Genomic DNA, 72,089 nt, shown 5'->3' on the forward strand with positions numbered 1-72,089 from the left:
AAAATCAGACTCAGTAATCCACAGTCATACTTCATTTTAGATATAGTATTACCCATCTTGATTTCCTACCTCATTCATAAGACTTAGCACTAAATAACACCTACTAGTTACAAAAACTAAATCTGTACTATATATATATACACACACATACACATAGATACATATTATATACACAAATTTTTAAATACGCTGCAGTTTGAAGACAAGCTCTGAGAGAGGAGTTAGAATTTTTGTTTTGTTTTGTTTTTGAGACAGAGTCTCACTTTGTCGCCCAGGCTGGAGTGCAGTGGCATGATCTTGGCTCACTGCAGCCTCCACCTCCTGGGTTCAAGTGATTCTCATGGCTCAGCCTCCCAAGTAGCTGGGATTACAGGCACATACCACCACACCCAGCTAATTTTAATATTTCTAGTAGAGANAGCTGGGATTACTTATATGTACCAGCATGCCCATCTAATTTTTGTATTTTTGGTAGAGACAGGGTTTCATCATGTTTGCCAGGCTGATCTCTAACTCCTGGCCTTGTATGATCTGCCCATCTTGGCCTCCCAAAGTGCTGCGATTATAGGCATAAGCCATCATGCCCAGCCTTAGAAAATTTCTGCATAGTAAAAATATCCCTGGAAAAATATTTGAATTCTCAAAGAAGAGCACATAATCGAATATGTGAATTTAGGAATTCATGTTTTTTAAAAAATCAGTCACATTACTGCAGAGTCACATCTCATGTATTTCGCACAGTGGCCAGCTCCATAAATATTTATGAAGCAGAACTGAACCAAATTTTTAAGCATTTTTCATGTCCATGGTATCACTGGAAAAGTAATAGTGTTACTCCATATACAATTTAGGACCCATTCAGGCCCTTCAATTCTTTCTCCAAAGGTTTTCTCTTGGATGTATTTGAGATCTTACTGCAAATCAGCCCATCTGCAGGTGTCTTTTGAGTTCCTTTAAGCTCAGTGAACATCCAATGCAGACACACAGACTTTCAATACTGTAGTCATTATGATTGACACTTACGTCTCTCAGTGCTACTCTCTTTCAGAAGGCAAAGACTCCGAACTTTATTGCCCATATTCTTCATCAGCTACCATCAGGAAGTAACATAACTCTGGTCTCCTATTCTATCACTTCTGTCCATTTGACATTGGACAGATGGAAACTCACCAGTAACCTCACTGAGGCATGGATAAATCAGCACACATGCAGGGTAGAAAATTCCAGTAGGCTTAAGGTGTTAAGAAAAAAGGGTTAGAAAGAACTCTCTCCAGCACATACATCTGATTTAGCAGCCAATTTGTGCTTTTTTCTATCAAGTAGATATAGCTGTGTTCTGCTGTAAGCATAATCCATACATACTGATGGAAAAAAAGAACCACACAGGGTCCGCTTTAAAGGAAACATCTCTAGTGCTTTTTAAATCTTATTTTTTGAATAATGAAACCCTCTCTCTATATCAGTCTATATCTCTATATCTATATTAGGTAAACTATAAATGCCCATTTAAAATTATGTTTATGAAGTTTTCAATGATGGACAAATGAAATGAGCAAAATAGTAAATGAGAAAAGAGTACAAAATTGCATATATATTATCATAGCTATATAAAAAACTGTGTCTAGAAAAAAAAACCTAGAAATGAATGTACCAAGAAATTCAATGTTATTCTCTAAGACATAGTATGGAAAAAGATTTATTAGGCTTTTCCTTTTATTTCTCAACTTTCTACAATAAGCATGTACTATTTCTATAATTTAAAGATTAAATAAATGCCATTTGATTGACTCAAATTGGTTTACATACATACCAGCTTATCAGCAACAAAAGTGTTGTGTAATATAAGGTTGAAATAACTTTGCAAATAGAAACAGAGGAGCTTACAAACTCCCCTGTCCCTAAACTTTTGCCACTAACTAGTAGCTGATGATTGTCTAAAGATAACCAAGATTTGGCCAGGTTCAGTGGCTCAGGCCTGTAATCCCAGCATTTTGGGAGGCTTAGGTGGGTGGACCACTTGACATCAAGAGTTGACCAGCCTGGCCAATGATGTAACCCCATCTTTACTAAAAACACAAAAATTGCTGTAGGACTGCTGGAGGTCATGCCGCCTGACTTCAAACTATACTACAAGGCCACAGTAATCAAAATAGCATAGTACTGGTACCAAAACAGAGACATAGAGCAGTGGAATAGAACAGAGGCCTCAGAAGCAATGCCACACGTCTACAACCATCTGACCTTTGACAAACCTGACAAAAACAAGCAACGGGGAAAGGATTCCCTGTTTAATAAATGGTGTTGGGAAAACTGGCTAGCCATGAGCAGAAAGCTGAAACTGGATCCCTTCCTAACGCCTTACATTGAAATTAACTCCAGATGGATTAAAGATTTAAACATAAGACTTAACACCATAAAAACCCGAGGAGAAAACCTAGGCAATACCATTCAGGACATAGGCATAGGTAAGGACTTCATGATTAAAACACTAAAAGCAATGGCAGCAAAAACCAAAGTAGACAAATGGGATCTAATTAAACTTAAGAGTTTCTGCACAGCAAAAGAAACAATCATTAGAGTGAACTGGCAACCAACAAAATGAGAAAAAATTTTTGCAATCTACCTATCTGACAAAGGGCTAATATCCAGAATCTAAAAAGAACTAAAACAGATTTACAAGAAAAAAACAAACCCATTCAAAAGTGGGTGAAGGATATGAATAGACATTTTTCAAAAGAAGACATTTATGAGGCTAACAAACATATGAAAAAATGCTCATCATCACTGGTCATTAGAGAAATGCAAATCAAAACCACATTGAGATACCATCTCATGCCAGTTAGAATGGTGATCATCAAAAAATCTGGAGACAACAGATGCTGGAGAGGATGTGGAGAAATAGGAACACTTTTACACTGTTGGTGGGAGTGTAAGTTAGTTCAACTATTGTAGAAGATAGTGTGGCGATTCCTCAAGGATCTAGAAATAGAAATTCCATTTGACCCAGCAATCCCATTACAGGGTATGTACCCAAAAGATTGTAAATCATTCTATTATAAAGACACATGCACACGTATGTTCACTGTGGCACTATTTACAATAGCAAAGAACTGGAACTGACCCAAATGCCCATCAACAATAGACTGAACAAAGAAAATGTAGCACATATACACCATGGAATACTATGCAGCCATAAAGAGATTAGTTCATGTCCTTTGTAGGGACATGGATGAATCTGGAAACCATCATTCTCAGCAAACTGACACAAGAACAGAAAACCAAACACTGCATGTTCTCAGTCATAGGTGGGTGTTGAACAATGAGAACACATGGGCACAGGGAGGGGAACATCACACACTGGGGTCTGTTAGTGGAGTGGGAGGTTAGGGGAGAGAGAGTGCGGGCCGGGGAGGTTGTGAGGGATAACACTGGAAGAAATGCCTGATGTAGGTGATGGGGGGATGGAGACAGCAAACCACCATGGCATGTGTGTACCTATGCAACAATCCTGCAAGATCTGCACATATACCCCAGAACTTAAAGTACAATAAACACACACACACACACACACACACACACACACACACACACACATTAGCCGGGCCTGGTGGTATGTGCCTGTAGTCCCAGCTCCTTGGGAGGCTGAGACATGAGAATCGCTTGAATCCAGGAACCTGAGGCTGCAGTGAACTGAGATCACACCACTGCACTCCAGCCTGAGTGACAAACCGAGACGCCATCTCAAACAAAAGAAAAAAAAAAGATAACCAAGATCTTTTAATCAGCAACATTTCTTTCTGACTTAAAGAGCAGAATGCCACACACCCAGGCTACCATTAGCCAAGAATGCATTCAGTATACTAAACTGCAGATTCTCCAAAAATGTATAGTTCATATAGGGAGTAAGTACATGAGATGAGTTTTGTTTGCTTAAAGCCTATGTAATAATCTATGGCACAATAAGCAAGACACAAAATATTACAAATTGTATGAACCCATCTATACGACATTCCAGAGAAAGCAGAACTAATCTATAATGACAGAAAGCAGTTGGCAGAGGGTATGAACATGGGATTGACTGCAAGGAGGCATGTGAAAACTATATCTTGTCTGGGGTACTGGTTACACAGTTGCATACGTTTGTTCAAACTCACCAAACTGTATGTTGTTTTAAATCGTGTATTTTATATTATGTAAATTATACTTTAATAAAAATAACCTTTGGGATTTATGATATACTCTTACATGGCATGTAATGATAATACAGAGTATGAGTCTCACTCCGGGGACAATGTTGGTAATAGGCAGCCATAATCATGCTAGTTTTGAGAGTTCAAAACAAAAATATCCCTACCCACCATAAGAAGCTTCCAATGATGCCACAATTCTACCAATGCAGAGTCATTCTTATGGGATCTCTGAGTATTATGTTGATGGGAAAACATCACTTGAAGAAGAGAAGAGTAAGACCTCAAGCCTGGCCAGGCACAGCAGCTAACACTTGTAATCCCAGCACCTTGGGAGGCCAAAGTGGGCAGATCACTTGAGTCCAGGAGTTCACGATCAGCCTAAGCAACATGGGGAAACCCCATCTCTACAAAAATTAACCAGGCATAGTGGCACATGCCTGTAGTTCCAGCTACTTTGGGGGCTGAGGCTGGAGGATCTCTTGAGGCCAGGAAGTCAAGGCTGCAGTGAACTGATCATGCCACTGCACTCCAGTTTGGAAGACAGGGCAAGATCTTGTCTAAANAAAAAAAAAAAAAAAAAAAAAAAAAAAAAAAAAAAAAAAAAAAAAAAAAAAAAAAAAAAAAAAAAAAAGACCTCAAACCACTATTAATTATCTATTAGACAAAATTACTTTCCAAACCAGGCACGGTGGCGCACGCCTGTAATCCCAGCACTTTGGAAGTCTAAAGTGAGTGGATCACTGGAGGCCAGGAGTTTGAGACCAGCCTGGCCAACACCTCTACTAAAAATACAAAAATTAGCCAGACACAATGGTGGACACCTGCTAATTTTAAACCCAGCTACTTGAGAGGCTGAGGCACAAAAATCACTTTAACCTGAAAGGCAGAGGTTTCAGTGAGTCAAGATCACCTCACTGCACTCCAGCCTGGGTGACACAGTAAGACTCCATCTCAAAAAAAAAGAAAAGAAAAGAAAAAAATAACTTTCCAGCAGTATCAGCTATGTAAGAAAGGTCTGGAAGTGGGGCAGAAAGACAAGAGTGGAGAAAGTTTGAGAGACACCCCAGAAAGGTATCCAGGTTTGCCTATTCCATATAGTGTCCTCTCATATGTTACTCATAGAAAGTAACATTAAATTTCTTGGTACATTTATTTCTAGTTTTTTTTTTCTAGACAGTTTTTTATACAATTATGATAATACTATATATACAATTTTGTACTCTTTTCTCATTTACTATTTTACTCATTTCATTTCTGTGTCATTGAAAACTTCATAAACTTTTTTTTGAGATGAAGTCCTGCTCTGTCACCCAGGCTGGAGGGCAGTGGCACAGTCTCAAGTCACTGCAACTTCCATCTCCCGGATTCAAGTGATTCTCCTGCCTCAGCTTCCTGAGTAGCTGGGATTACAGGCGACTGCCACCATGCCTGGCTAGTTTTTGTATTTTCAGCAGAGATGGGGCTTAACTATGGTGGTCAGGCTGGTCTTGAACTCCTGACCTTGTGATCCACTCGCCTTGGCCTCCCAAAGTGCTGGGATTACAGGCATGTGCCACTGTGCCTGGCCCATAAACATGATTTTAAATAGGCATTTATAGTTTGCCTCATTTTTACAGGAGAAATATAATCATTTTACAGGAGAAATACAAGCCTTAGAAAAACATATCCCCTGACTATTCATGTGAGGCCCAGTTGAACCCACTTTCCCCCTTCCTAGACCTTTTGCCCAACATGGTGGTGATGAGCAACATCCACGGCTCCTGAGTACTTCTTTCCATCTACAAACTATTTTCACATCAGTCATTTCATTAGATCAATTCAACTACCTTTGAGTTAATTACTAACAGGTAGATAGCAGTAGCATTCCTGTTCTACAGTTAAGAAAACTGAGGGAAATCAGAGCGATTAGTGGGCTTAACCAATGCCCCACAGATAAGAGCTACCAGAAATGCTCCCTGATGTGCTCCAGTAGGCTATATTTGGATCATCCTCACAAAACCTTGAACTTGGTAACATATACTACGAACCTTTGCCAACCTAATATGAAGATTGGGAAATGCATGGTAAATTATTGCCCTGAATATGCTGATGAACAAAAGCAGGTTTTATCTTTACATAAATTATTTCAATTGCCATGGCTTAGAATCAGCAGACTGGGATTCAAGTTCCTACTGGCTGTAAAATTCATCATCCTAGGCCTTAATTTCATCAGCAAAATTAATGTCTGTTTTTATTCATAGGACTTTTGTGGAATCAAATAAATAATGAACACTAAAATATTCTATGAATTGCATGGCACTGAATGACTATTAGATGCTTTATTTATAACCATCCAAACCCAAACAGAGATTGTAAATGCATGTTGTTAATTACCAAAAGGTGATGTCTAGATTAATTATAATTTTAAAATTAATTATGTTATAAAAATCTAGGTAATAAAATTATTTTCAGATTACTTACTCTTCATGTATATAATCAATTTTAGGATTCCTTTTATCTGATAAATTAGGATTGTGAAATATTTTGCTCTCAGGAAAAGCCCAGAAATAACCAGAGAGTGCCACTGAAAGTAACAATTCAGCAGAAATCAAACATGATACAGTAATGAAAAGCAAGATAAGTTTTCACAAATATGTGATAACATCCAGGAAGCAGGAAGCTAAGAAGAGGCAAAAATGGGCTAAGATTTGCATCGACGGAGAAAATTCTGCTAAGCTTAATTCCTTTATAACTTTTGTTGTTCTTCTTGTACTGCTGAAAAGGGCTTAAAATAGGATCACAGTAGCCAGTGACAAGTCTAATTTCCAGATTCCCAAGCAAAACTGTGCAAAGGAACCCAATATTTTTGCAACCAAGGATCCCCCAAAACTCCCCCTTCCTGCAGAGGCATCTGGTTTAGACTTTATTTAGTGTCTGTCTCAGCAGAGCTCCTATCCTGTGTCTTCAGCCTGCTGAACCTCCTTCTGGCTATCTTTCCCATTTGCCTTTGAAAAATATTTGCAGATTTGAAAATTAGTCCTTTATCAAGTCTGTCAAAGAGCAACTTGTGAGAAGTCAATATCCCAAAGCCCCATAGCTGAACCTGGAAAAAAGTCAAAACTACAGACCCTAGATTTTACCACTACACTAGTCATGCACTGGTCACTTTGATAAAGGTCTCCATGCTTTTCTGGAAGACCCTCAAAGTTGCCTCATTCTCCAGCAGCATGAGGAAATTTTCTTTTCTCTTTTTTTTCTGTCACAACATAACTTGATTTTAGGAGGGTAAATGTTGGCAGATACATGCTGAGAGAATAGAAAGAGAAAATTCAAATAAATAGTAATAGGCAGGCTTGAAGCCATCTTCCTCTTACACATTTTTTTAATTGGTGAAAGTTGCCAGGAAACAGGTTATTGCTGAAGAACTATGTTCTGAAAAACAAAAATTGAACTGAGAAGACTGAGCTCCAACTCCAGTGGATATGATATCTCTGATTCCATTAGGCCATGCACTGGTTACTCCCTGCTACAGAATGAGAATTTGTCACACACACACACACACATACACACACACACACACACACACACACACACACACGCATACAAGCACTGAGAGAGTCCCCTGCAAGCCATTAACATTGGCAAAATGACAACTCCACTAAGGCGGCCATGACTGCAGCCAGAAAACAATTATGTTTTCTGTGAGTATGCACAAGTTTCAGAAGAGCCATTTATCATCTTTCCTAGTAGAAATTCATTTTCTTTCTTTTTTTGTTTTCTTTTTAAAACCAATCTTCACTGATAGCTGGTTAGAGAAGGGTCTGACTGGAGTGTTGGTGACGACCGTCAATCCACTGCCACAATTTCTCTCACAACCCAAATGGGCTAACACTGCAGTAAGATGGAACAGTTCTCCAATGCCAAGTCTCCTGCAGTTGAAATGGGCCTGTCAAATATTTTTCTTTCCTACTCCAAAAGTACCCCAGTACCTCCATCCAGAGTGAGAAAATCAGAGAGTTCTGTTTCAGGGCAGTTGGCTAGAGAGTTGAATGTAACTGCCTTCATTGCTCTTTGATCTTCTCTTCTCTGGTGATTTTATTCTTTATCTCTACCAGTCCTCCAAGGGTCAATCCCTAGTCCTTGTTATTACCAAAATCTACAACCACCCATTGTAGCAAATTTGAATACTCCACTCAGACCTCCATGCACTCTCTTTCCAGTTCACTCCCTATTGTGCCCATCTGCAGCAAGCCTTCAGCCCCTCTAGGGAATACAATCCATTAATTGTACCATCTGTTCAGTGTCCCTCCCCACTTCATGTCCTCACTTCCTTGATCCTGTTTAAATGCCATACTGTATCATTATGAAAATTCTCTTGCTTCTCTCCCTACACTCTCCACCCTCTTGCTTCTCTTTGTTTATTATACTTGCTTAGAAAACTTTAGGCCTGGGAAAATACAATTCTTCTCCTACTGTGTGCCTGCTGCACCCATGCAGCTGAATAAGGTCATAGAAAAATGCACTACCACGTTAATGTGATTTGGCTCTGTGTCCCCACCCAAATCTCACCTTGAATCGTAATCCCCACAATCCCCAGGTGTCGAGGCCAGTCCAGGTGGAAGTAATCGGATTATGGCAGCGGGTTCCCCCATGCTGTTCTCATGTTAGTGAGTGAATCTCACAAGATCTGACGCTTTTGTAAGTGCCTGACATCTCCCCTGCTTGCACTCATTCTCTCTCCTGCCGCCCCGTGAAGAGGTGCCTTCCACCATGATTGTAAGTTTCCAGAGGCCTGTCCAGCAATGTGGAACTGTGAGTTAATTAAGCCTCTTTACTTTATAAATTACTCAGTCTCCAGTATTTCTTCACAGCAGCATGAGAACAGACTAATATTGTAAATTGGTACCGGGAGCAGTGGGGTGCTGCTGTAAAGATTACCAAAAATGTGGAAGTGACTTTGGAAATGGGTAACAGGCAGAGATTCAATCAGTATGGAGGGCTCAGAAGAGCAGAAAGATATAGGAACGTTCAGAACTTCCTAGAGACTTGTGTAATGGCTTTGACCAAAATGCTGATAGTGATACGGACAATGAAGTCCAGGCTAAGGTGGTCTCAGATGGAAATGAGGAACTTATTGGGAATGGAGTAAAGGTGACTCTTGCTATGCTTTAGCAAAGAGACTGATGCCCCCCGGCCCTAGAGATCTGTAGAACTTTGAACTTGAGAGAGATAATTTAGGGTATTAGACAGAAGACATTTCTAAGTGACAAAGTGTTCAATAGGAAGCAGAACATAAAAGTTTGAAAAATTTGCAGCCTGATGATGGGATAGAATAGAAAAGCCTATTTTCTATGGGAGAAATTCAAGTCTGCTACAGAAATTTACATAAGTAATGGGAAGCCAAAATATTCATCACCAAGACAATGGGGAAAATGTCTTCAGCACATGTCAGAGGCCTTCATGGCCTCCCCTCCCAACACAGACCAGAAGGCCTAGGAGGAAAAAATGGTTTAGTGGGCTAGGCCCAAGGGCCCCCTGCTCTGTCCAGCCTCAGGACACGGTGCCCAGTGTCCCAACTGCTTCAGCTCCAGCCATGGCCAAATGGGGCCAATGTACAGCTCAGGTCACTGCTTCAGAGGATGCAAGCCCCAAGACTTGGTGGCTTCTACATGGTGTCAAGCCTATGGATGCAGAGAAGGCAAGAATTGAGATTTGGGAACCTCCACCTAGATTTCAGAGGAAATATAGAAATGCCTGGATGTACAGGGAGAAGTTTGCTACAGGGGAATAGCTCTCATGGAGTACCTCTATTATGGAGTCCTCACTGGGGCACTACCTACTGAAGCTGTGAGAAGAGAACCACCATTTTCCAGACACCAGAATGGTAGATCCACCAACAACTTGCACTGTATGCCTGGAAAGGCCACAGACACTCAACACCAGCCTGTGAAAACAGCCTCTAGGGAGGCTGTATCCTGCAAAGCCACAGGGGCAGAGCTTCTTAAGGCTGTGGGAACCCACCTCTTGCAAACTAGATGTGCGACATCAGAGTCAAAGGAGATCATTTTAGAACTCTAAGGTTTAATGACTGATTTACTGGATTTTTGACTTGCATAGGGCCTATAGCCCCTTTGTTTTGGCCAATTTCTTCCATTTGGAATGGGTGCATTTACCCAATGCCTGTACCCTCATTGTATCTAGGAAGTAACTAACTTGCTTTTGATTTTATGAGCTCATAGATGGAAGGGACTTGCCTTGTCTCAGATGAGACTTTGGACTTGGACTTTTAGGTTAATGCTGGAATGAGTTAAGACTTTGGGGGACTGTTGGAAGGGCATGATTGTATTTTGAAATGTGAGAACATGAGATTTGGGAGGGGCCAGGGGCAGAATGATATGATTTGGCTCTGTTCCCCACCCAAATCTCACCTTGCATTGTAATCCCCATAATCCCCATGTGTTAAGGGTGGGACCACATGGAAGTAATTGGATCATGGGGGCAGTTTCCCTCATGCCGTTCTCATGATAACGAGTAAGTCTCATGAGATCTGATGGTTTTATAAGCATCTGGGATTTTTCCGTGCTTGCACTCATTCTCTCTCCTCCCACCCTGCAAAGATGTGCCTTCCACCAAGTTTCCTGAGGCCTCCCCAGCCATGTGGAACTGTGCATCAATTAAACCTCTTTTCTTTATAAATTACCCAGTCTCAGATATTTCTTCATAGCCATGTGAGAATGGACTAATATGCATGCTGGTAGGGATCATTTTTCATTAATGACTTTGAATCTCAAATGGACCCAGTAATACTACTGCCTTTCCATGGTTCATTCACTCTTTTACTCTTCTAGTTGACAGTTTCATACTTTTCTCCTCTCTCTTGAGACCTCCCATGCTTCTTCCCACATCCAGGCATTGTTACTATATGTATTTTCTTCTCTCATTTAATAAAGTAGCACAAACATCTTTTTTGTTAACTGAATCATTTAATAATGATTCTCGAGGGCCTTTAGAATACTGTGCCAAGCATTGGAAATAAAAAGAATAATAAACAAAGATATAAACTCAAAAAATTTAAAAATTTCATTCTCTTTCTTTAAAAGTTTACTTCTAAACCTGAACAGACAATAACATCCCCAACAGGTCAGTAGTTTGGCACCTCAAGACCTAGTTTCCAATGCAAAACTCTATTCTTCTGAACAACCTTTTTTATTGCTCCCATCCAGTTCTAATTATTTCTATATGTATTGTTTCATTTTGCATATGTGGTTGCATTACTTTGTGTAGATGGATGGATGGATGATTACATAAATATCTTTACCTCATATCTTCCCATGCATTTCGTACATTAATTTAGGAATACACACATACGCACATGACACACCTATTCATATCTTTCTTTGTAACTATATTATAGGCTTTTGAGGGATCATTGGCTATGTCTTATAACTGTCATCACATTTTTTTATAGCTCACCCATTTATGTTTCCCATGCTCACTCCCGGCATCAGGTATGAGCTACATGCAAAGTAAAGTCTGAACCAACCAGGAAGAAAGGAATTTAGTTGACTAACATAGTATTTCTCTTCTCTGTGAAAAGTAGCAGCTGTATAGCAACTTCATACTCAACATTTGCAGAGTCCTATAGGGCCTTTCAAATCCTTTTATCTAACCCCACTCTCACAACACTGCCAAGAAGGTAGAGTGATTTTCCCGTTTCACCGATGAATAAAATTGAGACCCACATGAGTTAAGAGGCTTGTCTAGCTAGTGACTTGTGCTAGATATTTTCTGCTTCCACCCAGAGCCACTCTCCAGCTACTCCACCCCACTCTCTTCCCCAGGAGAGGGCCTGTGTGGCCAGCATCAACAACTCCCTTCTCTCTGGCTTTCAGTAAGATGTGGCCAATGGAAGGGTCCCTGATGGGAGAGTGGGAGGAGAGTAAAGTGGGAATGTATAACGCTGACTCCATCCCTGTTGTTTCACTCTAAGTTGGCTGTGGCCTTGAAATAATGGCCACTGCTCCTCTCAGGTGACTTTCTCCAACTTCTACTCGCTCTTAGCTCCAGTAGCCATTCTCCCTACTCTTGCTTCTTCAGCCAAGTAATGGCTCCCCACTCTTGCTTTCTCTGAGAGCCTACACCATCCCTTTTGGTTTCCCTGAACGCTGCTCACACCCTTATGATAGTCTTTCTACCCAGCACTCTTCAGTTGCCCACTGTGAATATGCCATATCTCTTACTGGGTACCTGGGTGATATATGTTAGTCCTATTCCAACCTTCTAACTCTTGTTCAATCCTCTGGGCTCCAATTCTAAACAACTGCTTCTCTTGAGACCAAATCAAAGGAAAGAGCATCATCACATCCCATCAAGCAGCCCCCACTGCCTGTTACCCATGAGGACCTTCCAGGAGTACAAAAGCTCCTCACATCCAGCCTGCTCAGCTCAGCTGGTAAGTTCTGGAGTACAAACATCTGTACCTGCAGACAACTGTAGCTTTCCCTCAGTAAACAAATTGGCCCCAGCCACGGAGACATTAGTGGAAGCAGGGCAGTGACTCATCAGAGAAGCTGCAGTCACTTGACCCCCTGTGACTCAGACACATTGTGTTGTCAACAGGGCACTGAGCTGAATAAAAGCTGAATAAACCAATGCTTTGCCTCATCCAGGGTCCTGGCAATGAATGAATTAAAAAGCACTGAGAATATTAGTCTATTCGGTCCTCCTCTTAAATATCTCTCCTGTGTATCTTCCAATATTTCTCTGTCATCCCTCCTCTGTCTTCCCCACCCGCAAAAGAAAAGGATTTGTTGAAAATGAATCAGATAGAGGTACACAAGGGCTGCACTTCCAAGGTAACAAGCACACAGCCACCAGCCAGCACTGCACTTTGCTTTAATCATTTAGTGGTGCTTGGTATCCACAACTCCAAAGCCCTGCTTCTCCTCTTTCTTCCAATTTTAGCATGAACAAAAAAACACAATTTGAAAAGCAAGTACCCTTAGCTAACTGGCTTCTGATCCAATCTCTCTTCCCTAATTAATTCCTCTCTTGGTTGAAGTTCCTTCAGCTTTTATAATTTTAAGACCTCTGCCTTTGGCATGGCCTTGCAAAACTTTGTTTATAATAGCTAGATAACATGTTGAGCATGGCATGTTCAATGAAATAACAATAAGCAAGTACCAAGTGCTCAGCATGTGCTAACACCTTTACTTAGGTTATGCCATTTAATCATTTAATAACCATGGGAGACGTGTGTGTGTGTGTGTGTGTGTGTGTGTGTGTGTGTGTGTGTGTTATAAATGAGGACAGGCTCCGATGAGTTAAGTGATTTAGTTATGGTCATGCAGTTAATGATGAAAAAGGAATGTGAATTTGAATCCAGATCTATCTATCCCTCAATTCCATACTCTTTACCATTTTCCTACTTCTGTATATATATTTAATTTAATTTTCAAAATACAGAGTTATTCAACTTCTGACAAAAATTCTCAAGAAAGCAAAATATGCCATGTTAATTTTTGTAATTAAGTTTAGCACTCATTTATTGAGCACATACTATGTACCAGGCCATGTGCAATGTACCAGGGGCACAAAGGTGGAAAAAATGTCACCTCTGCTTTGAAAGAACTCACAGTCTAAGTAGAAACACAGCTTCTAAATTTTTTTTTTTTTTTTTTGAGACAGAGTCTTGCTCTGTTGCGAGGTACCAGGCTGGAGGGCAGTGGCGAGATCTCGGCTCACCGCAATCTCCACCTCACGGGTTCAAGCAATTCTCCTGCCTTAGCCTCCCGAGTACCTGGAACTACAGGCATGCACCACAACGTCCAGCTAATTTTTGTATTTTAGTAGAGATGGGGTTTCACTATGTTGGCCAGGATGGTCTCAATCTCTTAACCTTGTGATCTTCCGGCCTTGGCCTCCCAAAGTGCTGGGATTACAGGCATGAGCCACCGTGCCTGGCCAAGCTTCTAAATTTTTTAAGTCCCCTGGTTTCCCTTCAGCTCTGGGATTATATAAAAATAAATTTTTGCTTTTGTTTGTGTCAACATCATTGCTGAAAGATTTCTACTTCTTACTCAGCAACTACAATTAAGACCAGAATAGATGATCACCTCTGTGTATTTTAGAAAAAGGTAGAAATGAAAAAGAAAGGGAAAAAAAGAGAGAAAAGGAGGGAAGAAGAGAAGGGAAGGGAAGGAAAGGAAAGGGAAAGGGAGGAAAGGGGAGGGGAGGGGACGGGAGGCGAGCAATTCTCCTGCCTCAGCCTCCCAAGTAGCTGGGATTACAGGCACCCCCCACCATTACTAATTTTTATATTTTTAGTAGAGACAGGGTTTCACCATGTTGGCCAGGCTGGTCTCAAACTCCTGACCTCAAGCAATCCTCCTGCCTTCACCTCCCAAATTGTTGGGATTATGGCCGTAAGCCACCACGCCTGGCCTGCACCAGCCACTTATAATTTTAGATTCACAGTGCCTAGGATGGTGCCTGCCACATGAAAAGGCTTCAATGTGTACTTTTAAGTGTTTATTATATGAATAATTCCCAAACCCAGGCTCTTTTCATTCATCATCCAGGCTGTCTCCCTAAGTAGTTCATTATTACTACAGGGGTAGTTTTACCCAGTACACAGATTGAAGGAAATCTCTTGGATTATGGGCACGTGATGTGGTCTCAATAGAGAGCAGTAGCAGGAGTGAAAAGTCTTGCAGAACCCTGAGTTATTTTGAAGGCATGGTAAGCCTGCAGGAGGTGATCCTAAAACTAGGGGGAAAAAAGTCAAAAAGATAAATCTTACCTACTTTCTAATTTTACTTTTGGCAAGTCTAGAGTCAGGCACATGTGTTTGAAGTTCAGGCTTAATAACTTTGAATGTTAATCATGAGTTTACCAGTGTTATACTAGTACATGCAGCTAGGAAAGAAACTAAGTATTAAGGGCTCAGGATTCTATAAAAATTAGCACCGTGACTCTTGGGAATAGAAAAAGAAATTCCTCTAATAACTGGTTCTAAAACTTGGGTTAAGAATTGTCTCAGCAGGTTTTTAAGTTTTCAAGGTCCCATGATAGAGCCACTGATTCAGGGGGGCCTGGAAGTATTTTTTCCAACAAGTAACCCAAGTGATAATAATGTAGACAATGCTTAAAGTGGTCTCCAAAGCTTTTTTAAAAATTATACACCCATATATTTAATTCTTTAATCATAAATTGTACTCTGTTTCTGCACCTATACATAGAACATACTCAGAATTAAAATATTTAAAAGATAAAATGAAAGTAAATCTAAATAGAATTTCCAATATTAATCTTTCTACCCATCAATAGATCATCCAAGTATGTATCAATGTGCATCCCAAGAGTAAGGCTGCCCCTCAATAAAATCAGCATCTATTTTAATGGTCTCAAGGGACTCATTTAAGGATATATCCAACTACACAATTTTTTTAATCTATTGAGGTTCTTCTGTGTACCAGGCACTGTGCTAGACCATTTCACCCCATATCATCTCATTTAATCCACCTAGTAACCCTGCAAGATAAGTACTATTAATAACAATTACAAAATTCAATGAGGCCCATGTAGGTTGCCTAATGTCTCATAGATAACAAATAATGAAAACAAGGAATTTGAATCCAGGTTTCTAATGTTTTTCACTATATTATGTATATATGTCAGTTAAAAGTGTATTTGGCTGCAAGGAAAGAGAAACTCAATTATAATGATTTAACTAGATAGTGGGTTTTTTTTTTTTTCTGTAATAAAAGTTCCCATGTATGGAACCCAGGCTGGTAAAGAGGTTCTATGATGTCACAAGGGACACAGGTTTCTTCTCTCTTTCTGTTCTGCCATCTTTAGTAAGTAGTTTTTGTCACAAAATGGCTATTCCCATATCCAGGCATCACAGCTATATTCATACAAGAAAATAGAAATGGGAGAAAGGACAAAAGACAAAAGATAAATAAGGCCTTTACTCAGCCCCACTTAATAAGCTTTCCCAGGAGCCCCACCTGGTAACTTGATCTTGAATCTCATTGGCCAGAACTGTGCCACAAAGCCACCTGTAGCTGCAAGCTATATACTTTAAGCTGGGCATAGTTGGGAAAAAATTGGATTTCTCCTCATTAAGAAGCAGAGATTGGATTTAATGGATGCAACCAGGAATATCTGCCACATTACTTCTGTCTTAAACCAAGAACTACCACAACATTGTAGCTACTACATAAAGAGAATCTTTTTAAGTCATGTAGTCCATATCCCCATCTAATGCTAGAATCCAGTCTACTCTATCATGACCAAGAGATGATCCAGCATCTGCTTGAAACTCCTAGGATGGGGAAGGAAAGCTCACAACTTTATTTTGAAATCTATTCTACTCGTGAGAGGCTTTAATTGTTAGAATTTCTATTCTAGTAAAAATCACAATGTATCACATTTACATTTTTACACTGGCATCTTAGGACTGGGGGCTGTTACTTATTCATCTCTGTACCTGGTACAGTTGTCATAAAGAGGTGACTCAAGAAAAGATTCAAGGATAAATGGAGAAATCTCTTTTTATATTGAGATTAAATGATTCTTTTAACCACTAAAAAAAAAAAAAAACAAACAAAAAAAAACACTCTTTTTTTTCTGCCAGGCCCATTCCATTTAACTGCACTGTCATGTTCAGTTAGTAAGCAATATGAAGAGTGATATATTAGGGTCACATCCCAGGAGCTGGCTAGGATGTATAAGAGGCCCTGCGGAGTTCTGGAAATAAGCTCTGGTCAGGAAGAAGTGAATGTGCTTTAGAGAACAACTTGTGATCTGGACCCACACACCACTGAGAAGAAATGGGGCTCCTGCAGGGCAGACCCCAACCCAAAATTCACCACTCTTTTCCTGGTCTCTACCAATCTGGGTTTCCAACACTGCTTGGTAAATTTTTGCCACTACAACACAGAGAATCAAGGGAAAAGATGCGTGCATGCGTGCGTGCGTGTGTGTGTGTGTGTGTGTGTGTGTGTTCAAACAATTTTTCCTCTGGGATTGTGGCCCTTCCTATACTTTCTCTTGCAAGATCACAATCACTGCATCCTCTGGTGTGTTCAGATGCATAAGTGATTTTTACCCCAAAGTAAATGGAAGAAATAAACTTTCTAAGTGGAGATGTAAGTTTACAAGGTTCAAGTGCTTGGAAGCTAAGATCTCTAGCTAGGCAGGACAAGATCTGATCTTATGATGACTTACCTTCTCTAAGCGTCTCATCCGTCATCAGTGAAGTGGGAATAGCAACATCACCACCTCAAATGTTGTTGTGCAGATAAATGAGATACAGCCTGTGAAACACTTACCACCATGCCTGGTACATATAGTGCTTGGTAAGTATCAGCCAATCATTGTCAACATCATTCTACTTGGCCCATGAGTTTGGCACAGGTTCTTCTCCTTTTGCAGGCTCTTTCCCTAACCCTGGCCTTCAAGATAATTCCTAGGCCAGGTGCGGTGGCATGGCACTTTGAGAGGCCAAGTCCAGAGAATCACTTGAGGCCAGGAGTTTCAGACCAGCCTGAATAACATAACAAGACTCTGTCTCTACTAAAAAAAATTGTAATTAGCTGGATGTGGTGGTACATGTCTGTAGTCTCAGCTACCAGTAGGCTGGGTAGGGAGGATCCCTTGAACCCAGAAGGTTGAGGCTGCATTGAGCTATGATTACACCTCTGCACTCCAGCCTGAATAACAGAGTAAGACCATGTCTCAAAAAAAAAAAAAAAATCACGCCTGTTTCTTGCTCTTCACCCTACATGTCCAAGCCATACATAGCTCCCTCAGTACTACAGGCCTATGGAAAAAGAAACACTTTTTCTGACCGGGCTCCTTCTTTGCACCTGACCCATAGACTTGCTAGTAATTCCCAGGTTCCCTTCCCAGAAATTGTCTCATCTCCCTTTCTTCTTTGATGATGGGCCAGCACAATTTGGATGTCTCTGAGTTTGCTCTCTTTTCATTTCCTTCCCTTTACTCTGTCTTTTTCAAATAGTTATAACAAGCACCCAGGTCCTAAATCCTTCTATCCTTCTTTTTTTTTTTAAGAGATGGGGTCTTGTTTTGTTGCCCAGGATGGAGGGCAGTAACTATTCACAGAGATAATCATGGCATACACCATAGCTTCATATTCCTGAACTCAAGAGATCATCTCACCTCAGCCTCTCAAGCAGCTGGGACTATAGGCAGGCACCACCCCCACCCAGTTCCCCAAATGTTTTTTAATTAAAAAAAATTTAAAAAATATTTTATAACACATTATTTATTAAACACTCTCACTTAATACATCTCATCTTAACTTTGCAATAGACTTGTGAAGGACTATTGTTCCCATTTTGAAGATGAGGAAACAGAGTCAAAGAGCTGACAACACCTTCCCAAGGACCCAAAGGGAGTTAAAATGAATCTGAGACTCCATTTCTGATGCTCTGAAATTTGTGGTTTGGTCTCTGCCACCTTGACTTAGCATATGGGTCACTATATGTTTACTAGGGGAGGAGATACATTACCAAAATTTCCTGTCACTCTAGATACAGGTGTGCTGGGACATAGGGAAGGCTGCCTTCTATCCTCTCATTGTCTCTACGATAGGGGCTAGACGTACTGGTACAAAACGACTTGCTGGCACTGGAATAACCTGGCTTCTGCTGTCTACTATGACTACTAGAATTACCTCCAAAAGAATCTAAGCCATCTCACTCCATCAAATATTTATTGTATACCTAGAGTGTATTCAACACCACAGAATATACTGTGTTCTAAAACCTAGTCTAACGACCACCAAAACCTTCCAACCTAGTCAGGGACTAAGCCTAAGAATATAAAATAATAGATAATTAATTTTAAATTGGACAGCAGAGATTGTAGATGCTGAATTAGTTCAGAGAAAAAGTAGATTCATGAGGTCTGGAATAATAAAGAGAGATTTTATGGAGAAAAAGTTTCAACTAAAATGAGAGGATGCATCATGAAAGAAATGAGGGCCATATGGCTACTCATAGATCCCCCAGTGTATTTAGTGTACCAGGCACATTTACTCAAAATCACTCAGAATCCCCAAAGCAACAACCCAGGAGTCCTCACTTTATAAGTAAAGAAATTGAAGGTCAGAGAGGTTAAGTAGTTTACCCAAAGTCACAAGTCTTTTAAGTGATAAATCCAGGATTCGAAGTAAGCTTTATCTAATGCCAAAATTGGTGCTTTTTCTGTGACATTGCTGCTTACAACTGACAGGCAAATCCAAGAGCTAAAACAAATGTTATTGGCTCATAAAGAGCCTGTTGAGAGAAAGGGGTATACTAAGAAGAACATTGAAACTAGAATCAGTGGGCCAAATTTGTAATGAAGTTCTCATTTCTAATGTATTTGATAAGTCCTCCCTTGACTTTCAGTTGCCTTATCTGAGGTAAATGGAGAAAATGTTAACATCTCTTTCAAGTAACTATAATAAAGATTAAATGATAAACATATAGCTATAACTAAAACATTAAACACCCACTTTTACATGTGAATCTTAATAAGCAATAAAAATACAAATTAAAGTACTTATATATTTCACTGGATTACCTGATCACACTTCTATTAAATAACCACCATAGCATCTTCAAGATCTAGGTAGGTGTTAGTTAGAAAGGTTAAATTATGGCTGGGTGTGGTGGCTCATGCCTGTAATGCCAGCACTTTGGGAGGCCAAGGTGAGTGGATCACAAGAAATCACAAGGTCAAGAGATGGAGACTATCCTTGCCAACATGGTGAAACCTCATCTCTTCTAAAAATACAAAAATTAGCCAGGCATGGTAGTACACACCTGTAGTCCCAGCTACGTGGGAGGCTGAGACAGGAGAATCACTTGAACCCAGGAGGTGGAGGTTGCAGTGAGCTGAGATTGTGCCACTGCACTCCAACCTGGCGACAGAGTGAGACTCTCTCAAAAAAAAAGAAAAAAAAAGGTTGGATTATATTTTGGGCACTTCTAAAACAACAGGGGCTGTTACGCTATTAGGGTTATCAATCTCCCTCAAAAGCTGACCCTTCTAGGCTCCCACGTATTAGCTCTGAGTATTCTGGCCTCAGACTGAGGAGTTAAGGAGTGAGAACTTTACCCAACAGGAAGCCAAAGACCACTTCTATAAGGGCATCAAGCTGAGTGCATGGCATATGCTTCATAAACAGAGGGTAAATTGAACTGGGTTCCCAAGGGCCCTGGATTTCCTAAACGGCAGACTCTAAGACTTACTGTTCTGTGGAATCAAGCAATGGATGGAAATGTGGCCATGCCTATAAGACAGAGACACGCGTGTGGAATTGAGACAGAACTTTTCAATCTGGTCCCTCTCCTTTGTTCCATAGCCCACTGAGCTACAAAAGACCTCCTAGGAAGAAACTGCTCAGCTTTCTTTGCAATGGCTGGCCATGCCAGAAAGAGAGGCCTTGAATCATCTCATCACCTGGTCAGCAGGAACTATTTATGCCAAAAGTAGCTTAGAAAGAAAAGTGTCCGTTTCTTAATTTCATCTTTCTTGCTAACATTTACAGTCCAAAACAAGTACAATCTGAATTTCAGACTTAGGTTTCTGACTTGAGGAAAAAAACAAAGAAATTATCAACTTCAATTCATGTAGGTATAATTAGTGCCTTTCCCCCCTGCAATGGTTCAATGTACTGGGTAGTTCTTCTTTTGTGAGTTCTTACAATCTCAGAAATATTGTTAGGGCATAGGCGAGGGAGTCTCAAGAAAGCTAGAGATCCTGGTTGAGCTAGTGGGGCCAGACAATGGGCCACTGATGTTAATGGGATTTCACTGGCATCCAGGGATTGCAGAGGCCTAATATCTCCTTCTGTGGTTGTTGGAAGAGGGCAAGGAAAGGGACTGTACCCTACTTACTCTATAGTCAGTTATGTATGCACTCATTTATTCATTCACCTGTCATTTATTGAGAACCTTTTTGTGTGCCTGGCACTGCACTAAGAAAAAAGTTTTAAAGAACAACTTTATAGAATAGAGTTATCTTTTTAAAGAGAACAGGAAACTAGGCTGAAATTATGGGGCCTGTAGAAAGAGGAAGAAAAGACAGCCAAGGCCTAAAGAGTAGCATTGGGACAGAAAAATTGAAAGCTCTCTTGGGTTCTGTGGCATAGAAAAGTTACAGGACTTAACTAAGATCATACAGATCTTTGAAGTCAGAGCCTGGCCTAAAATCCAGCCTGAGTGCCTTTCAGATGACTTCAAGAAAACTGAAAAGTGAAAAGAATTCAGACCTCGGAAAGAAAAACATCTTGATTTCTACCCTGTTTCACCTTCAGTTACTTTAGAACTAAACCTCTCTGAGCTATAGTATTTCATGTAAAAAACTGTGATTAAAAAATACTCATTGTAAAATGAGGTTACTATAGGATTGAAATACATGCTGTGATTTCTACTACAAGAAAGATGGAGTAGTAAAGTCCAGATTTTCTTTCCCAGTTGATACAAGACAAAATACATGAAACAATGGTTTCCTTTTTTTGTTTTTGTTTTTTTTTTTGTTTTTTCTGAGACAGAGTCTCACTCTGTCACCGAGGCTGGAATGCAGTGGCACCATCTCTGCTCACTGTAACCTCTGCCTACCAGAGTCAAGTTATTTTTTTTCTCAGCCTCCCAAGTAGCTGGGATTACAGACATGTGCCACCATGCCCACCTAATTTTTGTATTTAAGTAGAGACAGGTTTTCACCATGTTGGCTAGGCTAGTCTTGAACTCCTGACCTCAAGTGATCCACCTGCCTCAGTTTCCCAAAGTGCCAGTACAGGCGTGAGCCAGTGCGTCCAGCCTGAAACAATGGTTTTCGAGACACTGGACATCAGGCAAAAAAAAAAAAAAACCAAAAAACTAAAAACAAAACAAAAAACCAATAATCCCTGAGAGAAGGGAAAGAAATGAATGAGATGAGCCCTATGATTGAGACAAGTTACTGCCTTGAGAGAGTTTCCAGATCATGGCCCAGCAAGTGGAAACTGACATGCAACGAGTTGTAAAGACACAGCCGAAAGTCCCGAGAGACCAACCAATCTCTGCTTTTACTAGAAAGAGATGAAAGAAGGAAGGGAGGAAGGAAGGAAAGAAAGAGAGAAGGAGGGAGGAAGGAAGGAAGGAAGGAAAAGAAAGAAAGAGAAAGAAAGAAAGAAAGAGAGAAAGTAGTCAAGCAAAAAATTACATATATGATTTCATCAATGTATAATTCTGGAAAATGTAAACTAATTTGTAATGACAGGAAGCAGACCACTGGTTATCTAAGGACAAGACTTGGGATGGGAAAAGTGGGATGAAGGGATTACAAGGAGCATAATGTAACTTTGCATAATGTAACTTTGTGGAGTGATGGATATGTTTATTTAATATTATATATATTATATATATATATATATATATATATATATATATATATATATAATATATATATTTTAGAGGCAGAGTCTCTATCACCCAGGCTGGAGTGCAGTGGCACAATCATGGCTCACTACAGCCTCAAACTCCTGTGGCTCAAACGATCCTCCCGCTTCAGCTTCCCAAGCAGCTGGGACTACAGGCACATGCCACCATGCCCAGCTAATCATTATCATGACTGTAGTGATGGTTTCATGGGCATATACAAATGTGAAAGCTTATGAAGTGGTATGATTTAAACATGTGCAGTTTGTTATATGTCAATCACACTTCAATAAAGCTGCTTTTAAATTTTCCTATGGTACCTCATAGTAAGTCCTCAGTAAATGTTAGTTCTTTCTTTTAACAACTATGTTTTACAACTGGGAACTAATAGGATCATAATTCCTGACTAGAACTCTTTTTCTCACCAGAAAAATGTAAGAACTATTTTTGAAAGACTGAACTGCTTGGTCATCTTTGCTTTCAGTTTTCCTAAGGCTGGCAGCTCTCTGTACCAGCAACACTCCCAAAGAGCCAGGCAAAGAAGTGAGTGAGGCCAGCCTAGCTTTCCTCCTCTCCACCCTCATCACTCAGGGCCATCACCTTGGCAACCTAACCCAATTTGATGGCTTATCAAGGTTCTTGATGTTTGTATCCCCATTGCTCCAGCATAGTGTTTGGCATGTGGCTAGAGCTTAACAAAGGTTCAAAGAGAGGAGTGAAGGAAAAGAGTAAATATTCCCTCTCTGTGCCTGTGCAGCTGCATGGCGACCTCCAGGTCTCCCTGCAGTGCAGGTCTCAGCTAAGTCTCAATAAAGGAAATTCTCTGCTCTGACTGCAGCACCAGACCACTGCAGCTCTGGGTCTTGATAACACCCACAGCTTTCACACCAATGCCCTTCCACAACTACTTCACTTACTTGGCCTACAGAGCACTCTGTTAGGGCATCACAACCATTCTTGGCCCATCTATCTTGATTGGACAGCAAAGCAGATTACATTTTAACCACTTCATGTTGCTAGGGTTCTCAACTCTTGCATTCAGAGAAACAAGATGGTTATCATAGTGGCAAGCACTGAACTGGAAACCTAGAGACTAAGGTTCTAGTCCTGGCTCTGCCCTCTCATCAGTGAATGACCTGAAATTAGCCCAGCCTAGCCTTGTAACTCATTGCCCCAGTCGTCCTTACCATAACTTGCTATTCCAGGGGAGGCAATTTCTTTCTTTTTTTTTTTTTTTTTTTGTGGATATGGAGTCTCACTCTTTCACCAGGCTGGAGTGCAGTGGTCCATCTCAGCTCACTGCAACCTCCGTATCCTGGGTTCAAGTGATTCTCCTGGGGAGACAAAATTTTTAAGTGTCACATCACTAGCCTTCGGTCAGTGGTAAGACCTAGATCTGCCACGTAATAACTAGAAAATGGGTTGAGTGGCCTAGCCCATCCACAGGGCTCTTTGTAGAAAATTTTTCTGTGGTCCATTTTTCAAATGGCCTGGGGCTTATTCATTATCCTATGGGAAAGTAGATACTGTGGTGGCCATGAGAAAATAGCTCTTCTGGTAAGGAGAGAGCTAGGTATGCAAACATTCGGTTGGCAGTACCCCTGAAATTTAACTTGAAAATTGCACCTAATGGCTTCTGCAAATTAATAGCATTCAGTGGGGGCTCAGCCTTTTTTCTCTGCAGGACATGCTAATAATGTAGGTGCCTTAAAAATTAATAAAATATAGTCCACATAACAGTCATACTTCCTGTGAAAAGCACCTGCCACATATTAAAGAAGCTATCCTTTCATTTTTCTTCATTAAATATAAGGTTCATGAACAAGGATGTTTATTACTTTTATTCATTACAGTATTCCTAGTGCAATAGAAAAATGCCTGATACATAACAGGCACTCCAATAAATATTTATTGAATAAAAGAATCATTTAATAAAGTCCTTATGAGTTGAATCTGTATGCAAGTCTTTGTAGTAAGTATTAAATGTATTGTAACCTTCCTTGACCAAAATAACAGCAATTTCATTTTCCCTAACAACTTTCTTTAAATACCCTCACAATTTCCTTCTTCCTTCCTGGGTAGTCTATTAGCATCCTCAGAAGACTGGTAGAGAGATCCAAGCCTTATTTTCAAGAATAAAAGCTGGAAATCATTATTTCCAGCTTTTTCCAGAGCCATAGATTAAATCTCAACAGAACCCAGATGGGCTATAGGACTTGCTGACCTGCTGAAGGGGCTCTGCAGAGTACTGTACCATCTTGTAGGCATAGTACTGGGTTTGGCTGAGATTTACTCTACAACCCTGAAATAACCATTTTCAGCTTTTATGAGAACAAACAGAGAAGATGGTCTATAGGACCTGCTGATGTGCTGAAGGGGCCCTGCAGAGTATTGTTCCATCTTGCCTAAATAAATAAAATGTATCACTATATTGATTAGGTGTTTGTTTCGTGCTTTCATTAAAGAACCAATCTTGTTTTGCCACTCTTGGTTTGTAGACAGAAACCAAGTTTCTTGGTTTCATAAATAGAATGAATCTGACTAATTCAAACCCTCAGCTCCACAAAATATTGCAATCATTCAAATTTTCATGAGAAAAGACATTTATTTATTTATGAAATGTGCATGCTTTTATTGACTAAGCAGACTCCTTGAGGGTGATGAAGTGGGAAGAATGGGGGACTCTGATCAAGCACTGCTTGTGAGGCAGTGCTTCACAAGCTTGTAGGTGATCGAGATAGTGGCCACTCCTCTCCGGCTTGCCCTCCACTTGGTTGAAGGCCTTACTGTTGAAGGCGCCCACCATGTACCCACCATCTCGTCCCCCATCTTGGGCAGGATAATCATGTCCTGCAGGTGCATGTTCACCACCTCTGGCTTCTGCATAGGCGGTGCCCCTTTCTTGGCCTTGCGCAGGTGCTTCAGCAGCAAGTACTGCTTCCACCACAGGCCACGGTGCAGCTTCATTCGCTGCTTGCATGACACGTCCAGCAGCGGATTGGGGTGCACACCACAAGAGATGAACTTGCAGAAGGTCCGCTTATTCTGCTTCACTGCTTTTTCTGCTCCACTTCTGTCATCTTGCTGGTTTCTTGGAACAGCAGAAAAGACAGATTTTTTTTGTTTCAGTTTTTTCTTTTTTTTAGACGAAGTCTCACTCTGTCACCCAGGCTGGAGTGCAATGGCACGATCTCGGCTCACTGCAACCTCTGCCTCCCAGGTTCAAGTCTCAGCTTTCCGAGAACCTCCTGGGATAGCATGCGGCCCACAGTCCATGCAATCTCTGGTTCTGTGGGGAGGCACACGCACATGAGATTATAGGTGCCTGCTACCACGCCCAGCTAAGTTTTTGTATTTGTAGTAGAGACGGGGTTTCACCATCTTAGCCAGGTTGATCATTGAACTCCTGACCTCGTGATCCACCCACCTCGCCTCCCAAAGTGGAAAAGACTTTTTTAAAAACAACATGCCTCAAAGTTCTCCAGTGAAATAGAAAACCCAAACTGCTTCCCTTTTCAGCGCTGAAATATAACATCCTATAGCAGCTATTTCTAGATCTGTTTATCAGAATTGTTTAAAGCTTTTCAAAAAATGCAGATTCCTTGGCTGTACACTGTCCTACTCCATCATCCTCCCTCCCCCCCACCACACACACACACACCCCTACATCATAGATCTGGGATATGGTCCAGAATCAGTATATAGGAAATGGACCCCAGATGGTTTTGTTGTGCAACCAGATTTTGGAACCACCTTCTAAGCTGTGCTGCTATATATATATATATACACACATATATATATTAAAAACACCCAGAACTACTGACTACAAACCAGGGACTCCTTTCCCCTTATTCTAAGGAAGGGATTGTGTTTCCCAGCCCACCTATCCTCCTACATACGTAGGAGCTACAAACTCAAATGCCTGTTGGACCAGGCATGTAACATAAATGCAGGAAAGATGCAGACACAGAGCAGTAGGGACTGTGGCAAACACCACCCATCCACAAGGCACAGATGCTTACCAGTTCCAGCCAAGTATGAACATGGACCTGTCATCACAGGAGCTTCTAAATTCTTAAAAGAATACAGAAATTTTCTAGATTTTGTATAAAATGATATTCCAATCTATAGATCTTATTCAAAATGTCTGGTGAAGACTAAACACATCTGGGGTAGCTTGTGGCCCAGAGCCCATGCAGTCTCTGGTTCTGTGGGATGGCACAAACAAACCCCTTTTAGGCTATGTATTCATTCCCGAAGGCTGCTGAAACAAATTACCACAAACTTGATGGCATACGACAACTGACATTTATTCTCTCACAACTGTAAAGGCCAGAAGTCCGCGAAGTGTTGACTCCAAAGTCTGCAGGTGGGTCCCTCGGGAGGCTCTGAGGGAGAATCATTCCTTGCCTCTTTCCTAGCTTCTGGTAGCTGCTAGCAATCCTGCTTCCGTTCTTTGGCTCGCGGGGATGTCTCGCCGATTTGCCTCTGTCTTCGTAAGGCCTTCTCCCCTGTCTCCCTTGTCTCATTTCCTCCTCTAAGTCCTTATCATTGGATTTAAGGTCCACCCCAATCCAACATGATCTCAGCTTGAGATTCTTAACTTAAATACACCTGCAAAGGCCCTTTTTCCAAATAAGCCCACGTGTATAGGTTCTGGGGTTTAAGACTTGGACACTTCTTTTTAGAGCCACTATTCAAACTACTACAGGTAGGTTTGCATAAAAATTCCATTATTTCAATCAAATTTTACTTCTACCAGCATTTATCTAACTATTTACTTCTATGATGAAAATGACTTACATCTTGGCAGAAACTTGAAGACATGCCAGCTCAGGCCCAGATGCATGTTGTTACTTTTTTTTTTTCTTATATGCTTCTAGTTTTATGTGTTACTAGTGTTATTCCATTGCTGTATTTCCTGCCATTACTTCTAAAATCAGGGATGTAGGGGTAAAAGGATCTCTGCCTTACACGGGGTTCCACCATTGAAAATGTCCTTGATTGGACAAAATGGTGCTGTCTGCATGTGCATAGGCAGGATATCAGGGAATGGTGGAAGAGCAGAGGGCATAGGGTACTGGGTGAAGCAAGAGAACAATAGGTAAAGTAAAAGTCTATCTTCATTGACCAGAGAAAGACACAGGAAATATGGCTCAGGTGAAACAACCCCTGGAGGTGTCAGGTTCTCAAGAAGAATTTTTTACAGACACCCCAGCACTTAAATGTGATTTCTAGTGCCATCTACTGGGAAGCATAGGAGCCAAGTGAGACCTGGGCTAGAAAAACAAAACCATGAGTCCAGCCTTCAGTCACTTTAAGGGGGCAGCTTTTATTGAGGCTGGATTTTTTTGTCCAAAGGAGAGGATCTACAAAGACTCTTAGCAAACATCTGACCAACTTCTGTGCTGCTCTTACACTTAATGCACATGTGGTTGCTGACTCATGCACGTGCTGTGTAATTTGTTCTCCTCAGCTAGTTGGTGAACAGAAGCTGTGTCTTTTTCCTCTCTGTATCAGCACAAGCACAGTGTCTGGCACAGAACAACCACTCCAAAAAAAAAAATGCCAGTTGAGTATAAAAAAAGAAAAATCCAACTTAACGATTATTTTTATTATCAACCATTTAGCTGTTAACAAATCTGCAGGAACCAAATGGCAAGACGAGCCACAAGACGGAAACTGGATGACTTATAATTTACTAGACTTTGAGCTTTATGAAGCAGTACTTGGGAGGTACACTCGCGGCCAGTTATATACCAGGGAGTGAAGCAGCTGTGCCCCATGGAGGAAATTGCCCGATGCAACAAGCTGACTCCTCACACTACTGCCATTCACTCAGAGGGCAAAGAGCTAAGGTGTGAGCTAGAGTGAAGGTGGGAGGGAAATATATTCCAATTACCAGGTGACTGCTGTTTGCATTTCAGCGCTAAGCCAGCGGTCGTTAATGAGTCTAGCAATTCCTTCCTCACCTATAACATAAACATCCACAGAACCCCTACCACAGGGGTCCTCAATTTTGGCTACAAAACAGCATCCATCACCTAGAAAGCTTTTTAAAAATTCTGATGCACAGGCTGCACCCCAGACCAATTAAAACAGAGTCTGTGGGGTTGGGGCCAGGCCTAAGCATTTTTTAAAGCTTCCAGGTATATTCAATTTCTATGGCTGCTGTAAGAAGTTACTGCAAATTTAAGGTCTTAAAACAACACAAATTCACTATCTTATAGTTCCATATCAGAAGTCCAAAAAGGGTCTCACTGAGCTAAACTCAAAGTGTTGGTAGAATTGCACTCCCTACTGGAAACTCTAGGGAAGAATTGGTTTTCTTACCTTCTCCAGCTTCTAGAGGCTGCCCATGTTCCTTAGCTACTGGCTTCTGGTATTCAAAGCCAGCAATGACTGGTGAGTCTTCCTCACATTGCTTCACTCTGACACTGACTCTTCTGCCTCCCTCTTCCACATTTTAAGATCCTTGAGATTATGTTGAGTCTACCCAATGTCTATATTTGATTACCCAAAAAATCTATTTTGAAGACAGTTCATTAGCAACACCAAATCCATCTGCTACATTAATCTTCCTTTGCTGTGTAGTGTAATGTAACATTCATAGGTTGCCAGGATTAGGACATGGACATCTTTGGGAAAACATTATTCTGCTTACCATATCCGATGACTCCAATGTGCAGCTGAGAATAACTACTGGTTGTGCCAGGCACCATGGCTAACACCTGTAATCCTAGCACTTTGGGAGGCCAAGGCAGGCACTTTGGGAGCCCAAGAGTTCAAGACCAGCCTGGACAACATGGTGAAACCTTGTCTCTACCAAAAGTACAAAAATTAGTTGGACATGGTTGTGTGCGCCTATAATCCCAGCTACTCAGGAGGCTAAGGCAAGAGGATTGCTTGAGCCTGGGAGGCAAAAAAAAAAAAAAAAAAAAAAAGAAAGAATAACTACTGGTCTACCCAACCCATAAGATGAGACAGACTTAGAGCAGAGGCCCAGTTAGCAGGCAGCCATGACAGAAGACTGGAAGCATACACTAAAAAGTTGGTGGGGGACAAGGGCAAAAAGGCAGAGAAGGGCAATAGCCTTACAAATTTTACATTGTCACAGAACTTGTTTAGGATGGGGGAGGGGAGGTGCAAATGTCATGTGATTTATTCTCACTCAGTTCTCTAATAGCCCTGGGAAGCTAAATTGTATACTTTCCCAAGGATAATGGGACCATCCCCACTCAGCTGTAGCCATTAAAGAAAATTGAGGTCATAATACAAGATAAGACTTTTCCAGACTTTTGTAACTCGTTGCTATCAGCTTGCTCCTTGTTTTGTACTCAAAGCCTGGGTACCTGCCAGATTCTCAGGCATTCTGTAGGCTGTCTCCCCTATAATCTGCCTCTCTGCAAAATAGATTAAATATAGCTTGAAGATGTATACTGATCAGCCAACACTTTAATGTCAACACACACACACGAGATTCCTGGCTTCTCTTAAAGACCTAGATAAGCTGAGACAGTGTTTCTGTAGGACCACTTGGCTGGGACAGCCACTGCCTTCAGAGGGGACATTTATTCTCTGGTTTGCCACAGGTCTCATCCTAGCCTTTTTGTTTTGTACCTGGCTCACTCACTCCACGTATTTATTACTTGCTTGATCTGAAGCTTGGCATTGAAGCTTACAACCCTCCCCACTCCTCTAGAGCTCTCTTGCCTAAAGTTAGGCTAAATTCCCATAAGGAACCATTTGCCTGTCATTAATGCAAAAGTGAACAGCTCTCCAGTGGAAAAGATGGGATTCAGGCCAATGGCTGTCTGTACATACAAAACTTTTCTCACAACCCAGCAAGCTCCAGAGGGGAGTCAGACTAGGGTTTGAGTAAGCAGCATGCAGCCACCAAGTGTTCTGGTGAACATACTGGTCTCTATTGGTACAAATTTCCTTTGTAGAAAGTTAAGCCAAAAACTGCCTCACTTCTGTCACTTGGTCTTTCTCCAGCCTTTGGCACATAACCAATTTCCTTCTTTTATACTTAAGTCTTGATAATTATCACCCATGAGTGCCTCTTCCCATCTCCAAATATGGATGCAAAATGTAAATCCGTGCCTAACTTCGTGGACCATTCCCCCTAAGATGTAACTGAGAAATTATTCTGATAATGCCTAGAGCTTGGCTGTGCCACTCAAATGTGCTGCTCCAAACTCTACACAGCATTAGTGATCTGACCAAAGACAGGCAGACAAGCTCCTCTAACTCAGGCCCTGGGCCTCTATAACCCATCCTAACACTGTACAAGCTTACAGGTAAGAAAATAGAGTGGTTAGTCGCAGTGGCTCATGCCTGTAATCCCAACACTATGGGAGGCCAAGGCAGGTGGATGACTTGAGCCCAGGAGTCGGAGACCAGCCTGGGCAACATGGTGAAATTGCCTCTACAGAAAATTAGCGAGGTGTAGTGGTACACACTATAGTCCCAGCTATCTGGGAGGCTGAGTTGGGAAGATCATCTGAGCCCAAAAGATCAAGGCTGCAGTGAGCCGTGATGGTGCCACTGCACTCCAGCCTGAGTTACAGAGAGACCCTGTTTCAAAAAAATTTAAAAAAAGATAGAAAAGAGGACTTGCCAAGCAAGGTCCTTTGAGGTACACAGACCTGCTGTGAGGGATAATCTTTCCTTTGTAGAGTTCCAGGGGAAGACCCTCTCCTAAAGAAAGAACACCAAGTATTTCCAATGGATAAGATCCAAAAACACTTCTCTGCACTCTGTCCTCTCCTTAATGGACTGACACTATTTTCTAAGGATGACAACCTGACTGAAATACAGACAGTCCTGACTTACAATTTTTCAAGTTTACAATGGGTTATCAGGATATTAAATGCATTTTCTACTTATGATGGATTTATCAGGATATAACCCCATCCTTAGCTGAAGAGTATCTGTATGCTTCACCTGAAAGGTTAGGGTCCATTTTTAAAGGGCCTGTAGAAAGATGAGCCAGGCGATGAATGGTGACAATGCCTATTTTCCATGGCACTGTTCATTAAGTCAACCTTGGTATAATTAGGAAAGACGAAATTCAAGCCAGTCTTGGAATCACTGGTTTAATGGTTCTCAATAAATGGTTAAGATTGATGTTTCCAGCCGAGTGAAATTTGGGTTTAGATATAGTTTGGGCTTAACAATCCTTTATCTCAGATTAAATGCGACAGTGCTTTAAACCACTTAGAAAAATGCCCGGAACATATTAAGTTTTATTACTAATGTTTCTGGTCATTCTTAGACATTTTCACTTCTACCACCACTCTTTACGCAGAATCTCGCACATAGCTGTCACTCAACGAATGTCAGTAAACAAACACCAGAGATTTCAGTCTGCCAGGTCTCTGACATGCAAAGCCATGAGGCCAGGTCCGTACGCTACCTCCACTGAGAAAAAGACAAATGGCTTAGGCTGTAAGGTTTGCGTCATCAAGGAAAGCTGTCAAATAATGAAGTGGTTAGCAGATTCCTAAAAATTGGAACCATTTCAGCAGCAGTTTCGTCCACAGGGAGAAACTCTATGGATGTCTCACATCTATGGAAACTCTACTCTGTTTATAGTCTTTTGGCATCTTGCTCTGCAATCTCACTTGAGATTACTACTGTAGAACTAAGAGAGGAATAAATCAAAAGCAAACCAGTGTAAGTAGAGATGCAATAAAATTTGGCTGTCTTGAGTCCTGAAAGGCTTGGTGCATACTTGTTAAGGCATGCAGTGTGTGCTAAGGGCTTCAGCAGGGAAATTCTACTCAAAGATATGCTGTAGGAAGCAAAGATGAACCAACCCAAGTGGTACTGAAGAGGACAAGATGGGAAGGACATTTTTATTTTCCCTAATCTTCAGGCAACCTCACCAAGCTGAAAGTCACGTAGCTAAGTATGAAACCAAGAAAAATATGAAGCTTAAGAGTACTGTGCATTGTATTTCTTCAATCTCTGGCAAGCTGGGAGTCCAAGGTCAGTCTAGGCAGGAGGGCTGCTAGACCTAAGCAATCACATAATTTTCACTGTCTTAAGCATATCTGACAGGACATACGTGTCATCCCAACCCCTCCCAGGCTTCCTCAGGGTCCGCTCCAAAGCCTGGGCTGTTTCCAGGAGCTCTGGTGTGGCAAGTTTTTGCTCAGGGTGCAGCTGACAGAACAGGATCTCATTCACTTCACCCTCAATTCGCCGGACATACAGGAGGGGGAACACTGCCTTGAGCCCAGCCAGCACTGAGTCCTTTAGCCCCAAGTCTCGGCACACGAGGTTGAGAATAAAAACACCTATAGGGTAGGAAGAAAAGTCAGAATGACCTCACATCAAGACACATATCAAAGACAAGGATCAGCTTTGAGGAAAATAGCAATTCCTGTTCCAGGGACACTGGTGGACTAAAATGTACTTGTGGTGAGTTTGCAGAGAATACACAGCATACAAAGGCAGATGGAAAAAAGCATGGGGAACATGTGAGCCATAAACAAACTTCAGCCTTATTTTTTGCTCTTCTGTGCTGCTCACACATTATTTTACCATTCTCCACACCTCAGTTTCCCGAAGAATTGCTCTTAGAAAGAAGTGATTCCCAGCTGGGCACAGTAGCTCATGCCTGTAATCACATACTTTGGGAGGCCAAGGCAGGCGGATCACCCAAAGTCAGGAGTTTGAGACTAGCCTAGCCAAAATGGTGAAACCCTGGCTCTACTAAAAATACAAAAATTAGCTGGGCATGATGGTGGACGCCTGTAATCCCAGCTGCTAGGGAGGCTGAGGCAGGCGAATCTTTTGAACCTGGGAGGCAGAGGTTATAGTGAGCCAAAATCCAGCCTGGGCGACAGAGTGAGACTCTGTGTCAACCAATCAATCAATCAATAGAAAGTGATTCCCCTAGCAACTCACAGGGATATTACATTCCTGACATAACCAGTGAGAGGGCCAAGGTTACCCTGACTGCTGACAATTAAGATTCCAAATCAAGCCAGTCACCACAGTGCCTTACGCCAAATCAAAAACACCTAGAGGGCTGTTAACATAGGGATTAAGGGCTATGAAGATTCACTGTTGAAGATTAAATAACGCACTGCCTAGTAGAGCATGTTTAGGAAGCATCATGTAGTAGCTAGAATCACCATGCTGGTGGGAGGGTGAACTGCTACAACCACTTTGTAAAACTGTGTGTTAGCATCTACGAAAGCCAAACATACACATAACCTATGATCCAGCAATTACAACTCTGTGTATATACCCAAGAGATTTGAAAACATAATTCGTCAAAAGGCACATATCAGAATGTTAATGGCAGCACTATTACAATAGACCCACACAGGAAACAACCCAAATACCAACAGTAGAACGGATACATGAATTGTTGTAAGTCACATGATACAACACAGCAATAAAAATAAGCCATGTAAGCACAACACTGTGAATGAATCTCACAAACATCACGTTGAGTGAAAGAAAAAAAATGGAAACTTAAAAAGTACGTTCGGCCAAGTGCAGTGGCTCATTTCTGTAATCCCAGCAGTTTAGGGGTCCAAGGTAGGAGGACTGCCAGAGGTTAGAGTTTGAGACTAGACTGGGCACATAGTGAGATCCTGTCTCTATAAAAAATAAAAATAAAAAAATTAGCCAGGCATGGTGGCATGCACCTATAGTCCCAGCTACTCAGGTGACTGAGGTGGCAGGATTCCTTGAGATTAGGAGTTTGAGGCTACGGTGAGCCTTGATCATGCCACTGCACTCCAGCCTGGGAAACAAAGTGAAACCCTGTCTTGAAAAAAAAAAAAAAACAAAGAGAACATTCCAACATTCTGTGATTCCATTTATATAAAGAACAAGAACAGGCAAAATTAAGCTGGGTAGACAGAAGTTAAGATAGTGATTACTCTTGGGAGGACAAGTTACCAAAAGGGGATAAGAGACTTCAGGTGAGCTGGAAATTTTCTCGTGCTAGTAAATGGTTGTATTCAGTTTGGAAATACTGATCGAGCTTGCACTTCTGTGCATTTTTCATTAAAAAGATAAATTTTTTTTAATGGACCCTTCCCTCCTCCCTCTCCATACCTTCAGGAATCAAGATGCTTTTAACTTTCTGTAGAAAAGATTGCTCCACAAATGCTGGGGGTGGACAACTCATTCCCAGTGTTGGGTCCTTACTGTCAACATCAAACATTATGACATCATAGCGAGGCTGTGCTGGGAAAAAGAAGGAAAAGAGTCCTTGTCTTTTCTGGATAAAATAATACCATGTACATTCCTACACTATACTTCCTGTTTACCAGTGATGGGCAGGGTGACTAAGTCAGAAGGATGACATGGAGGATGTGGTTTGCCTGAAAGGGCACTGATGTCATGGCCCTGGGGGTCCTTGTCATCAGGGTTCAGAGTGTCCCATAGTAAAGATGGAAACTTCTTCCACATTTAAAATCACCTTCCAAAGGCAAAAACATTAATGGGGCCACTTTAGCATGAATATTTCTTGGTTAAGAGTGTATCAAGACCAGTGGCTTTTGACTCCGGCAGAACATTACAATCACCTTGGGAAGCTTCTAATGTGGACTACACTCCTGACCAACAGAATATCCTGGGGTGGTGGTGGGGGATAGCAGGGGGCGGCAAATGGGAGGAGAGATGGGAAGCCTCTGGTATTTTTCTTGAGCTTTCCAGGTAATTCTAAATACAGTCAGGGTTAAGAACCACTGATATAGACAAAGCAGTTAAGCCTGTAAGGACTGACCCAGTAAACAGAAACTTTTAACTCTGAAAACAGCACATTTTGCCTCATAAGAGAAAATGTTCTGAAATTTGAGTGTTATCTTTGCAGTTCCATAAACAAGAGCTGACTCAAGAAAGAAATGATTTTGCTAAATAGGTGAGAAAGAGCCGATGATGATATGGATATGCTCCTTATTATAATGTTAAATTGTTTTTATAAGGGGTAGGTCTGCAATGTCACTGACATGTTTTTAGGAAATTTTGAAACTGCGATAGTAATTATTCAATATAATTAAATATTTAATTAGTACTGCTGCACGCTTATCACTGTCATAGCACAAGATCTGATTTTGGTTTTTTAAAAGAGAACATGTTGGCTCATCAAAGTCCAAAGAAAACAATAGCCTTCATTTGCAGACTTGAGCCCAGTAATCTAAAAGGTTTTGGTGGTTACAGAAGATGGGGGAAGCCATTGAAAACTGATCTACAGACAGCAACAGCAGTAACATCATGCATTAAGTACTTACCATGTGCATGGCACTGTTGTAAATACTTCACCATATTAGTATCTAGGGGTTTGGGCACCTCAACTAACCCTAGCTTCAGAGAAGAAACCTATGAAACTGTTACGATTCAACTCAGTTTGCCATTGAATTTAAGATAGCATCTGTTCAATACTCCTCCCAGGCATCCTAGTTTGCCACACCCTTACTGGAAGATAGTCTAATTCAGTGAGAGCAGAGTATCTGTTATGAAATGAGCAGACTAGGAAGGGTGGCCTGAGCTCCCCGGTACAACTACACCAACCTAACTGCCTTCTCTCCAAAGGACTGAAGTTCCAGAAAGTACTACAGTCAACGGCGTCCTATCTACATAATGAGCAGACTTATTGTCTCTAGTATTTTGCAGAAAACTGTTATACTTATGGTTTTTGTCCTAAATCTGGGATGCAAATTACTAGAGTAAATGGAACCTTAATTCTAGTTGCAGAAGGCCTATCAAAATTACCACAGAGTAGCATCTGCATCAAGGTTTCTCCATCTCAGAACCATGGAAATTCTGGGCCAGATAAGTCTGTCATCAGTGCCTGTCCTGCACACTGTAAGATGTTTACTAGCATCCTAGACCTTTACCGGTTAGATGCCAGTAGCAACATCCCCCACCCTGATTTCTGACAACCAAAAACTTTCTGAATACATTACCAGATCTAAGACCCTGAGGTTGTAAACCACTGATCCTACAGGAATACTGTTTTGCTTTATTTCTGGCTTCACCTCTAGTTGAAATATTTACCAGAAACACCACCCAACATACATTCCACCTTTTCTTTTCCATTTCTTCCCCCAGCCAGACTTCAGGTTTCTTAAGATGGTGAGGAAATGACAAACTTACAGGTCAGAAAAAAGCCCACTGGTCTGTTGGCACCATAAGGGCAGGAATGGCCTGTTTTATTTATTACTGTTCATTCACACCTAACACAGTGCTAAGCATATAGCTGGTACCCCAGTGAATAAGTATATCAACAAATGAGCAAGCTGAAGACTGGAATGATACTCATGCACTCTCTTAGAGATAAACTGTAGAGGCCCTTGTAGGCCTGACAATGTTGGATCAATCATCCCTCAACACCCCTTCCAATGCTCCAAAAGCAGTACCTTCTTCTCCTTCTGCCAGGCTGGCAATATAGTCCAGGCCATCTGCAATGTGGACCTTCATTCGGTCACTCCGGGAGAAGCCAAACCACTGGGTGGCCACTTCCAACATCGAGGGGTCGATTTCTACAGCATCAATGCAGGACTTTGGGAAATGATCGTGGACAAAGAGGGGGAGGCTGCCCCCACCCAGGCCTACCACCAACAATGCCAGTGGGATCTCTGTAAGAAAAGAATAGAGCATCACATTGCCACCTGTTCACTGGAAAATTCTGTACCAGCCTCAGGGAGGCAAAAGGGAAAGTCAGCTTATTGTCTCTACTCAGGGGGTACAAGATTTAGAGGTCTCCCTATCTCAGTCCAGAAATCTAGGAGTCAATTTGACATCTGAAAACTCAATCCTGGATTCATGATGACTAGATCCAGAAGATGAACAGTGTGTTATTATTGTCTCTTAAAGATCTCAAAGCAGCCAGGGGCGGTGGCTCACACCTGTAATCCCAGCACTTTGGGAGGCCTAGGTGAGCAGATTACTTGAGCCCAAGAGTTTGAGATCAGCCTCAGCAACATGGTGAAATCAACGAAAAGTAGAAAAATTAGCTTGCATGGTGGCACATACCTGTGGTACTAGCTACATGGGAGGCGGAGGTGGGAGCCTGAGGAGGTCAAGGCTGCAGTGGGCTGTGATCCACCACTGCACTCTAGGCCTGAGAAAAAGTGAATCCCTGTCTCAAAAAAAAAACCTCAAAGCATTCAGCCGACATGATCTCAATAACTCTAATAACAAGAGTTATTAGACCTCTCGGGAGAGTTGGGGGTTAAAAAAAAAAAAGAGAGTTATTAGACCTCTCTAGGAAAGGGAAGAGGGAAGAAAAGTGGCCAAGCAATCTTGCTCATGATTACAAGGCAGCAGAGGTGCAATGCTCCTTGCCCTTGACTCAAAAGGCCACACTGTCTTCTCAGACACCCTCACCAAGTAAGGGTAAGCCATTCAAGTTCCACAAATCACAGGAAAACAAAGGCCTAAATCCTACCCCTAAGCACAGACCACAGCCACCACAAGGGATCAAGGGAAGACAACAAACAAAAAAATCACCCAAATTAGGTGGGTGACAGACCCTGAGGATTAAATCTAAGAACTGAGATTCCAGTGACATACCTTAACACTAAGATAGGATAAAAGAATAGGGTGTTTCAAGAAGGCACATTCAGGGACTTCAGGTGAAAACGGTTACAATCACAGACAGAAACATGAACATTTTTACTAATGCAGTCAGCTCCAAACCTGCAGTGATAAGGCTATGACTGTATTAACATAATATGAATCTTTTTAAAGTAGAAATTCAAGATAGAATTGCATCTTTTGTTCAAATAATGCATTACAGAGAAGCTGAACAATTAAAATCTGTGTATTTTACATATCTCATTGAATACACTATATACCGTAATTTTAAAAAGAAATGAACAGAAAAAATACAATTTAGACCCAACATATTTCAATACAATTTCAATAAAACAAGCTGAGTTTGAGGCAACAGTTACTTAGAATGCTCATTAACTTGTAAGATGGCTGAGATGAAGAAAGATAACGTTGTCAGTTTGTAATCACTGTTCTTCAACTACAATGCAGGTGACACCAATTGTTTAGGTCTGTAATCGTTTGTTTTGTTTTGTTTTTTGGTTTTTCTTTTGTTTTTTTTTTTTTAGGTCTGTAATCTTTATCCTCCCTCTGTGGAAGGCAGTGGCATCTCTCTCACCTGGGAGTTGCTCTGTGTTTCTCAGCAGGGCAAGGCCGGCAATCATGGCTTTGTGGTGTTCACAACATAGGTAACTCTTGTCAATGGACTGCTCTGGGGCTGCAGGGAGGTCCTCTGCTTCAGCAGGCCGCTGCTTTTTCCTGTCCTTTTTCCTCTTCTTCTGGGCTAAACAAGAGATATGAAGTCCTACGCTTACTTACACTAGACCTCAGGAAGCAAGGGTTACCAGCATCAGTGTGCTCCAGATGGCTTGAACACACTCAAAAGACCCAATTGTTAAAATGTTGGAAACTGGCTGACATCATGTTGATATGTTGAAACTGGCTGTAGTAAAATAGTTTGGGTGTTTATTCCCTAGAAACCTCATGTTGAAATGTGGTCCACAATGTCAGAGCCACCATGATGGTCATGGGGGCAGATCCCTCATGAATGGTTGGGTGCCTCCCCCACGGTAATGAGCAAGTTCTTCCTCTAGAGCTGTTGTTTAAAAGAGCCTGGCATCTCTCTTGCTCCCTCTCTTGCCATGTGATGTGCCAGCTCTCTCTTCACCTTCTATGACAATTTTAAGCTTGCTGAAGCCTCACCAGAAGCAGATGTAGGTGCCATGCTTCTTGTACAGTCTGCAGAACCATAAGCCAAAATAAACTGCTTTTCTTTACAAATTGCCCAGCCTCAGGTATTCCTTTATAGCAACGTAAAGCAAACACAGTGGTGGTACTTATACTAGACAACTGATAAACACTATAAATCAGGATTTGCCCCCCAAGCCCACATCACAAAGAGATAGTTATTAAACATTTAACATATACACTAGATACAAGGAAGTTGGAAAAGGAAATGGCAAATGCATACTCAAAAACCTGGGAAAGCTCAACTGAGGAGCCCTGGTGCCTCCCCTCTGAGAAATGTAAGCCCACTAACAAAAGAAAAGATTACTTATAGTCTTTTAAAGAACAATAAAGTTACTAATCACTCCCTATGTGCCAATTACTGTACTGGAACTTTTATTCTTTAAGCTCTTCTAACAACCTTATCATTTTAGGTCTTGGCAAATGAACACACTGAGCCACTGAAGTGTTAGGTAAATAGAGAATCAGCAGATGGTGCAGACCGGATTTGAACCTGGGACTGCCTGTCTCTATCACCTATCAACTTTCTGTTGTGCCACACAGGTAGCACTACTGACCTCTGTTGAACAAGGAAATCATAAGTATTCAAAAAAGGAAAGAAATCCTAAAAAGCCACTCCATTTTCCCTCTCCTCACTCCCTCCACTGCTCCAGGGTATCAAACTAAACGGATAGCTGTGTCTTCATAGGGATCAGCTGCATTTCTCAGCAGCAAAAGGTAATGATGACTGGGGTTGGGGTGCTTTTCAGAGATGTTAAATCACTTTTTAATATGCTCTCCTTCTTTCTCACCAATACTTAGGGAGATCGTTCTTTCCATGAGATCAAAGTGCTAACAAGAAGTCAAGGAACGTGACAATGGTGAAAAAATCTGAAACCCAAACTGAAAGCGGCAAAATATTCTTTTAAGCAATTTTACTAAGGTTTTAGTGAGATGAAACTGAACCAACCTACAGCCAGAGTGACCCCAAAATATGGCAGAAACCCAACAATCTTGGGTGGTTTGGCCAGGGGAAACCCCTAAAGTAAAAAAAGACATTTTGCAGGTAACTTGCTCCTAGACTCAAGACAAATCCATGACCTCAAGCGTCTGAATTCTTTCTCTCCACCCTCCTCCCAGATGGCCTTGCTATAAGGACAGCCCAGTAAGGCAAAGGGAACAACTGGGAATCAGGAGAGCCATTTCGGCTTCCATCCTTGAATCTCTGTGCCTGACTGGGAAGATGCATTGGAGACAGGGAGGGGAGGGGCATTCACTTTTCACTCTCTACATTTGACTTTTGAAGTGATTTCAATGAGCAAGTATTGCTTTTAAAATACAAACTGACACAGCTTGTAAAAAAACACAGGTAAAACAAACTATTGATTCCCCATTAGGGGAAGTTTCTGAGTGTCAGCTGGGAGACCACTTAAAGGGATTCTAGAGGAGATGGTTTAGATCTATATACTATCCAATACCAGCCACTAGCCCCTGTGGCTAAATGTAAATTAATCAGAATTAAAGAAAATTAAAATTCAGTTCCTCAGTTATACCAGTCACATTCCAAATGCTCAGCACTACATACGGCTAGTTGCGACCACATTGGAAACTCCAGTACCAAATAATCTCCTTCATCACAGACAGACCAAATGAACAGCGCTGTGTTCATTAGATGGTCTCTAAGTTACTCGCAAACACCAAAACCCTCTGAAACAGGTGAGTTACACTATGGCGTTACAGGGCTCACCTGCAACTTCCATGGTTCTGGCTCACCTCAGAGGCCTACTGAAACAATACAGAGATGTACATGGAGCACCTACAAAACAGATGCCTTTAAACTGAAGACATTAATGTGATTATCACATGTACTTGGTTTCACTACCCAAGCCCCTTATCACTTCAGAGCCAGGCTCTGTTCAAGAGCAGAATGTACTCTGCTTATCACTACTCACACCTTAAGATTCCAGATGGTTAAGAACCCACAGACACCCAGGTCCATCCTACATCTCGGCCAAGCTCCCAGGAAATCTAGTCCATACCACGGCCACTTGGGTCCCACCACCGTGCCCTATGACACCTCACCTCTGTGAGACACATCCTTTAGCAACCTGGCTTCTGACTGCACCACATTCCTGTTGCTGAGGAATATCAGTCGCCGGAAGAATCGCTTGTCATCCCCTTGCACGTCCTCGATGACATAGTCACCGCTCAAGGGGCTGCAGTCTTGGTGCTGAATGGTCCGGACCCCAATGTCCCCCCCTACAGACAGAAAGGGCACCTGAAGGTACAACCAGAGATGTGGTCAAAACAGCAGCTCATTTAAGAAGTAAGAGAAATTATAACCCCTTCCCCTTGTATGTATATATCCCCATACCATGGTTCTAGACAACAACTACTCCAAAGATTTGCCATTCTATTAAAGTACTTTTCTGGGGCCTTTGATCTCAAAGGTTTAATTCATCTTTTGAAAATCAACTGAACACATAAAGATCTCCCAAAGTTGGTTCTCTCCAAGTTCTTTTAGGGGTTTCTCATCAGTAATCCCTAAAAGAACTCTCAATAATCCAGGATAACCAAAGCTTGAGAGAACCCTCAGGAAGGGGCTGGGATTATGAGAAGGAATCTATACAAGAATAAAGATAAAAAAATTCATGAGGGAAACAAGCACTCCAAATCTAGATAAATTTTCCTTGCCCCTAGTTACTCTCATCTATTTTTCCCCCATTTTTCTAAACCTTAGGAGAAAAATACACTTTCCCCCTAAACTTTCCCACTCCTTCCCCCTATCTTTATATCTATTTGTTTTTTAAAAAGATCTGTAAGACTATTTAATAATCACCAGAATCTCCTGACCCTGCAGACTCAGGCACTGATGTGAGGTCACAAATGAAGCTGCCCAGAGGATCTGGGATTCCCTAAAACAGGGGTCATCAACCCCAAAATTGGCCAGGAAAAATCAAACACATATGCATCTGTAAACATAAGTCAGCCTAGTGGGCAGAACGACAGGCCAGGAAGCCAGGAGCCTGGGTTCTTTTTTTCAGATCTGTTACTATTTGCACCAAGCCTCTAAACACTGTTGCTTTCCCAACTATCACGAAGGATCAAAATTTGGGCAACATAGGGAGACCCTGTCCCTACAAAACATGTAAAAAAAATCTAGCCAGGTATGGTGGCTCACACCTACAGTCCCAGCCAATACTGGAGGCTGAGGTGAGAGGATGGTTTGAACATAGGAGGTTGAGGCTGAGGCTGCAATAAATCATGATCACACCACTGAACCCCATTCTAGCCCAGGCAACAGAGCAAGACCCTATCTCAAAAAACAAAAAAAAGGATCAACTCCTCATCATGAAGTTCTTGCAGTAAAATCACTTGTCCATTACCCATGGTGACCAGGATAGCACAAGATAGTTGGTGTTAACTGATAATACCATATCACCATTTAGGTAAAAACCTTGTTTGCTTCCCAGTAAAACACCTGACCAGCAATGCGAATACCTGGATAACTGTGCTGAGCTGTTTTGGCCCTTTCCCATGTATACCCTCAGATAATGATAGTTCTAAGAAGCAAAATGACCATGGAAGTCCAGTTCAAAAAGTGTGGAAGGAGAAACCCACAATCAGAGCAACTCAAATTAGAAAGAGCTAGAGCCCACAACGTGTACAGCATTTCTTTCCTGCCGTATCTATGGAGTATGAGAGGTCCCCCAGACACTCACACTACTGTGCTCACTTTCCTCTCATTGCCTGGGGCAAAGGACAGTGCTTCCCTGCCATTTAACCCTTAGCTGCTTATATGCCTCCAGGATTAGACAAGGGTCACAGACTCTAGTCCTAGCTCATGCCAAGGCTCCCTCTGACTCCCTGGCTGCTAACATGACTTCAGAGACCCATGAAAGCTGCTACAAAAGCTTTGTTACCTGCTGCTGGGCAGGCATCCCAGCTGGTGCTAACTCCATGACTCTAGCCGACAGCTCGGCTTGGATGTGGTCCATGCTTTCATACTGCTGACCTCGGTGAAGGGCCACTGTAATCAGCCTCCTGAAGCCAGCACTGGCAGCCAGCTGTTTCCGGCCCTCATCCATGCCAAAGAGCCACTCAGTCTCCCGGCCCTGGGGGACTAGAAAAAGAAACCTGGTTACAGGGAATCCTGGAAATAGTGTTCAAGCCCACAACCAATATGGCCCCAAAGGCCAAAAAGCCAGTCCCTGTCCAAGACCAGCATCTTCCCCAACTGTGACCCAATGAAGAACTATCAATTCTCTAGTTCACAACACCTAGGGCAAGGCAGCCCATCAGACATGAGGCAGGACCAAGGGTAAAGAAGAAGTGTGGGCAAGTCTGGAGGGGAAGGAGGCAGGCACCTACCACAACAAAACAGCAATAATGCCAATACTAATAAATCATACTAGGTATGACTCCAAGCAGTTGACAAATATAAATTAATGGAATCCTCCAACAGCCCAAGATGTAAGTAGTTTTAGTATTATTCCCATTTTTAAAAATAAGGAAATTGAGAAACGGAAGTTACATAATTTGCCCAAGTTCAAAACATAAGTAAATGGCAAAGCTGGGACTCAAACCCAGGCAGTCTAGCCCCAGACTCTCTACCCATGCTTGTATTCACTGCATTATTTATTTCCACACATGGACAGATAGAATTATAGAATATTTGAAAAACTGGCTTAGTCACCAGGAAAAAAATTACCATAATACCATGACCATAAATACTTTGCATTTGTCTAGAATGTTCTACTTTTGAAAGCATTTCCTCATACTATCTTCTTGATCCTTATTAAGGTAAATCTGATATCCCTTACTGCTTTCAGTAATAATGACTAACATTTACACAGCACTTCCAAGGTCAAGTACCATTTCTAAGAGCTTTTATACTTCTCACAACTACACCAGAGTTACAATCCCACTTTATAGATGAGAAAACCAAGGCAGATAAAGAAACGTAACCTGCCGGGCGCTGTGGCTCACGCCTGTAATCCCAGCTCTTAGGGAGGCAGAGGCGGGAGGATAGCTTAAGCCCAGGAGTTCGAGACCTGCCTGGGCAATATAGCGAGACCCCGTTCTCCACAAAAAGGAAAAAAACAAAAAGACAAAAAAAAAAAAAAAAAAAAAAAAAAAAAGAAAGAAACGTAACCTGTCTAATGTCACACCATCAGGAAGTGACTGAGCCAAAACTGAAACCCAAACAGTCTGGTTCTAGAGCTCACTTTTTTAGCTGCTGCCCTATACTGCCTCTGTAAATTTTGCAAAGAAGCCCAGCAACTTCCCCAGGTCCTGCAGCTCACAGGCTACAGCTGGGACTAGAACCTATGTCTTAGGCTAGCTAATCCAGCATTACTTCTATTACCCCATGCTACAAAGTCAATTAGCATCTCTATGTCATATGTGGCCTCCTAAATTTCTTTCTTTCTTTTTTTTTTGAGACAGAGTTTCACTCTTGTTACCCAGGCTGGAGTGCAATGGCACGATCTCGGCTCACCGCAACCTCCGCCTCCCGGGTTCAGGCAATTCTCCTGCCCCAGCCTCCTGAGTCGCTGGGATTACAGGCATGCGCCACCATGCCCAGCTAATTTTTTGTATTTTTAGTAGAGACGGGGTTTCACCGTGTTGACCAGGACGCTCTCGATCTCTTGACCTCATGATCCACCCGTCTCGGCCTCCCACAGTGCTGGGATTACAGGCTTGAGCCACCGCGCCCGGCCTCCTAAATTTATTTCTATCCTCTCTCTTTCCTACCAACCCCATTCTCACACTTCATCAAGTCTTTGCAATGGAAGATGAGAAGAAGAAGAAATAGGTCTCAACTTGAAGTAGGTTGCTAGAGAGCTATTACTCCCCTTTCATCATGCCTGAGGTAGTCTAATCCTCGGGATGTACAAACCCCTGCAAGATAAAAACAGTCAAGAATCCCACCAAAGCCCCAGCCCAGCCCCAGCCCCAGCCCCCAGCCCCTGTAAGCCAGCCCCTCCAAGAAAGAGAGGGAGCAATCCCAACTCACTGATGAAAATCGCAAAACGATTGTCCCGCGATGGTTTCACAGTGGGGCTGTCCACCACGTGGAGGGTGTAGCGTGGCTCCCCCGTGTCCCCATCGCACAAGTCCAGAGACACACTCCCCAGCCTGGCCTTGCGGCGCAGCTGGCTGCACAGCCAGGCATACTGCTGCCGCTCCCGCACCGCTTCAGCCAGCTGCTCGGCACTCTCCAGCCGCACAGGCTTGCCCTGCTCCTGAGCACACAGCTCAAAGATCTGAAGGGCAGAGCCAGGGACTGGCCTGAACTTGGTCATGATGAAGGCAAAGACAGGCAAGGAGAACTGAGACTCTGCTTCCAACACCTGGTCCTGGCTGTTGGCCACTTGGTGCACCCTCACCATCCACCCCTCCCGGGAGAAGTGACCCACTGCTTTCTTCAGGATGTGAGCCTGAGCCAGGGAGATGCAGAGGTAGCGACCGCCCACCTGCAGGACACGGCCAACCTCGGCCAGCATCCTGTCCACCTGTTGCAGGGTCTTCTCTTCCTCATCTGTCAGAACAGCATCCAGGGTGCCCTTGTCCAACACCACCTGGAACGACGCATCAGGAAACTCCATCTGCGTCATGTCCATCTTCAAGAATCTCATCTGGGGCCGTCGGGTGGCATTGCATTCCTTCATTTGCTTGATTACAACCTCGCTGATGTCGATGTTCACTATATCTTGATAGCCCACATCATACAGTTGCTCACTCAGTTCTGAGTTGCCACACCCAATCACCAGCACCTGGAGAAAAAATTCACAAGAGGGAGGTAATCAAAGCAAAGGACTGTGCTTCAGGTACTTCAAGGAATCAACTCTCACCTTGGCTGATGCACATTTTCAGAAGGTGGAGATGCTAAAGAGCAACATTGTAGAGTTGATTCTATCTTGAAACACCACATATATTTGCTATGGAAAACTACATTCAGCTACAATACAGCTTATATGAAAATGGGCTTTGTGTTGCAGAAACAAATTAATCATGGTTGTTCTTTTCTCTAAAACATGCACTTATTACGTGGGAATTAATAGGAAGTCAGAGAATCCAAATACAGAGTTACAGTTGAAATCCTGGAGCTGGAATAACCCTATTTCCTCAATCCACTCAAGCCTTTGGCTCCACTAGACAATAAAGTACGCTTTGTGATGATTCAAGCCGTACTTCCATCACAGATTCCATCTCATGATACTTGGCTATTTTCTGAAGCCAAACTTAAAATTCATATTGTTGTCTCCTTCTCCATTTATCCTCAGAAATTCTGATTTACCATCTCTGGAAAAGCATGGTACAAAGAGATGTGCATATGCTTTGGAGCCAGACAGGCCTGAGTTTAAATCCCCACATGACCACTTACTACATGTATGATCTTGGGGAAAAAAAAAAAANCTCAGTTTCCTCAACTGTAAAATGCATGCATGGCCACTCACCTGAGTTTATGATGAGAATTCAGACTGCACATACACAGCACCCAACATAAGGCCTGGCACTAAAGCTTTCCCACAAATGTTAGTTTTCTACCTTTCCTCCTTCCCTGCCTCCAGTACAATTTCACCTATACCAAACTCGTTATTGTACTTATCACGTTTCACCTGTGGAACACACACAGGGTTTATGTCTTAATGCTCTTATAGCTTAAGGACTGAGCACAGTGCCTGAAACTCAAGAAGAACTCAAAAACTATTTGATAAACAAATTCATACACAAAGTCACACCTGCTGCAGGTTGCACAGAAACACACAATGAGAGAACACACTTTCAGGAAGTCACATCTGGGTTGAACTACTAAGGAAGTCCCTCTTCAAGTAGGGTTATTAATCCAAGAATGAGCTGGAGTGGGAGGTCTATTAGCTGAAAACCTTTAAAATTTTTTTTTTCTTTTTTTGTAACAGGGTCTCACTCTGCCACCCAGGCTGGAGTGCAGTGGCGTGATCATGGCTCACTGAAGCCTCGACCTCCTCGACTCAAGCGATCCTCCCGAGTAGCCGGAACTACAGACGCATGCCACCACGCCCAGCTAATTTTTTCGTTTTTTTGTAGAGACGAGATCTCATTATGTTCCCTAGGCTGGTCACTAACTCCTGGGCTCAAGCGATTCTCCCACCTGGGTCTCCCAAAGTGCTGGGATTATAGGTATGAGCCACCGCGCCCGGCCTGAAAGAATATTTCAGCTTATCTTTCAGCAGGAATGATGCAGGAAACGCTGAAATATGCGCCCAACTAGGGTCCGGTTTCCCCGCCTGTCGCTGTCCACCAACTGCAAGATTCCTGTTACTAGTTCCCACCTTCGGGAGCACGTACGAAGGGCTGCCAGGCCGCGCTCCTCACCTTTTCTCTGGGCTTGATATATTTGTGTAGCACCCCGCACAGTTCCAGGTAGGTTCCATACCACTCGAAAGCTTTCTTTCCTCGCTGCTGGAAGAACTTCTCCCAATAGTCAACGGAGCCAAACTCCTTGGAACTTTTAGGTAACAGGTTCATGTTCCTACTACCGGAGCTGCGTCTTCAAGACTCCCCTATTCCCTGTGAGGTACCATCTGAGGAGCTTGCCCACCACACGCAGGCTCCGGGATACTGCAGTGGGAATTGTTTCCACGGAAAAAGAGTCACATTGATTTGTTCCCCTACTCCAAACCCCACAGATGACCCTTACACGACAAACGCACGCGCGGGCCACTAAATCTCACAGACTCTCGCCCTCTCCTCCGCGCCTGCTGTCCCTGCCCCACGTGAAGAGCCCTCACACTTTCTCAGAGCTAGATTTCCCAGCCCAGCAAACAGATCCGGGTACGAGGCCTTGTGATTTGTCGGCCGACCCATCCCATCGCAGCTAGTCATTGGTCGTTGCTTTGCGTTTCTATCACCTCATTGGCTGCGACGTGTACGCCTTTCGCCGAAGACTCCGTCGCAGCCACAAAAAAGATTTTTTTTAACTTGAGGCCGGCCGACCAATCACGGGGCGGGACGGGGCGGGACCGCGGGGGCCACAGTTGGGGCGGAAGAGGCCGGGCCTCCGTGAGAACAAGATCACATCCGGGTTCCGTGTGAGGGAGGCTGTGCTGGGGCTACGCCCTCGGGCTTCCCGGGTTCGGCGTCCGCCTGTCTTGTAGCCGGCTTTATCACCCACTCAGATCGTGCGCTATACAGGGGCTGAGCATGGCAGGCGGGGAGCGCACTGGTATAGGAGGCCCCAAAAAGAAAAACCCGTACAGATGGGAGGGAAGTGAGGCAGGAAATGAGTAAAGCCAGTCCGTCGTAAAAACGCTGCGCATTGTAACCATGTTAGCTTCTGCGCTCCATCCCCCCGCCTTATTTTGCCCCCTCTGCACCAAAATACAGGATTCTGTTACCAAAGTGTAATAACGTGAAAATTCAGGAGGAAATAGTAACAGCTAGGCATTCAGAGGTGCCTCCTCTCCCTCTTGTCCCTTCAAAGCACAGTATGCAAAACGTTAGCCTTTCGTTTTGATAATTAGCCTCCATGTTATTCTGACGTTATCTATAACTTTATTCTATATGTTTGATAAACATACTGTACTTTCAGATGCTGATGCTAATACCCTGAGGAAGTTTCCGTGAAGGGTGCTTTTTTTTTTCAGACAGGGTCTCACTCTTTCGCCCAGACTGGAGTGCAGTGGTGCAATAATGGCTCACTGCAGTCTCCACCTCCCAGGGGTCGGGGGATCTTCCCACCTCAGCCTCCCAAGTAGCTAGGACTGCAGGTGCATGCTGCCACACCCAGCTATTATTATTTTTTTTTATAAATGGGGTTTTGCCATGTTGTCCAGGCTGGTCTAAAACTCCTGAGCTCAAGTGATCATCTCACCTCAGCCTACCAAAGTGTTGGGATGACTGGCGTGAGCCACAATGCCGGCAGGCACTATTTGAAAATGACCAAACCTGCGTATAATTGGGCCTTTCACACCGTGATAAAATGCAGGAGGAATATACAGATTGAGACGAGCAGATAGGCTTAGAATAGAGCATGTGTACTATGGGCTGTTATATACCACACTAGCACAGGTAGATAGCCGGGTAGACTGTTAATTGTTAAGTAGGTTAGATTGGACTTAAACGTTGGTTTAAAAGAGTGATTCTCAAACTGGCATGCATCAGAATCACCTGGAGGACTTGTTAAAACAGAATTTTCCGAGACCCACCCACAGTTCTAAGTCGTTGGTTCAGTGGATTTGTGTTTCTAACAAAAGTTTCCAAAATGCTGCTGATGTTGGTCCTGGAACCACACTGAGAACCACTGTTTTAAAATACAATTAGGAGATAAGTCAAAATGGGTATGGTTCCAAATTCGCAATTTTCAATGGTTAATCTAAAAGCTTTCCACAAGTAACATAAAAGAAAATCTGTTTCCATGCTCCCCTTGCTGAGTTCACATTGTTCCTCTCTACTCAGGATCAAGAGGAGTCCTTGAAGTAGCTTAAGCTGCTACATCATGCAAGGTTCTGAATGGGTGAAATGTGGATTCTTTAGGAAGCACTTATTGAGAACTGAGGACATCACTTGTGCTGAATGTGCTACACAATACCAAAGAAGCAAAACACCACAGCAGCCGGACACGATGACTCACACCTGTAATCCTAGTACTTTGGGAGGCTGAGGCGGGCAGATCACTTGAAATCAGGAGTTCGAGATTAGCCTGGCCAACATGGTGAAACCCTGTCTCTAATAAAAATACAAAAATTAGCTGGGCGTGGTTGTGTGTGCCTATAGTCCCAGCTACCCAGGAGGCTGAGGCAGGAGAATAGCTTGAACCCAGGAGGTGAAGGTTGCAGTGAGCCGGGAAATCGCACCACCACACTCCAGATTGGGCAACAGAGGGAGACTCCAACTCAAAAACAAAAACAAACAAACAAAAACCATAGTAGCTGCTCTGTGCACCCCCAAAGCTTTATTCAATTCAATTCAACAAATATGTTAATGGTCTAATAAAAGCCAATCACTGTGGTAGAAGCTAAGGATGCAGTGGTAAGCATGATAATCACGGGGAAGGCACAATAAACAATTACAAAAATAATTTGTAATGGGGGTTATAAGAGCTGTGAAGGAGAACCATACCATTCCATGATAGGATATATCTTTGTGACCTCTACTGATCTAGGGGATGACCAGAGAAGGCTTCTCTGAGGAAAGAACAAAAATATTATATAATCTGACTGCTTAAAATCAGCAAGACATAGGTTAAAAAAAACAAGAAGCATGGTTCACCCTCTGGAACCTTTACAAGAACTTTTGGCTGCTGCTTTTCCCTCTGTCTCCATTGTTTGTTCTGTTAAGGGCATGTTACTAGAAAAGACAAAGTTATTGCTATCACAGCCCAGGCTCTAGCCCCTTATTTGATGCTCAAAAAGTATGATTACTGTTTTGGCAGTATTTTTCAGACCAAGAGGGCAAGTAACTTACCTTTTTCCATCTGTGCCTGTCTCCCTTCTGTGAGCATAACAAAGCAGTAACAACAACAACATTTTAAGCTAAAAATACTAGAGATTTTCTAAAATTGTAAGAATAACACAGAAATATTTTAGATATAACATTAGACCCTAGCATTAATCTTTTAAAATACTTATTTGAAGCTTATTTCTCTCAATGTTTAACTATGAAATATAATTTTTAGGTATGTGTTATCATTAGTATACTTAGTTAATTTAAGCCAATTAGATGATAAAATGCTTTTATGTTTTATTAGGATCCCAAGTGGTTACCATTATGATTTAAAATGCAAGCTAAATTTAGATATAAAGCCATTTAGTATTGTGGAGTTTCTTTTTTTCTAAAAATATAAATCCAGACCTCTGGATATATAATTTGCAGTCAGACTTACTTAACTGAAACATACTCATAATTTTGGTGATAATAATCAACTGATTGTTGCTATGATTAATTGCAAAATAAGAAATAGGAAATAAAAAGCATCTCTGACAATTTGGGAGGCAGAGGATGGGAGAGGCAAAATAATGCTCCCCCCTCCAAAGATGTCTACCTCCTAATCCCCAGAACCGAAACTGTAAATGTGTCAGGTTACAAGGCAAAGGAGAGTGAAGGTTGTAGATGCAATTAAGGATGCTACTCAGCTGAAGTAGTGAAATTATCCAGCTAAGCTCAATGTAATCACAAGGGTCCCCCACTTTTTTTTTTTAAACAGAGTCTTACTCTCTTGTTAAGAGAGTAAGAGTCTCCAAGAGAGTAAGACTCTCTTACAGCCTCGAGTGCAGTCTGGACTGTCTGGAGTGCAGTGGCACGATCTTGGCTCACTGCAACCTCTGCCTCCCAGGTTCAAGCAATTCTGCTGCCTCAGCCTCCTGAGTAGCTGGGATTACAAGCGTGTGCGTGCCCAGCTAACTTTTGTATTTTTAGTAGAGACAGGGTCTCACCATGTCGGCCAGGCTGGGCCACAAGAGTCCTTTAAAGTGGAAGAGGGAGAGACAGGAGAGCTTGGTCCAATGTTTCTGGCTTTGAAGATGAAGGAAGGCAGCCATGAACCAAGGAAAGGGGTTGGCCTCTAGAAGCTGGAAAAGGAAAAGAAATGGATTCTCCTTAGAGGCTCCAGAAGAAACACAGCCCCGTTGACACATTTATTTTAATTTATTGAGACTTGTCAGACTTCTGACTGACCCAACTGTAAGAAAATAAATTTGTATTGCATATGGCACTAGTTTTTGGTAATTTGTTACAGTAGTGATAGGAAACTAATACAGAGCATAAACAGGGCGGGGAGAGAGAGAGAGAGAGTGCGCGAAAGAGAATGTGTGGTTGAGGTTTTTGAGGAGTCTTCAATTCCACATATTTAGCTTCAGGCTGTCGGGCCACAGGAGGTCAACAGAGAACCAGGGTCATGACAGAAAGACCTGATCTGAGAGATGTTCTCAGGAAAGACTGAGGTGCTTGATGACTGATTGAATAGGGGGAATAAAAGACTGAGGGACTCATAAGTGGCTCCCAAATTGGCCTCTGGATGACTGAGGAAATAGTCTGTAGAAAGAAAGCGGGAAGGAGAAAGGAGTATTATTTGTGCAATTGTTACTTGAAAAGAATTTAGAGGTTATCACTCCAGTAAAAACCGGAGCCAGAACTAAAAGCTAGTCTCCCCACCCTGCATGCCTATCCCACGGCTCATACCCTTCTCACTTCCTGTCAGTGGTATCCAACTGGAGTTAGTAGGTCCAAGACATTAAAATGTTTCATGAGTGGGATATAAAATTGAGTAAAGGGAATCTCTCTTTGGTATACAGGAGTGGCTCATATAATGCTGGAAACTATTTCATATTGGAAATCATCTTAGGAAATGGGTTTTCCACATTTGAGAATTTTAAAAATGAATGTTCTCCTGTGTCTTGGGATAATGGAAGGCAGGCATAATAACATACTAGGGTAACATTATGCCATTTTATTAGCTGAGTGTTAACACTTTTCTTGACAATACTGTTGACCTAAAAAGTGACTATCGAGCTGACACTGGATTCCTAAGATTGGGACGATCATAATAGCTACTTATTTATTTAAGACAGGGTCTTCCTTTGTCACTCAGGCTGGAGTACAGTGGTGCAATCACTGCTTACTGCAGCCTCGACTTCCCAGGCTCAAACAATCCTTCCACCTCAGCCTCCTGTGTAGCTGGGACCACAGATACAAGCCTCCATGCCTGGCTAATTTAAAAAAAATTTTTTTTGTAGAGACACAGGGTTTCTGTATGTTGCCCAGGCTGGTTTCAAACTCCTGGCTTCAGAGGATCCTCCCACCTCAGCATCCCAAAGTGCTAGGATTACAAGTGCGAGACACCATGCCCAGCTCATAATAGTATTCTTTAGTTTGTATAGCACTTGTGATTGACCAAGAACTTTTCTCATACATTACTTTGAATTCATGGGAAGGAGGTTCAGAGCTGCAGAGTTAATTTTCACACTGGCAGAGAATCTCTTTGGGAGAATGTGCCAGCCTTATACAAGTTTAACAAATTAGTATCAACGTAGATGATTACACACTGCTTTCTTATGTATGGAGACATACATATACCTATACATATGTAATTGAGGCAAAATTCCAATTGACTAAAAATAAGTGAAAATAGTTATATATGACTGAGTGAATTCAGCCATGACTGCCTCTGGGTATCATATTTGATTCCCAGGGTTTTCTTTGTGCAGTAGTTTCCCACTTTGTCACTAAGGGCATCTGGTGATGGATGGGTTTCCTCAAATGCATGGACTGCATGACATTAATATAGGGCATATTATACATGGCAAGTTGTTTGCCTTTAGGGCCAGTAGGCAGTAACATTTTGAAAGCTGGAAGCCTGGGAAGATGAAGGAATGATGCCAAGGTTAACAGGCTGTGCCTGAATACATTTGACCCCTACATGAGGGGCCTCACAAGGCCTCCTTTTCACCATCTTTGTTTTCTACAGCCTGGATACTGGAAAAAACTACAAAGGTAAGCTATTAGACTGTTTTCTTCATAATTTTATTCTAAACTTCAGTTTCTTTGCAGGAATAGAAAAACCTGAAAAACATTTTGTTTTTCTCCTACACTCTAGCACTTGGGTGCCTAACCCATGACCATCTCATATATCCTATTTTTATAGAGGATCTCTGTCCTCAGCCCACAGCAATATTTTTCCACCACTAAGGGAATGGATTTAAAAACAGCATTTAATAAATAAAAATTCACTTGAGTACTCCACCCAAATTATTTTTTAACATTCAGATCCAGAGTCCTCAAAGAAACCAGAAGAACAAAATTCCCTTTAGTCCAACAAAAAAGTTTTAGTTATATGTAATACTTCTCTAAAACTAAAACTGTTTGCTTGCCATGGGGCTGCAACAATGACCTTTTTCTAAGAAGAATCTCAAATTATGGTGCCAAAATATTTTACTGTTCTTAATCCATCTCATCTTTCAATGGTATATCTTCATCATCACTGCTAACATATAGTAGAAAAAAAAATTCCAAATATGTCAAAATTTCATCCAATCAGCAGCTCTGATGTTTTTAATTTTTAAATTTTTTTAAAAATGTTAAACAGTTTGTCATGTCAGCTCTGGTGTTTGAAGACTCAAAAGAGAAACATTCTCAGAGAATATGGTATATTTCTGAAGACAGCTGACAGAAGGAACCCTTAGCTAGAAACGATATAGCACAGAAGTGAGCAAGGGTAATCAGAATGATCTAGACATGAGCCACCATGCTGGGCTGATTTTTTTTAAATAGCACTTTTCAAACTGAGATATATGTCACATGAAATTTACCATTCACAAGTGTGCACTGAGCAGGCATGGTGACTCACACCTGTAATCTCAGAACTTCGGGAGGTTGAGGCAGGAAGATCACTTGTTTGATCTTTTTAAAAGACTTATCACAATTTGTAATTATATAATTTATATATTTGTGTCTGTCTTTCCTACTAGAATATAAAGTCTATCAAGAGAGCAACTATGTCTGTATTTTATTCTTTACTGCTATTATTATCATTATTATTATTGAGATAGGTTCTCACTTGATCAGCCGGGCTGGAGTGCAGTGTTGTGGTCTCAGTTCACTTGTAGCCTTGATCTCCCAGGCTCCAGTGATCCTTCCACCACAGCGTTCCAAGTAGCCAGGACTGCAGGTCCATGCCTGGCTAATTTTTTTTTTTTTTTTGTAAAGGTGGGGTTTCACCATGTTGCCCATGCTGGTCTGGTCTCAAAATCTTGGGCTCAAGCGATCTGCCCACCTCAGCCTCTCAAAGTGCTAGGATTACAGGCGTGAGCCATTGTGCCTGGCCTATGTCTGAATTTTAAACCACACACCTGCCTTGGTAATGGATACACATGGAGAGAATTCAGAAGGTCTGTGAACTTGGATGGAGGAACAGATGACATCTTTATTTCCATTGAGCTCTAACAAAAAGTCAGCATTTCTTTTATTATAAATGTTGCCCTCCTGAAAAAAGCAAAACCCTCGGTAGTACTAGCTGTACCTGTGATTTTGTTACCAATACAAATCACTAAGATTGTTCTACATTACAATCATAATTTGAAATATTGTTTATGCTCATTGCTAATTCAAAATTATGACAAACTTTAGGCCTGCCATTAGATTTTGTTATTTAATAATTCAAAAAGCATAGATATTAATATTTCACAAATTTTACCTTTAAAATCTGTGATAACATTATTTTAATATCACAGGGTTACTCTGTAATTCTGTGTATTTTATTTTGATACATCTGGAAACATTCTAAGTGGTCCATTGACTTCACCAGATGGCCAAAAGGGTTCTTGGTACATTTATGTGTTAATGATGCACAGAGCCTATAACGAGAAAAACTTGGGACTATAATGATCCTTCCCCACTCCCCATTCAAATTAGGAAGGTGCTGAGAGACCAAAAAATGACTTAGACAAGTCCAGCTTGACAAGTAGAAGAGTTTATTAGGACTTACATGTAGGTCACTCCTGGATGGCTGCAGGAGAGCTCTAGAGATTTGCAATTACCACCTGTCTTTAAGCTCCTTCTAAGCTAATTTTCTGGTGCTCTGCCTACTGCATTTGAGTGATGAGACTTTTTCTTGGTAGGTTCTCAGGGACACCTGCTCTTTGGCTGGGCACCATAGCTTTTGACTCACCACCCAGGCTTCAGGGTTCAGACAGTAGACATATACCCTTAAATAACCTGAGACCCTGGTGGGGCACAGTGGCTCATGCCTGTAATCCCAGCACTTTGAGAGGCCAAGGCACACAGATCACTTGAGATCAGGAGTTCGAGACCAGCCAGGCCAACATAGTGAAATCCCATCTCTACTTAAAATACAAAAATTAGTTGGGTGTGATGGCGCATGCCTGTAGTCCCAGCTACTTGGGAGGCTGAGGCAACAGAATCATTTGAATCTGTGAGGCAGAGGTTGCAGTGAGCCAAGATCATGCACTCCAACGTGGGCAAAAGAGCAAGACTCCAATTCAAAAACAAAAACAACAAAATATCTGAGGACCCATCACATTACATAATTCCTGTTACACAACAGAAGTTCCATGAATGATTCTTCATGATCTTAAGAATTTATATTCCCATACTTTGAGTTCTACCATGATCTTAAGAATTTATATTTCCATACTTTGGGTTCTACCTTGACTCTGTAATTATGTAAAGAATAAAGCAGAAAGGCCAGTATGGCTCTCAGGGAAAACTTGACTACGTTTTCTCAAAAGTCTTGTTATCAAAAGGCTTATTGTTTCTCTTCAATTTTTCATCATGTGAAGAAAGTCTGAAATGTATCTATTTAAGTTATTTTGCTGACATCATTCCATTCCTTCTAAATAACTGTTCATATACTACTTGTGACTATAGCACTTAAGGCAAGGAACTATAATGGAGCCCTGTGATTTGTGATGTCATTTTAACTCAGTGAAGTATAACTATGACTCTGAGACCAACTTTTCATGAGTTTTGTCTTAATATTTCAAATGAATGTCAGCAGAGGATGTAGAATCTCCTTTGCTTATAAAAGGATAAAAACTGAAAACAAAAACATTCTCAACTCTATTAAAGGGAAACTGCAATGCCAAATACTCAAACTAATGCTGAATTATTTTGTACTAAATATTTTGTATTCAGTATTTAATACTGAATAAATATCTAAACTTACTAGGCATGCTAAAACACAGAGTCATATGATCAAAATCCAAGAAAAAATAGACAATAGAAAGTAACCCACAGGTAATCCGGGTATTAGATTAGCAAACAAGGACTTTGACTAAAGTGTTCAAGAAAATAGACAAAAAGATATAGAAGTTCACCAGAGAATTAGAATCTATTTTTTAACATAAATTATGGAACCAAAAAAATTTATGATAACTGAAATTAAGAGAAGCCAGGGAAATCAAGGGCATATGGCAGCAGCAACCATGGAGCAGATGGGGAAATGTCACTATGCACATGGATGCTGACACTGACTCAGCACATGCTTCAGCTGCATCTCTGAAGTCCTGTGTCAGGCTGGAACCCTGAAATCCAATGCAGACTCAAAACACTTGTGTACGCATTTAAAAAAAGAAAACTTTAAAAATGTAAACTCTGACATTTATGTTCAAGAGTATCCTCATAGTACTATATTGCAGTAAACAGGTACCAAAACATAAAGTTCTCTGTCAAAAGCAATTCTTCAAGAAGCACATGCCTGTAGTCTTAGCTACTCAGCAGAATGAGATGGAGGATGCCCTGAGCCCAAGGGTATGAGGCTACAGTGAGCCAGGGGGTAGGAGGCTACAGTGAGCCATGATCACGCCACTGCATTCCAGCCTGGGTGAGAGTGAGATTCAGTCCCTGCTCCAAAAAAAAAAGAAAAAAAAAATTGTCAAAATGATTCTAAACCCAAGTACATTTTAAAATTTTCTATCATGACATTTAAAAAAAATTGCTGGACAATTAGTTATTGATCTGTTTATAAAGAATTAGGGAAAAAATGATGGCACAGCAATTGCCAAAAAGCTTTCTTTAAAAGTATTGCATAAGGATGGCTGATACAGTTTGGCTCTGGGTCCCATCCAAATCCCATGGTGAACTGTAATTCCCAATGTTGGGGGAGGGACCTGGTGGGAGGTGACTGGATCACGGGGGCAGATTTTCCCCTTGCTGTTCTCATGACAGTGGGTTCTCACGGGATCTGATGGTTTAAAAGTGTGTGGCACTCCCCACTTCACTCTTTTTCTCCCGAAGACATGCTTGCTTTCCCTTTGCCCTTCTGCCATGATTGTAAGTTTCCTGAGGCCTCCCCAGCCATGCTTGCTGTACAGCCTGTGGAACCATGAGCCAATTAAACCTCTTTTCTTTATAAATTACCCAGTCTCAGGTAGTTCTTTATAGCAATGTGAGAACAGGCTAATACAGTGGCTATCACTGGGGCTGCGGCCAGACAGATTTCCTACAGTTAATTTTATAATCCATATTTCAGACTTGGACCTACCTAACATTAAAGCATACGTTATAATCAGTATTATGAATTCAGAGTCACAGAAAAGATGGTAGGGAGTTTTTTGGTTAAATAATTCCCTTTAAAAGGGGGGAGGGTTTGGTCGTACACAAAATAACAACAAACCCAGAGCCAGAAGGAAAACCGCTTTGTTATTATTATTATTTATTTTCTTTTTTCTTTCTTTTCACATGTTTGAGGCAGGAAAACAAGGTGGCTCAGCTCATGGCAGTCCTGAAAATGATCCCTGAGGGCTGATCGTGGCCTCCAGCCTTGGCTAAGGAGAAAAGAGGTGGCTTACTATTAATGATAAAAAACAGACATGTGATCTACCTCAGCATAGGGAAACTTGGATAGGTGACTTGGCAAGCCATGGATGATATTTAGAATGTTATTGTCCAGTTAACTTTTAAAAAGAATGATTTTGCTTATTTATACTTTATGAGTAAAATACAAAGAGAAACTGTCTCCTGAAAATTGATCATGAAATTAAAATATAACTTCAAGTATACTGATGAAGTAGAATAATTGCATGAAGTTCCAAGAGACATTTAAAGACAATAATAATGACTGATGAGGTTGAAAGTAATCAAACATCCCCTCCTTTCATGTCTCCATTTTATTTTTGTCACAAATTTTCATTGCTCATATTCTTATTTCCCCTTCTATTGTCTTAAAATCAATGTCAACAGGCCAAACTCCTGCTAACCAATCTATAATAATAAACAGCCCAGAGAAGAGAAGCAAACCTATAAAAATGAGGAAATTAAATATTATCTTGTCTATAAGGCAACTAAGAATATGCAAATATTATTTTACTAAGAGCTTATGATACTCTTGGAAGATAATAAGGAGGCAGAGATTATTTCCCCTGTTTTGCTGACTAGGAAATGAAGCCAGTATTGAAAAGGTGACTTGGTAAAGGTCATTAAGCAAGCAAAATGTTTCTGAGATTCCTATGCCCTGGGAAAGCTGAAATACTCTCTTGCTTTCACTTCCTTGTTTTCTTTTTTTCTCGTCTTTTCCTCTCATTCAAAAGCAAACTTAAAAAAATTAGAATCAAGTCAATAATATTTAGTGTGTGCTTGTTCTATACAAAGTATCATGGAGGGACAAAAAGGAATTTAAGACAGTCCTTGATTTAAAGGAGCAGTGAAAAATCACTATACTAGCCTGGATTCTCACAGCTGCTCAGCCATCCTTTTGTTTACCATTTCCTATGCATATTTATCTGCTAAGATAACTGTTCCAAAATTCCTTTTCCTTAAAGCTCCAAACTTCAACACTGCTCTTTTGACTCTTAACCTTGCTTGCCTTTTTTACTGAATATCTTGAAGCTACCTTAGGAATTTTCTTCTCTCTTTTCAAAATCTCTTTTACTTCCTTCCCTCTTTCCCCCAAGAAAGGATCCTCTCATCATCTTGCTAGAACTCATCTTCTGTAGTGTGAAACTCTGATTGTCCCACATTTGCAGGGGTATCACCACACCATTATTTTTTCTTTGATTTGCATTTCAATCCTACTCTCCCACTTGCCGCCTCTTCTCCATTAGTAAATATAAATTGGTTATTTCTGATGGTACCTGCCCCCACTACCACTTCAAGCTGCAATGTACTGTGTCTTTTCCCTTACAATTAAATTTCTTCCAAAAGGAATCTGCAACCTGTAATTCCACTAATAATTAAACTTTTATAATACAGCTTTTGCTTCCATAATATTACTGAAATACTTCATGAAGATAAATAAATAAAATAAAAGCATGTGAGTCAATAAATCCAATGGCTTTTTCTAGTCTTTGTTCTCAGCCTTCTTGGTTTCTCTGAAGTTTCTGATGCAATGACTACTCTTTCCTCATCTTCTTTTGTACTGTCTTATCTTCATTGTTTTTCTCTCTACCACTCTGACCATTTCCCACTGACTGTTCTTCATCTTCCCACTGCTAAATACAAACATTCCTCTAGTTTTTGCCTTTTTCCTTACATATACTCTTTCTTAGATTCCTCTTCATAGAGGTGATAACAGAAGCTGAGGATTCTCATCCTCTGAGAATTCCAACAACCTCTCCAAAAAAAGTATATATAAAGAAAAGGGCAGTATATTCTCACTTAACTGGGAACTAAGCTATGGGTAAGCAAAGGCATACAGAGTGGTATAATGGACATTGGAGACTCAGAAGCAGGGAGGGTGAAAGGGAAGTAAGGAATAAAAAAACTACATATTGGGTACAATGTATACTACTCTAGTGACAGGTGCATTAAAATCTCAGATTTCACCACTATATAATTCATCCATGTAATAAGAAACCACTTGTATCCCAAAAGCTACTGAAATATATATATATGTGATATACAGTTTTACATATATATGTATTGTTATATATACATATATGTATGTATTATAATTAAAAAATAAAGGGCAGACATTTTTAAATGTTTTCAATTGATACATAATTTTACATATTTATGGGGCACAGTGTGATGTTTCAATATATGTATACATTGTATAAAAATCAACAAATCAAATCAGGATATTAGCATATCCATCACCTCATTTATCATTTCTTTCTTTTTTTTTGAGATGGAGTCTCACTGTGTCACCCAGGCTGGAGCGCAGTGGTGTGATCTCAGCTCACTGCAACCTCAGCCTCCAGGTTCAAGTGATTATCATGCCTCAGCTTCCTGAGTAGCTGGGATTACAGGCACGCACTACCACTACTAATTTTTATATTTTTAGTAGAGACAGGGTTCCACTGTGTTTGCGAGGCTGGTCTTGAACTCCTGATCTCAAGTGATCCACCTGGCTCAGCCTCCCAAAGTGCTGGGATTACAGGTGTGAGCCACCACACCCAGCCACATTTATCATTTCTTTGTGGTGAGAACATTTAAAATCCTCTCTTCTAGCTTTTTTGAAATATACAATATTGTTGACCATTGTCACCCTACTGTGAATAGAACACCAGAATTTACTCCTTCTAACTGTCACTTTGTGCTTGTTGACCAATTGCTCCCTATGCCCCCATTCCCTTTCCCCTCCCCAGCCTCTGGTAATCACTATTCTATTCTCTACTTTTGTGAGATAAACTTTTTTAGATTACATACATGATTGAAAGCATGTTTGTCTTTCTGTGTCTGGCTTATTTCACTTAGCATAGTGTCTTCCAGGTTCATCCATGTTGCCAGATATCCACTACTGGTTATATATCCAAATGAAATGAAATCAGTGTGTGGTAGAGACTTCCGTGCTCCCATGTTTATTGCAGCATTATTCACAAGCAGCATTATTTATAACAACGTATAGAAGCAACCTAAGTGTCCATCAACGGATGAATGGATAAAGAAAATATGGTACTTATACACAAAAAAATACTATTCAGCCTGTGAGGAGGAGAAGAGCTCCAGTTCCTTCAGGACCCTCCTGAGTAGGCACCACAGCAGCTTCAGAAGGACTTGGGGCACCGTCCTGGGGAAGAAACAGCTCCTGTCTGTGGGCACGGCTGCTAAGGTGGAAATTTTGGTGTGGATTCTCTGAGGCATTTTTCCTACCTTGACCATACATGTTGCTGCAATGACATGATTTCATGAATTTTTAAGGCTGAATAGCATTCCATTGTGTATATATAATGCAATTTCTTTATCCCTTCATCTCTTCATGGACAGAATCTTGCCTCGAGAATATGAGAATGTTGTGGAGTCTGATAAGTAAGTGACAATGAGGAAGGGGCCTGATGTGGGCAAGGGCCCCAGGTGAAGAAGAACAATGAACAATTGTTCTAAGAGATGACCTCTGCATGCAGCCCCCTCTAGCACAACCCTATAAAACTTACCTCCAGCCCCTGCCATTTTGCAGACAGCCCTTTCTCTGCTGTGCTGCCTGTTGCAATCTTGCAATGTATTTTCATACTTTCTCTAATAAACCTGCCTTTCTTTACCTACAACTATCTTGGTAAATTCCTTTACCACCTGCAACACCAACCCAGCCCTAGATAGTCACACTTGTGATGCTTTGGTGGCCCATACAGGAACTATTCAGGGACCTGTTCCCCTACTCTCTCCCTTTCCTGTCCTCCAACTCCAACCTCTCGGTGACAGCATCCAACCCCAGAGGCAGCTGAAGGTCCCTGGCCGTGCCCACTCTCAGCAGATTGGACGGTCCCCATAAAAAGATGTCTGATCACCACTGCCTGACCAGGTAAGAGTTCAGAGTCTACTTTCCTTTCCTGATCCTCCAGCAGGCAAACTCTAGCATCCCTCTGGCAACTGATGACAACTGGGCCACTCCTTAGTGTAGCCTGAAGACCAGAGGGTGAACAACTTTGGCTGCCTTACCCAGGAGGGAGGAAGACTCTCTCCTACACTTTCTGGTTAAAAGTCCCCAGTCCCTTTGTGTGGCACAATTGGCACACGTTTTGAGGAACTCAGACCACCTCTTTCTCATTCTACATTCTCCAATGAAGACAGCCAGACATCCTGCTCTGGATGTTCCAAAATCAGGTGATCTCAAGTGGCCTCAGAGCAGTGAGTGTCCCCATTCCTGTCCCTTCTCTCTTTGGGCTGGCAGTAGGCTGTCTTTTTCTCTTTACCCTTTTTCCTCATACCTGGGATGATCACCCAAAATAAGGCACCAGTGCTGAGAGGTCTTTTCCAGTGGGTGGGACGCCCCTTTAAAAAGTGCACTCATGTCCCTCTGCAATGTGAGCAAAACCCTCTTCCTCAGCAGAATGCCCCTAAAGCAAGTGTAGTTCATGTCCCCAGCAGACATTACCCCCGAGTGGCTCATCATTTTCTTGTCCCAATATGTGATAAACCCCGTCTATTTCTTCAGATTCACCTCTGGGCTACATCCTAAAAAAACAAGACAAATTTAACTCTCAGACTCTAAAAAAGAAACATCTAATTTTCTTTTTTTTTTTTTTTTTGAGGTTTCATCTTTTTAATAAGCTCTCTGAAGGACATCCTAAGCACTATATGAGACAAAACAGAATATTTTTTCTTCTGGTATTAAAAAAAAAAAAAAGACATTTACAAACATTTTAAAGCAACTCTTCTATATAATCAGTTTGGTGATCTGAATTAGAGAACACCCCAAGATAATCATGTTCTTGATGCAGATTTCTTATAGGTACATTTGGAAATTGCTACCTAACCACAGTAAACACTGTGTACAGGTTTTTTAAAATGTTCCTGGATACACATTAATTTTTAAAATCCAGCCTGGCCAAATGCCAGAACCGTTATTGCTAGATCCAATAATCCTGAGAGCTCAAACTAAAAAACTGGTGAAAAACAATCAGACTCTACAAATGTTCCATAAATTTTCTTTAAACAAAAGGAAAATTATTTTTAAAAGATGAAGCTGTCTAAAAGGTCTTTAGCTAGCTACCTTGGGAGCTCAATTTAAAAACAAGAAGTTGGCCAGGTGCAGTGGCTCACACCTATAACCCCAACACTTCGGGAGGCCAAGGTGGGTGGATCGCCTGAGATTAGAAGTTTGAGACCAGCCTGGCCAACATAGTGAAACCCCATCATTACTAAAAGGTGATGAAGGTGATGAAACCAAAACCCCTGGACCACTGAGTCTCCTTCACAGCGACCACCTCAGAGATAGGCCTGAAGCTGCTAAAGTGGTCTTCCAGCACCTGCTCATTGGTGTTAAAGTTGCACCCTTGCACGAAAAGCTTTGCTTCTTCAGAGAACATGGCAGCAAGTTCAAGTCCTGGAAATTAAAACTTAAAAAAGCCGGACAGACAGCGGGCTCAGAGGTGCAGAGAAAATAGGGCACATCTAATTTTCTTGTGCAATATCTTAATAGCATGGCCCCCATGCAGGAAATCCTCAAATTAGTCTCCTCAGTCTCTTATAACTGAGAGCAGAATAAAAAGGACAGGGCTAAGGAAAAAGAAAAGCACAGAAAACACAGGGAGAGAAGGTAGACTTAACTGCTGACTGTTTTATGAGACCACAGCCCTATCTAGGTTGCCCTCAGAATATCCTCCAGGTAACTGCAATCAGTGCAGAAGGCCAGGCCACTGGAAGGCAAACTGCCCCAGTGGGATAAATGGGGAAAATCCTCTGGTTTGCCCCCTCTGCCACAAGCTTGGCCACTGGAAATGGGACTGCCCTGAGGGCTGAAGGGGCCCCAGGACAGAATCCCATCAGACACCCCTGATAGCCTTCTGCTGGGGTAGGGGTCTCTGCCCCAGCTGGCTTCCAAATCAAACACCATTATCAACAAAACAAAGCCAAGGGCAACTCTGGAGGCAGCAAGTAAAATTATAAATTTCCCCTTTGAGTTAAAGAGTTGCCTATCACGGAGATGCCTCTTCTACCCATTCTGAAAATAACCTTTTGCTTATATGGTAAAAACCTGGAAAATTACTATCTGGATGTTAACAGCCTTTTAGATTGGGTCACCATTGGAACTGGGTAGACCAATAAAAGAAAAAGGTTAAATTGAAAGAAGGATGCATAATAAAAACATGGCTAGTCTTAGAAAATTATCTTGAGTAGTTAAAATCCTTTGCAAGCTTGAAAATGCTCAAAACTCCTTCTGGAAAAAACAGCAGTCACCTTGTGCTGTAGACCAGTGGCTAAGGCTTTGCCCTCTCACAATGGTGGCCTGCATTCAATTCTTATCTTTCAAAGTGAGTCCTTTGTGATTTAATACTAGTGGTATTTTTGCCATTTATTGATTCTTTTCCCCTCTATGAATGGCTTCTGATTTCCTGTCTTGAAATTTTCTTTTATCGGATTACCTTTGGGGCAATTCTAGATCCTGTAAATCATTGACCATCTCTTTGGAGACAGCTTATGTGTCTCTGTTTAAGTCATCCTCTTAGTTAAGGTTTATTGATATCATAGACTTAATTACCGTTAGTAAAAGATTCAAAAGCCAGAAATACTAGTCATTTCTCCTGACTAAAATCTGGTAATAAAAGATTTTTAAAAGATTATTCTTTTAAAAGCTCTGTAGTTAGAAATCAACTTTAAGCTTATATTTGGGCTGTATGTGTACAGACATTGGTTTTTAAAGCCCCTGCTTTCTCTCTAAAAACTTCTCAGTTGATGGAATGTTGTCTTAATTCTCCATTTCTGTCTGTGTATTTTATATGTGCTGTGTGTATGATGTTTATATACAGAGTTCTAATTGGCTTAAAGAAAAATAAGCACTTGAACCTATTGTCAGAAAAATTAAAACTTTAATGCCTTTTAGGTCACATGACTAATAATCTTTAAAAAGAGTTTTAAAATTATTGGTAAAGTAAAAGATGTCTTCAAAGTTTATACATTTAAACCAAATTAGGCAGTCAGATACTGTTTGCCCGATGCTTTAAGGCTATAAACTGTTTCTATGACTTTTAATAATTGGCTTGTTTTATAGCCATTAGATTCCAGGTAAGGCCTGGGGACAATGGAATTAGCCTGATCCCATGGCTAGGCTGGGAAGAGTCAGACATTATCTTCTTCTCTGTCCTTGTCCTGAACTCTGCAATCTTTTATATATGGTTAAAATCACTCATCAGGTTTTTCACCAAAAATAAAAGTTTCTGAGAGTTAACATTGTAACATGTGCTTGAGACTACTGGAGAAATAGTTTACATTCAAGGTGTAGAAGGAAAGCAGAATGTGTTTTTGGTGGGAGGTTATAAGAAGGCATGGAAATTGGCTTTTGTTAAAGGAAATGTAATTTTGTCTTGCTCAGAGGATTTTAAGGATTGGCCTAATCTACAGGAGTAATGGGATAAAGCTGAAGGTTTAAGCAAGTAAAAAAGTAAGTTGTGTAGCGCTGATCTGGTAAAAAGTTCTTTGGATATAAAAAAGCTGGCTAAGATTTGAAGAGGATTGTTTAGTTTCCCCATCGGTTGAACACTGAAATAAAAGCACACTAACGCAGGTCCAAAATCTGGGCCATGTGTCTGAATAATAGTTTTCTTAGATCATTGATCTGCTGCTTAACAGAAGACGATAAAGGGTTATAAGAGGTTTATGGAAATCTTACCTTATGGTCAAGCTAATAAAGATTGGATAGATTTATACATATGATTTTATTATGAATTGGACTTAACATTAATAGAAACTAGTACAAAGGTGCCATTTGACTTTCTCTTTTAAACGAGATTTTCATATAATATAAAAAGAAAGTGAAATAATTTTGTTTGCCTTTTAAATGAATGACAGAAAAAGGAGGGAAGAAAAAGGAGACAGATTCAGCTGTCCTCATGCTATCTTTATTGCAGCCTGTTTTGAAAGTTGAGTCTCCCCTCTATCAGCAAGTAAAGATTGTTGCCTTTTAAAAATTCTGGACTTATCATTTTGGCTAAATGACTCACAGTGACTCTGTACTAATCTCCTTCTCTAAGCAACTCTCCTCCAAATCCTGTTAGGTAATGGAAACAGGTGGCACCCTCTCCCTCCAAAAGAAAAGTCCACACCCTTTATACTACTTAAGGGATCAATTACTATTTTCCCTCCATGCTCTGGTAACATCTAAATACCCCACATCTCTTTGGGGCAAAAACATTCTTTCCAAGATGGGTCCCTGTTTAATATTTACTCAACCTCTGAATTCATCTTTCCCTCTGATAGCCCTATTTCTCCTGAGAAAGCTACCTAAATCTTTACTAAATAACTTCAACCTAAATAGTCCTATCTCAGGCATTTAAAATAGTCCATACTTATTCAGACAAGCCCTAGCAAGAAAGCCAACTGAATAATCTCTTGATGGAACAACTTCTACAATATGTAAATAACCTCCTCATTTGCTTCCCTTCCAAAGAACTCACATAGCAACATGCAGTATAAACCATAAATCCCTAACAAAAGGAAAATAACTTTTGTCTCATTCAAAGGTTATTTAATGCTTATATATAAAACAAGATAAAAGGAACCAGAAAAGAAGAAACACATAAAGTTATAAAGGTAAAGAGGTATTTTTAGTAATGAAGGTTATAAAGATTTTACATGAGAAAGGATTTTGTAGGGTAAATTCTTGTCCTAAAGTAAAATGACTGCTTGTTTAAGAAAGAGGGATGCTTAGGACACGTCAGAAATTCTGGGCATATTGTAGATGGTCTGTGTAAATCATGAGAAAATTCATGAAAGGAAATTCATAAAAGGAACGTTATACGTAATCAAGAATAAAAGCCTCTCTAAAATTGGTTCCCTATGCTGTATCTAATCAAATTTAAGAATTTTTTTTCATCAAGTTTAACTTGCAGGTTATCTAAATGCGCTTCCAATAAGGAAAAACAGTTAGACTCCAAAAGTTTTTTCTTTGCCTTTTTGGTAACTGGCTCAAGAAACAAAATTTTATCTTCTAGAATTCAGTAGTTTCACCTTCAAATGGTGCTATGAACAGGATATCGGTCTCTCCTCAATGATGCCTGCTACCTTTAGTAGTCTCCCATTCAGCTGGAGGCCAGCTTTGCCTAGACATGCTCCCCCTCTCTGATGAATGCCTTCCTCCAGCATGATCCAATATCCTAGGTCCCACAACCCAGGGAAATGGCTCACAGGGTTTCCTGATAGACCAACAACCACAGGTAGGGTTAACTCTATGCCCCTGGTCAACAGGAAGCAGTTGAAACATGAGACCTCTACTCCAATGCCAAAAATCTGTCATTGCTATTCTGTCATGGGGGAATGTTGATTCCTGATAAGTAAGCAACAATGAGGAAGGGGCCTCAGGTAGGGAAAGGCCCCAGGTAGGGAAGAATAATAAACAATTGTTCTGAGAGATGACCTCATTCCACACAATAGCCTCATTCTGCACACAGCCCTATGCAGTACAACCCTATAAAACTTCCCTTCCACCCCTGCCTCTTTGCAGATAGCCCCTTCTCTGCTGTGCTGCCTATTGCAATTTTGCAACATATTTTCATACTTTCTTTAATAAATCTGCCTTTCTTTACCTACAACTGTCTTGGTAAATTCCTCTACAACCTGTGACACCAACCCCAGATAGTTGCATCTGTGAGAAACGTATCCTCAGTGGTCCAGAAGATATGCTGCCTGCCCTGAGCAGTGGGTCAAAACCATCTGGCCACATAACAGAGTACATGCTAAGGAACAATTCATTGAAACTTCCAATGAAGATCAGGTATTGGATTTTCCAAGTGACAGGTCAGAAAAGGAGGCCTCATCTGTGGTCACGGTGGACTCAAAAGCAAATGAAAATCTTTCTGTTGAGAACATACTGAAGCAGTTTCCTTGTTGCAGGGCATTGGAGAAAGCCCCATGGAAGACCAAGACAGCCTCAAAAACATGGAATACACATCTCCTCTGGACATCATTTATGAAGGCAACTATAAGGATGAAGACTCTTCAGCTGCTCCTGAAGTTCTCAGCATAACATCTGGCAAATCAATGGATGAGGACGAAGATGGTTCCCGTATGTCAACTTCACATAATCTTGAGTGGATTCTGGAAAATCTCAGCAGCGATGAGGATGACTCTTCAGCTTCCCATAAGGACCATGTACACAATGACCTCATTCTGCATGTTCTGCAGATCTGAAAAGAAGATGCTGGCAATATATCAACTTCAGGGGAAAGTAAGTGGATTCTGAAGAGGATAAGCAATGAGAAGGACTCTCCAGCTCCCTGACCACCTTCACATTACCAGCACTCTCTTCAGGGTGCAACCTCTACACCAAGGTCTCTGAGCAGACACCAGAGTGACGGAAAGATGGAGCTCCTTACAGCTAGAAAGTTATTTCTCATCCTGATAACTCTCATTTGCATCATATGGGTCCCATTAGTACAGTTATCTCCAAATGGGCCACTCTTCTGTTACATAGAATAATTTGCTCATTACCTTGGGACTCCAAGTATAGATGTTTTCCTCCTTGCCATCTACTGTAAGAGTCAATTAACAGCAGGCTCCACTCACTGGACTTGTGGTCAGCCTTATTCATAGGATCACAGAGTTCAACTATAGAAAAGAAAACTGGTTGGTGTTTGATGACTGTCATAAATTAATAAGCAGAGTGCACTATCTGAACTTTGTCATTTTTGTCTTTTTCATTTTTGTATCCATCTGGGCTATCCTGGGAATCTCTGTTCACTAAACCCATTCCTGTTGTACATACTGTCTAAACTGTTCAACATGAATGATGTCTTATGCTAATGAGGATAAGGAGACACCCACACTCTCCAAAGCTGTTGGAAAGAACCTATGTAAAGGACTGGTGGGACAATTTATCTATCTTGTTGCTGTTTCATTAATTCACTATGAGACTACATGCTTGTTGGGCACCATGCTCTCTGCCTGTGTCTAGGGCCCCAGGTGAGGAGCTAAAAGGCCACCCGTGGGGCCACTAGTGATGGCAACACTTGGCTGGAATGCTCCTGGTCCCAGGCCAGCCACCAGGCATCCCAGTAGCTGGAATCACTGACACCTCTGCCTCCCAGCACAGGACCCAGGCAAGGACCAGTGGACTCCAGAGCACTCACTGCCCAGAGGCCACAGATGTTTGATGTAGCAGGGGCATTTCTTGGCTGGATCCAGCCTGGGGAACCAGCCTGGGGAACTGAGAGCTCCACAGCTGTAGGGATAATACAGTGCCCACATCCAGGATTTGAGGTACAGTAGTGGTATCGGAGTCAGAAGACTGGAGCAAGTTGCCTGTGGACTTCTGAAAGTGAAAAGTCAAGGGAAATGTCTGTCTCTGTCCTTGTCCCCATGCCAGCAGTATAAGCCTCAGGCTGGGATTTCTTTTAAAACCCATAGTATTCCCTCACCCAAGTCCTAGTATAATCATTTCGTTGAGTACCTGTGCAACAGCTGATGTGCCAAGTTCCATGTTTGTATCTGATCTTCACAACAGCCTTAAAGCATTATCCCATTTCACCTCCAAGGAATCTGAGGCTGTGAGATAAATAACTTGCCCATGGTGAGTAGAGAAGCCAGGACTGGCATCGGCATCTGCTTTTCTCTGGAGCCTGGAGTGTTCGCCCTGAAGCTGCTCTTCTGCCTTCCCTGCGGTTGGTGCTTTCCAGTTACTATTTGTGCTTTACCAAGACCAGTGGCCCCTACTGCCTTCCTCGCCCCTTCTTCCCTTCCTTAATCTGGTGACTTTCTGTGGCCAAGAAGAGGGTCTGCAATACTGTTGCTCTACTTCATGTAAAATGACTGAAATCTTGTGGAGAAATTGTGAAGCCAACTTGGGAAGCACACTAAAGAAACCTATGTTGGAAGCTTAGGAAAAAAAAGTACCAGGAGACAAGTACTCCAACAGAAGCTCTGCCTTTACCATGAGAACGTGCCAGGGCCAGCCTGCTGGAGGGAGACATGTGGAGCAAAACTAAGTCACCCCAGCCAATCTCCAGACCTGTGAAGCACCAGCTGATAGCCAGCTGTTCCCCAGTCCCATGAATGAGCCCAGTTGAGACCTGAAGAGCTGCCTAGGCTAAATCACCAACCTATAGATTTGTGAGCTCAAAGGAAATGATGAAGAAAATGTTCTTGGAATTCCCTTCTGGCAGAGTCTTGTGAGCTTTGCTTTCATTTGTTAGTGAAATGCTTGACATTTTTCCTTCACTTTATTCATTTATTTATTTATTTAGAGACAGAGTCTTGCTCTGTCGCTCAGGTTGGAGTGCAGTGGTGCCATCTTGGCTCACTACAACCTCTGCCTCCTGGGTTCAAGTGATTCTCCTGTCTCAGCCTCCCAAGTAGCTGGCATTACAGGTGTGTGCCACTACCCCCAGCTAATTTTTGTATTTTTTTAGTAGAGATTGGGTTTCACCATGTTTGTCAGGCTGGTCTCAAACTCCTGAGCTTGTGATCCACCCACTTCAGCAGATCTGCCTACCTTGGCCTCCCAAAGTTCTGGGATTACAGGCATGAGCCACCACACCCTGCCTTTTCCTTCACATTATAAACATTATGTACAAATTATTCAGAATTCTAATAGAAAGTAATTTCCCCCATCCTGGCCAACATGGTGAAACCCTGTTTCTACAAAAAATACACCAATTAGCTGGGTGTGGTGGCACATGCCTGTAGTCTCAGCTACTCGGGAGGCTGAGGCAGGAGAATCACTTGAACCAGGGAATAGGAGATTATAGTGTGCCAAGATCGCACAATTGCACTCTAGCCTGGCAACAGAGCAAGACTCAGTCTCAAAAAAAAAATGCCATTTTACTTGAAACCATGCCTCAGAAACAAACAGCACAGGACACCTTTACACTTGCAAATTCCACTCACAAATGAAGGAAATCCAATGTTGGGTGAGACCGGGACTTAAAGCTACTGCCACAGGAAATTTAGAAGAGCAGTCTAGGATAGGCATAGGCAAATGGCAGACAGTGGCACACAGTAGAGTTTGTTGCAGCAGAGAATCCAATTATGGGACACTGAATTTTTTTTAAGCCAACTTTTGCACATCTGTGATCTCTGGCTGACCAGCACCCTTCTAAGAATTTAATCTGCCTAGACACTGCACTACTGGCCAAGGAGGAGACAGAAGCACTGACGTGCATGGCCTAAATGAGGAAGCCAAAGACTTCACTCTCCTATCAGTGTTTTTCCTTCCAAGTCAAATATATACAGTAGACTTTCTTTGAGGCCATTTGCTGACCACAGAATGTCTGCAATCATGAATTTTGGAAATAAATAATTCCCAGTGCTCTTTAAAAAAAATACACTATGATCTGTGAACTTTAAAACCTGACTTAAAGTAGCAGTAATCATTTTAGAGAAGGTCATAAATACCATTATGGCCCTAGTCCAGCAGTCC

At 41.6% G+C, this 72,089-nt stretch overlaps 1 protein-coding gene, 1 long non-coding RNA gene and 1 other non-coding gene across 6 annotated transcripts in view; all 3 read right to left on the reverse strand.

Annotated features, from left to right (window-relative positions):
• Window positions 1-24,444: 24,444 nt before the first annotated feature.
• Window positions 24,445-48,592, reverse strand: EEF1AKNMT (eEF1A lysine and N-terminal methyltransferase). 3 transcript variants are annotated; one of them, XM_017530012.2, is made up of 8 exons: window positions 47,726-48,592; window positions 45,384-46,143; window positions 43,288-43,487; window positions 41,447-41,642; window positions 38,757-38,921; window positions 37,003-37,221; window positions 34,697-34,828; window positions 24,445-25,700 (listed from the first exon to the last, which is right to left on the reverse strand). In XM_017530012.2, the coding sequence occupies exons 1-8, from the start codon at window positions 47,876-47,878 to the stop codon at window positions 25,660-25,662; spliced, it is 1,866 nt and encodes a 621-aa protein (XP_017385501.1). In that variant the 5' UTR covers window positions 47,879-48,592; the 3' UTR covers window positions 24,445-25,659. The 3 variants fall into 3 exon arrangements, with proteins under 3 accessions (XP_017385501.1, XP_017385500.1, XP_037595010.1); XM_017530011.2 differs by lacking the exon at window positions 24,445-25,700 and adding an exon at window positions 31,697-32,916 and having other exon boundaries at window positions 47,726-48,589; XM_037739082.1 differs by lacking the exons at window positions 24,445-25,700; window positions 37,003-37,221 and adding an exon at window positions 31,697-32,916 and having other exon boundaries at window positions 47,726-48,591.
• A 3,485-nt stretch (window positions 48,593-52,077) lies between these two features.
• The window catches only part of LOC108305393, a 31,136-nt gene continuing 11,124 nt past the window's right edge, over window positions 52,078-72,089 (reverse strand). The window contains exon 4 of one of the 2 annotated variants that reach the window (XR_001825708.2): window positions 52,078-52,381. This is a non-coding gene — a long non-coding RNA (uncharacterized LOC108305393). Of the gene's footprint in view, window positions 52,382-67,777; window positions 69,281-72,089 lie in introns of those variants that run through there. The other variant, XR_001825707.2, reaches the window with a different exon arrangement.
• LOC119471488 lies at window positions 58,542-58,647 on the reverse strand. Its single transcript, XR_005200558.1, has one exon.

Source organism: Cebus imitator, unplaced genomic scaffold (genome assembly GCF_001604975.1).
Source record: "Cebus imitator isolate Cc_AM_T3 unplaced genomic scaffold, Cebus_imitator-1.0 Scaffold62, whole genome shotgun sequence".
In the NCBI taxonomy this organism is placed as follows: domain Eukaryota; kingdom Metazoa; phylum Chordata; class Mammalia; order Primates; family Cebidae; genus Cebus; species Cebus imitator.

What these genes read in the sequence shown, in the direction of transcription:
- EEF1AKNMT (XM_017530011.2), bottom strand. Translation starts at nt 47,878, where the DNA reads ATGAACCTGTTACCTAAAAGTTCCAAGGAGTTTGGCTCCGTTGACTAT. An exon ending in AAACACAGAGCAACTCCCAG is followed by an intron (nt 37,222 to 38,756) that starts GTGAGAGAGATG and finishes CTTTTCTTACAG; the next exon opens with AGATCCCACTGGCATTGTTG. An exon ending in AAGCATCTTGATTCCTGAAG is followed by an intron (nt 32,917 to 34,696) that starts GTATGGAGAGGG and finishes CCTACCCTATAG; the next exon opens with GTGTTTTTATTCTCAACCTC.